The sequence below is a fragment of the Antedon bifida genome, chromosome 6 (genome assembly GCF_963402885.1).
Source record: "Antedon bifida chromosome 6, ecAntBifi1.1, whole genome shotgun sequence".
In the NCBI taxonomy this organism is placed as follows: Eukaryota; Metazoa; Echinodermata; class Crinoidea; order Comatulida; family Antedonidae; genus Antedon; species Antedon bifida.
Genome location: NC_136231.1, coordinates 20,578,206 through 20,639,153, shown reverse-complemented (window position 1 = coordinate 20,639,153; position 60,948 = coordinate 20,578,206). Strand labels below are relative to the sequence as shown.

Below are 60,948 nucleotides of genomic sequence, written 5' to 3'. Positions count from 1 at the left end.
TTAGCTTTCTTCAATTCTGAAAATTCATATTTATTATATAGGTTAATATGCATGTAGGCCTATGTACTGTAGCTCGCATTCTATATGCGCTATCCGAATAATTAAACCCAATAGTCGATTGGCGGCGAGCAGAGAGAAGCTGGTCAAATTTCGCTTAACGACATTCTTTAACGTCATTTTATTTTACTTTCTCACCAAAATTAACTTCATATTTTAACCGTTTTGACAGATCATTTTATCTTTGTAAAAATATAAGCACATTTTCACAAAGACTGGGTGAGAGAGATAGGTTCTTTTCACATGAGCCGAATGCTGATCGAATATGCACGACAGAGCAAGATCAATAATTTAGAAAGCTATAGAATGTTTACACACAAATAATACTCAGTATAAACCATTACAAAAGACTGTAGCCAACTAATGTACTTAAAACATTTATGATTGTCTAGCGTGGATCCGAGGGACCTGGTGTGGGTAGTGTAGGGATGATAACACGGTGAAAAGCAGGCCGGTGTTTAGTATTTCTTCACATTTATTTAGTTACTGCACCCACTTCTATAATTTTGTCCATTTCAGGATGCAACGACCGGTTTCCAATTATTTTTGTTTAACAATCAGTAGGCCCAGTAAGCATTGTGTGTAACATAAATATAATCCGAGATGAACAAAGTCCTAACCTAGATGTACTGTACATATATTGTAGATGGAGAAGCATTCTATATACTTAAGTTTAGATTTTTCTTTTTCTGTTGTTTATAAGTTTATTAATATGGATTATATTTCCGAAATAAAAAGAAATTGAATTGAATTGAATAACGGGTATAGAAGCGTAGGCCTACTCCCTACGGCCGTTGTGACCCACATACCCCAACATTCCAGTAACAAACATTCTAGCCTATTTAATTTTCCCAGCCGCTGACAAACGTACAGTCTCCATTGGCCAAATATTTACCATGGAGAGGATATGATCTTACTACTGTCCGTATACCGTAATTCTAATAGCAACACTCTAATAGTAACCCCCTTCGAATAGTAACCTACCTTATAAGTCAATCTGTAATAATAACCCATTACTCTAATATGGGGGTTATAGTCACAAAAACTTATGATGCAGCCGTATTTTGACAAGAATAAGGAGTTAATGCATTGATCTCGGGAGTGGGGTAGGATTGAGTGTTTTTGAGTTTATAAAATAAAGTTAGAGTTCAAATAAATTTTGCTATGAGTTTGCACCGGAAAAGTTGGGGGTGGTTTACTATTTTCAGTTGCCTAATTTAAGATTAGTAATACCTGTAGTAAACTAGCCTACTCTAATAGTAACCCCCTTCTAAGTAACCCACCCTAAAAACAATCAAAGAATAATAACCCAGGGTTACAATTAGAAGATTTACGGTACGTCTCATAGACTTTCTTCTCCCACACGTGCTTTGGGGTTTGCGCGTGCCCAGTCCGCTTTCCAAATACCATTTTTTTCAATCGAGTCCTATTATTTATAAAGGCAGTTGACGTTTCATACTTTTTTTTGTCATATCAACGGCGCGGCGAGAGTACAAGTGTTTGTTAAGCTGGCACGTGGTTAGGTCACATTTGTTTTTGTTTTTTATTGTACGTTTTTCTTTCGATGGAAAATATGAATAGTTTATTAGCAAAATACATTTTTGAAGACAAAGTAGCTGATACAGATTATCTGTTAACCATTGCAAGCGAGTTTATAGAAATTTATCATAGGCGTGTTGCAAGACAGGAATCGGAGCGCAGACAGCGGCTGTGGCGATACCTCCACTACCGTCGAGAGTCAGTCCTGTCAATGGGCATATTGCTGCAGGCCGCTAGAGGCTTAGATTATGGAAACAAAGAGAGAAGCTGTTGGGCTCTACCAAGAAATCGCGATTGGTGGGAAAATATGGTTTTAAAAGAATGGAATGATGAATTTTGGTTGACGAATTTTAGGTATAGAATGTTAGCTGAATGTTATGTCAAATGGCATGACTGTTATTGTACAATTGTTGATACATTGCTTTATACTAGTCTAGTAGTTGCTCAAAATGTATGGAACGCCACCATGGAAAAAAATAAAGGACCCGAGACATAGTTTTCTCAATCGGACCAAATAACTTGCTGTAAAAGCCAAACAAAATTGTGTCATTTTCAACTAAAATAAAATTTCATTTGAACTTTATGACTATTTATTTGAATAATAAATCACCCCTCCCCCCCCCCCCCACACCCCCAATAGAATACCATTTTGGTTAAACGACCCCCTGAAAACCCCCACACAACCTAGAATAAATGCCCCGGGCCTTCATTTATTTCCTCGAATAAATTTCCAGATTATAATCTGATCTTCCTATTTTGAATAGTGCCCTCTATGGTTTGATGTATTTTTCAAATTGTTATAGCATCCTCTATAATTTGGATATAGAGGGTGCCTCCCAATATTTCAGTTTTCTAAGTTGGGAGGTCTGCAAAAGTATTTTGTTAAAGATTTAATAAATTAATAATGCTGAATTTGCTTTCAGGGTACACCAATCTAATGACTATCTATTGTTCAGTTTGATAAACATTAAAAGACAAAATGGGTATTTGTTTTATTTGCAGAATGACTAGAGCGACCTTTATGGCCGTTGCGGAAAAGTTACGGCCATTTATTGAGAAAGAAGTCACCAGCATGAGAACACCAATCACTGTAGAGCATAGGTTAGCTATTACGTTATGGCGGCTGGCAACAAACATTGAGTATATGAGCCTTTCAAAACTATTTGGAGTTGGACGTTCAACTGTTTGTTGCATAGTGCATGAAACATGCCGAGCAATAGAAAAGCATTTGATGCCAAAAATTATTCGATTTCCAGAAAATAGGGAACTACTTGTAAGTATTATTCCCACCTCTATATTAGGAACATGATTTGGACTAAACAAATATACCCAGGAGATGTTCCTACCTCTCTATTATTAGTATAGATAGCATGATAAACTAAAATATACAGTAGGCCTGTGAGATATGAGATAACCCTTGTATTTTGGTTTCAAATATTTTGGTATGGAAATGTACAGTATACTTTTATTACAGACAAAACAAACATAAGAACCATAGCCATACAAAATAATTGTATATTGTTGAGCATATTTGTCTGAGGTCATGCCTTAAGGGTCTTTCACACCTGTTATGGCACGGTTCCGGTCCGACGAATCGAACATCAATTCGTTTTCAATACGCTCCACGTGGCTATGCACCAATCGAAACATTGACGTTCGATTTGATTTGCCAGCGCCAGCCCGGAACCGTGCCGGAACAGGTGTTTTATCCAAGCTCAAGAATGGTGGGGCCAAGGTATGGTGGTTAGTTAGATAAAAATAGGTTTGTATTCTTAACACTGAAAATGTCTTACATCAGTCCTATAAGATTCAATCTCCAGCTAAGAAAGAGTTTTAATTTTAACAGAATTGTCTCCAACTAGTTTTATATTTTCCAGAATACTGTGGACCAATTCAACACTAAATGTGGGTTTCCGCAAGTAGCAGGACTTATTGACTGTACCCATATTTCAATTAAGACGCCCAAGGACTCATTGGAAGACTACTTGAATCAGAATGAATTTCACTCTGTCGTACTTCAAGCTGTGGTAGATCATCGTGGAATGTTCATTGACACAGACATAGGCCAGCCAGGATCTTTACTGGAAGCTAATGTATTTTCACTGTCATCTCTACATAGAAGCTTAAGTAGAGGAACACTGTTCAATCCAAATCCAACACAGTTAATTAAAGGAGAAACGGTTCCATTATTACTTCTTGGAACTTCTGCGTATCCTTTACTTCCTAATCTTATGAAATGTTACTCTGATAATGAGCAAATGACAGAAGATCAAAAACATTTCAACTTGCAATTGTCTTCAACTCATGCAAATATTCAAAGTGTTTTTGGAAGATTAAAAGGTCGATGGCAGATTTTAAACAAAACCAATCACAACCAATTAAATTCTATTAATTCACTTGTACATGCATGTTGTACTTTGCATAATATATGCGAGAGTAATGGTGATCCGTTTCAACCAGCATGGCTTTCTGGTATTGACAACAGTACATCAAGGAATGAACATTGTGAATGTCCACTTCCTGAAGCCTCAAAAACAAGACATGCACTAACAGAATTTCTCAAAAATTAATAGTTTTATGGCTTCCAATACAAATTATTTTGTGGAGCTTAATTCCAATTTAATCCTGGTGTAGTTTATGCGAAAAACAAGGTACATTAATGTGCATCATTTAAATATAAACAATTATTTATTCAACTTTTTTTTACAGCCGCTCCGGCTTCAGTTCATTAGCGACTTTTCGTCTTCGTGACGCACCACACATCTATGCGTGCCACGCACCTACACTGTACACGCATATCATGTAAATCGATTGGCGCATAGCCGCATGAGCATCGTGAAAACTAAAAAATTGAGATGCTATTTTATTCACTATACACGTTATTAGCGCTTAGCTGGCTATAACTTGTGATGCAACAAGTATTCTTTATTATGGACCATTGCTATACCTCAGTAGGTTAGACTTAAACCTCTGTTTTTGTTATATAGTCTTTTTCTTTGAACCTGCATAAACAATATTTTTATAATACACCAAAAATGCATTTTTATTATTATATATTATTTATTATTGCATACATTATATCAAATACACACTATTGTATATAAGCCACTGTTTGTTTAGCCTCTACTTAAATTAAACATGCATACTGACACATGACACTGAATTTTAACAAATCATGGTTTTTTAGATCTTCGGAATTAATCAGAAATTCTAGACTAGGTAATTCTTGTATGTCCGGTATTTCTGAGATTCCAGAAAAAGTTTACTATTGTGTAAATTACCAAATTGGTCAATGTGAAAGGGTTTAAATGATACAAGAATTTAGCTGAAATGGACATTGATATACTATTGTAACTTTTTTTCTTAAGCTCTGTCTACACTATCAAAATAGTTTGACAAAAAAAGTGTGATGTGCCCAAATATGGTAGTAATATGCCTAAAAATGGTAGTGATATGACATCATCATGTGCATATATGGGCACACCACATTTTTTTGTTACATAATTATTATTGCATAAATTAAATTATTGCTAAATTTTACAAACATGATAAAAAAACACAAAGTTGCTTGAAGTGAACTCAAAATAAAATATTTTTTAAAGCATGTAATGAAACCAAAACCACTCAATAATTGACAAAGTTTCACAATCATATTTAAGGGATGGTGTTCGATACACTTACTTACTTACACTTAATTACTTTGTCAAGGATACAAAATATTAGTTTTGTACAGTATGGATATATATACTGTATTTTCCTGATTGTTTTTTTTCGTATAAATGATAAGTTTGTAAATTGTGAAGTTGTATTTTAAAACCCAAAGTACTTGGTACTTGTAAGTACATATTTTAATTCATTAGTATAAAAAAAATATTGCAATCTAACTGCATATTGCTTAATAAAAAAAGATAAATACAAAACTAAAATACATTTATGATTTATTTAGTGTTTGTTCAGGCTTCAAACAAAGAAATTATTAATTATATAGCAATAGCATTGATTTTATAGTGTGAATGACACTCAACTATTGCAAGTGGTTATTACACATTGTTTGTACAGATAATTCTTAAACACTTATAAAACATTTTTATGTTCTACTAAAGCTACTAACAATAACATATAATAAATCAGGAAAGGTTAAACATAAAATATACATGTAAACTAGTTTTAAATGTTTTTCACATCACACACAATACTGGGAGGGAAATTTTTAGGTGTGATGCAGTAAAACTCCTTTGAGACATCCCTGTCCAGGGGACACCCCTATTGCGGGTTTTCTGTGATTTAATTGACCTATTAATTGGTTGGATATTAAAAAAAGAAAAGAAAAAAAAAATAGCTGGTGTAATAAAGTTCTTGTAAGTGAATGATGGTTTAATGGTGCAAATTTGAATAGTGAACACTTAAAAGGAATTTAACCAATGATTTATTTGTACTTTTTTTTCTGTACATACAGATTCATCAATGTTTTTTTTCTTTCTGTATTTTACGTTTTGTGAGTTCTCTAAAAATCCAGATGGTTACAATGTCAGCTGCAATGAGAGCTAGCATGTATCCGAATATATCAAAGAGTGTGGGTTGATGGACATTTGAGTAAACCTCCCTCCTAGATTTAAAATCAAGAAATAATGCATCCATAAGACAAGATGTCGAGCCAGCAACAAACACATGGAACAACTGATGACTATGCCCTAAGATATCAAATTTCCCTGGTATCAATTTCTGAGGATACGGCACAGAAAAGAAAAATGAAGCAATGATAAAGAGACATATCTGAGCAACATGAAGACTATCAGCCTCATTAAATGACCAATGTATTAGCCCGTGGGGTAAGCGATGTACCAGGAAGGGGGAAACAGCTGTCAGGTATCCAGATGCAGCAGGTAACATCTGCCATACTTTACGCATTGGTGGGTATGGACGTTCATAACGATATTTAGCATAAGTACAACATGCACATAGTAAGTATGCAAAGGTCCAATTAAGTGGCATGTAAACATTTTTTAGGTAACTTAAAAACTCAGGATCTGAAGCAAGATAAAAACAACCTATACCTCCACCAAGCCCATATATACTTATACCCATGTAGTCAAAATAAAAACTCACATAATGCATTAAATATGAGTGAGAGTGAAGCAGATGCGCTAACATACTCAACAACAGATACACAAAGCTAGCAAAACAAAACAAACAAAATATTTGAGCAAATTGGTCTGTAATATCAAGGTGTTGACAGTAATGTATGGACTTACAAAGGATAAAAATACATCCTATGCCATGCGTCCATACATTTAATGTCTCATTATGGAACTGAAACAGGCTTTTAAAATAATAGAGTAGGGGTTGGTCAGGGCGACGGTAGCCAAACTGGATGTACGGTTCACGAAATATTTTAGGAACTTGTTGCACTGTTTGAAGATCTTCTTTGTGCTTTAACCAATCTGATAACGACGTGTCTATAAACCACATTTTGTGTCTTGGTAGGTGTACTGTAGAATACTGCTGTAAACTGGCTGTCTATGTAGAAAGGCGAATCTGAAAATTAGAGTACAATAAGTGAGTGAGTCAACATTTATTTCTTACTAGTCAAAGGTGATGAAAGGTGTCTGTTAGTAAAAAATGTAAGAGATACAGTAATTTCCTGATAGTAGCGGCCGAGTAGAGGCGTTACTTCAAACTGCACTCTACCTTTATTTAGTCGATGGGATACAACAATATCATATGGTGAATCTAAATGGTGAATCTCTATAACCTGTGTTCTTCTATTGGAGTTAAACATGACGCCTAGTTTGTATAGTATGCCTATGGCATCGCCACAAAGTGAGTTGATTGGTCAATACAAATTTTCACTTCACACAAAATAATGCATTGGCGAACCTAAACAATTTACTTTACCTTTTATTGGATTTTATGGTTGGACCTGTATGTGCCTGCAGCACCACAATCTTAACATTGGATACCTTTTCAGCCAGTCTTCTATAAGGCCTACAAAAAAAACAAAAAAGTTTTGAACCCATTCTCACAAAATCAAAAAGAGGGTTCAATAATCAAACACCCCTTGTTCATTCTCGTATTTTAATACCTGGGAAATGCAGGAATACCAGGGCACTTCTGTCATCCCCTCGTATCACGGTACCTGTGTAACACTGTCCCACCAGGAGACCTGGCAGAAGGACCAGATGGCAACATCTTTTTCTAGTACTAAGATTACATGGCAACAACATGTGGCAGACAGTGTGATATGCGAGGGGAACATTTCACTACTGCCTACACATCTTCTTACAATACCCAGTACACTCCCGTCTCGTGAGCCCCTATACGTTTACAGGGCAGCTAGTGGTGTAATTGACCAGGCGGGCCTGTAGAGATCAACCTCGGAGACCTCGAGCTGGCTGGGCCCGGTAGAACCTGCACCAAATCTACTACGACAACAGTGAAAGTGAGGGGAACAAGGCCAACAGCCATTAAGTCGCGTGCTACAATGCATAGTGATACCGGACCGACAGACAGACAGACCGACAGACCGACCGACATAGTGAACTATAGAGTCACGTCCACGCGACTAAAAATGTGCAACCATCAGTGGTGTATCATATTCATAGCGGCTGACTATTTTTTAAAATATTGATTTAACAGAAACAGAATTCAGATACAGTACTTTTATCTTTCAGGCATGTCATATAAGCATTTGACGACCACCTCTCATCTGGTGGACATGCTTCCTGTGCCGATCTCTCTGACACACAACAACAGCTGTCTTCTTATATCACCCACTGTATCACAGGGCCTTTGCTTTTTACCAATTCGATATTGGCACGTTCAAGGGTATCGGACATGTAATAGACATGGGTGATGCCCCAGCTATCCAACACTTGCAGTTAAAGAGAAATTAATAGAGTGTTACAAGCTGGTGTGATCCAACCGTACTCAGAGTGGGCATCACCACCAGTCCTAGTGTGAAAAAATTATTGCATCAACAGGCTCTGAATAATGTAACATCCTTGGTGGACGCCTATCCGTTGCTGTTGGTAAGAGATTGCATCAATACGCTATCCGGAAATATCTGGTTCACTAAGCTTTAGGCTCTTTGGGGTTATTGGCAGAACCCAATGAAGGAGGACCAGAAGACCACATTCATAACACCAAGCATGGTTTGTATGAATTTGTTAAAATGCCCTTAGCCTTTCCAACTGTTTTTCGCGTGCCATGAGAAATGATTACTATACTAAGGGGTATAGAACACTACAATATCATCGTACTTGCTGGGTACTTTGAAGACAATCTAGAAAATGTAGCCACTGTCCTGGGTAGATAAAACACTAACCTGAAACTAAACTCTAAAGAGAGATGGTTGAATTTCGTTGACGATTCATTGTAGAAGCTGTCCAGAACTGGCCTACTCTGCAAGATGTACAATTAGTTTCTTGACCTTACAAACTACCACAGGGAATTCATCAATGACTTTGCCAACATTGCAGTACCGCATTATTACCAAACACGAGCAATGAATTCATCCTTGCATCAGATCACACCATTGGTGGTGAATTGTTGCACGTGCAAGCTGGTAAGGAATGAGTAACGCTAACATCTACCGAACAACAGAATTACTGTACGACCATTATTAGGAATGGCCACTAACTGCTAGGAAAGCCTTTCCATGTCAGAACCGACCACAGTGTCAGTTTGACTTTGCTTTTATTTAATTGTAATGGTACACAAGGGCAGCTGACCAATTGGATGGAAGAGCTCAGCCAATACACTATGGTGGACGAACATCGAAGGGATAAGTTACATGCAAACGCTGACTTACTGTCTCGTCTGGGGGTTGTGAATGCTAGACAACCTGCTCTGTGAAGTGGCACATGCATGTGAAATGGACAAGGACGCTGATCTTCAGCCTATCCACAGTGTTCAGAATGCCACGACAAAAGCCCAACTTATGTTCTTTCCAGCCTGGCATGAAGTTATTTTGGTTGAATTGAGACAGCCTTCACCTGTCCAATGATGGCATTCTATTCCTAAAGCACAAGCGCCTCCTTGAGCTACATCACGACCTTCCTTCGATATATCATAAGAGGTATGTATCAACCTGTGACGTTCCTAACCATGATAAGAAAGGTAGTTACCCCTAAAACGAGTTTCATGCAGGTGCACCAATGGAATGGGTACATATCAAATTCCCTGGGCCTTTACCTAAAGCCTTGTTGCACTGGACTTAAAAATTGGTAAATTTTATTTTTTGATCTACTCACCAAAAGCTAGCCCACTTCCTTGTCAGAAAAATAGAAGTAACGGCTCGAGCCGGGACTTCTTCTCCAAGTTCCTAACACCTGAAAGCTACATGACCACCCTTACCTAGTCAATCTGAGAAGCACATGATAGCAAGAGTTACTCTTGGGGAGACACAGCAACTCATGAGAAGGTACTAAACCTACCCTTACACTCAAAGTCTTGATTGAACCATGACAAACTCAGATCTTGTCTGGGTGGTTATAGCTAATTACGATTTATCTCGTTCAGATCCGGATATTGCCGATGCCAACCATACGCTGGACACTCTATACTGTTCCTGCCAGAAACCTTTGACTGGGCCATTGATGATCCAGTGCGGCTATTGCAATGTTTGATACCACGTCGCCTGCATGAAGATCTTGCCATTAGACAGTTAACATTAACTGGTACAAATGTGCAAAATTCAGGGACTAAGAGGTCTAACCTGAAATGATTAGACAAAATTATTGGCTAATTGTTTTATTTTTACCTCTGTAGGTTGACGTCAATTTCGACCAATATCCGGCTGAGGCAGCAAAAGGTATGGGGAATGGTGGCCTCTTTCCACAAGAGAGTAGGAGGAAGCAGGGCGGCAACTGCTAAACGCTTCGACTCTAACAGTGTAGACTGGGGGAGCTGCTACTTGGTCTCAGAGTCAAAGCCAACCATCATACCAAGAGGTAGAATCTTGTTTCTGGGTTGCACCAAACTTTTGTGCACAACATGTGTGGACTCAACATTTCCCACCATGCTTCCAATATCCGGACACTGACTGGGAGTTTATTGGAAGACCAGAGCCACCATGGACAAAATTGTCTGCTATCTTAGTCTAAATGAGGATGCAGGGGGCATCAACCAAAAGGACATGCATGAACTCCAGGCAGCAATAGAGAGGGTGAATCACTTGAGTAGTTTATGATTATGTCGCTAAACCACTTGTCATGGACTTCAAGAGAATGGTCCAGCTAGCCGAAGAGGCCAAGAATTCCCTCACCCAGTCATCTGGCACCTAGCCTAGGACTGCAGCGCAGACCTTGTCAGCTGACTCTCGCTCATCCAAGATCAAGGCGAGGAGAGAAGAAAATGGCGTTAACTCATCAAGAGCTTTTGACTCGCATTTCCATCCTGACGGTTACAACACTTGGCTATATACTGCAAGACCAAGCCAGTAGTTGGTGTCACCACTTTCACTGCTTTGCTCTATCAGGTTATCGAATGGGCGCACTGCCTCTTGTGCATTTGACCGCAGAGGTAGTCGGGAAGATCCTAGGCCAGTATGCAGAGAAAGTCTTGGGACTTGATCTGAAAGAACGGTTGGCATCTCTTTCTGATGTCCTGAGGTCCGAGCCAACAGCAGCAGCTCCATAGATGTCTTATTTGTTTTGAGTTCTTTTTTGCATGAAAAAAACTGCATTATTTACTTTCATTATTTTTAACCAGAAGTTATTTTGTCCAGGTTTCCAGCACATGACCACACCATCAGAGACTTTTCTTGTTGTATAAAACCAGCAGCAGAGAGAGTAGCCTAGCTAGCTAGGGCCAGGCCTACAATATTTACTAGCTAGGGCCTCTAGTACTAGCTAGACTACTCTACTAACTAGGCCTAACTAGCTAGGGGCCTACTACTACTAGGCCTACTAGCCTAGTTAGTAATACTAGGCCCTAACTAGTACTACACTACAGTACTACTAGGCCTAGGCTAGCCTAGGCCTAGGCCTAGCCTAATATAAATAATAGATAGCAATTTTAAACTGACACTAGCCTAGGCCTAGGTAGGCTACCTAAACACTCTAAAGATATTCTCAATAGAGGTGCAAAAGTGCATCAATATTATCAACTTACACAGAATAGTATAGTTTCTAAAAAAAGTAGGATCAGCACACAACGTACCGCACCGGTTTTTTGTTCGCTGCCATGCTGCTCGCTATATGGATGCTGTTGTTTTGTGTGTTGTTTGTTGCTCATTGAACGATACCGCCCTCTCTAGTTAGTGGTTGGTCACAATTTATATTACACACCTAGCTAGGCCACCACCCTTGTGGATTTATAGTCTCCTCTCCCGAAAAAAGGGATTACGACGTACGTACGGAAGTGATAGCGTTTGTCGATAAATATAGGCCTAGGTACCTAAAGAAGTTTGTTTGGCAACAGAAGTACGTATCTTTTTCTCATATTGTCGAGTTTATTCATATACTTATTTATGTCATCAAGGCTATGATTTTACTCCTACTCAGTAATATTGATGATGAACTGTGATAAAAAACGGTTTTTTTGGCGAGATTCTCGTTCGTTATGTCGTGGTGGTGTGTGTGTGGTGGGAAATCATGCATGATGAGATGATGATGATATGCTAGGCTAGTAGTAGTACATACAGATGATGATGGTTGGCAGCTATACTAGATGGGTAAATTCTGGCTCATGCTAGCTAGGCCTAGCCCAAACAATTTGTATGATTTTAATTTGACCAATCACAATACGATGGATCTTCTGAACTGTTGGTTATGATTGGTCAACTGACATGGTATTGTGCTTTACATCATCATCGTTGTGCTGCATCCAAACAAAAGTCGGAACTAAAGCTTTACTTACTAACTAAATAAGTGTCCGAGCCATTGTATTATACCTCCACTTTGAAGTTGTGGAGACTTTTTCTACAGTAGTTCACCAGCTATGCTCTTCTTAAACAAGCCTGAATGATGAAAGGTCAATATCAACTCGGCGTTGGCTCGTTGATATATAACCTTTCATCATTCACCTCATGCCATTATTTGTACCATTACACTCATAAACATTCATTATTTGTATACTGTATTATACAATGTTTGTGTGTAATCTGTATAGTGAAATTTTGTATTTTCTTTTTATTTGATGCACAGTAGTTCTAAGATGTTAGATAGTTGATGTTCAAGAAGATGGCAGTTCCAACCAAACCAGCTGCAGACAAACTGACTGTCAAAGTCTACCAACCTAATGGGAATTTTAACTCTGTGAAGGTTTTAGACCATACTGATATTAAGGTAAATAAAGCCTTTACACACAGAAATTAATATCATTTTGCAACCAACAACAAGTTGATACTTTATCAGGCCTTGTCTTTTAAGGCGAGCGAGTGCGATCACTCACCTAACACACTCCTAAACTGCCCTTGAGAAGTGAGATTTACAACACGCTTAAATTTGGTAAACTTCTACACACCAAAATACAAACAGCACACCTACAGCACCACTGAATGTGATTGAGGAGTGAAATTTGTTGCACACCTATAATTTTCAAAAGACAAGGCCTGCTTTATCATTGATGCTTTTGCTACAGCATAGTTGATTGAAATCCTTACCCTTTTCGCCAGATTTGTGAGAGGAAGTAGAAACTTGAACTCCAAATCATTCATTTGCTTTACTTTATCATGTAATGCAGTGGACAGGACAATACATTTTAAATTTACTGTTATTGATTTAAATTTAGAGTGTTATACGTGCAGTTGTTGGTAGATTGTCCAAGTTAAAGCTTGCCTTTGAGGGTTCCTATGCAATCAGGCTGCAACACATCCACAGTGATGAAAGCCATTGGTTAAATCAACAATTGACTGTTGGTGAGGTACGACGTAAATATGAAAATATACATCCAACTTTAGAATGGAGGTAAGTGATGAATTCAGACACAGGTTCAGCCTTTTTTTGGTGGGACGATTTGGCCCAATTTTGGGGCGAAACAAAATTATTGGGCTGAAACATCCCACTTCTATTTTAACCAAACCAATGATTGTTTTAATATGTATAAATTATATTAAAAGTGAAGTACAAAAAACATTCTTTTTGTTTGTTTTAGATACATGTTAAGAGTGCGATATCTACCAAGAAGTACACATGAGCTTCTGGAGAAGGATAAAGTAACATTTAACTTCTTTTATGAACAGGTCAGTACTGTGATGATACTATTCTAAAATAAATGGAAAATTTAGTGTAGTAAAATACAAAGTCAATTTGAACCAAATAACAAAGGTAAAAGAGCCTTCATTTTGAGCAGCCTAAACCACTGAAGTATTCTCCATGGAAGAACTAATCTACATTTCCTATACAATTTCAACCTGACCTTGTGGAACGTACTGTAGTTTTTATTTATGTGCATTGTCAAGTGCAGAATCGACTAGAATGTTACTCCCTCAAACCAACACTAAGGCGCAGGATTGGTTAAAGCATAACAAGCATAAATAAGCAGAATATAGCATTTGTATCTTTAGCTAATTTTGCACAATAAAGCATATAATAAGCTCATATATAACCTCTATCCCCTTTTTTTGCATAGCTTTTGTTTTGCTTAAGCTTTAAAGCAGCTATTTTACTCCCCATACGCTTTTTACTCCCCATACCCACATGAATCTATGTAATTGTAATGTAAAGTCTTAATATACAGTATAATACTGTAGTATTGTTAATATTTCTGTCATAATAGCGCATCTGTCTGCTGATCCGTACATGGGATGGCATACAACAACTTTCTGCGCACATTTTTTGTGTTAAATATATGTCGGTTAATTAATTAAACTATTTCTTCCATGTTTAACTGAGAACATTTGATTGACTAAAAAAAACAGCCACTTTCTTCTAGGACATTGGACTGGCTAGGACATTGGACTGGCTAGAATGTTTCTGATTATTTAATCATGGACCTATAAATTATAGGTTTTAATCGAAGAGTCTGATAAACAGTACTGTACATGTACAGTACTTTGAAATCTTGATCAAATTGTTTATTTCAATTATTAACACTTTCGTTTAGTCATGTGTGTAATATGACCTTTAATTGACCTTGAATGATTTGCTTGGGAATTCACACTACAATAATTTAATTAAAGATGTCAATATTAATTGTATGTAATAATTATCTCAGACCTTGTCCTTGTCTTTTATGACAGAATTTATGTCTAGTTTCTATTTAAAACTATTACAATGGTAAAATTAGTGTTTTGTCTACTTTTATTTGCTATGCATAGTTGGTAAGATAAAGAAAGACATGTCTTTTTAAAAACAGGAAAATGGGTTTTAAAGGAATGGATATTGAACCCTGTACCCCATGTTTGTAATACAAAAACACTTAAACAATTCAATTGTACACTAAACAAAAATAGCTGGGTCTACTTATGGAAGGCGTCCACATCTGAGAGGTATGAGAGGTATCAAAGGCTTGAGAAGTACCTCCAAAAGTACTGATTGCAATCAAGTGGCCGGGCAGTTAATGCAGCCTGGGTACCGTAAATCGTAGCCATAAATCAGGACACGTTCAAATCTCTCCTCAACCATAGTTCTGAGAGAACAAGTCTTCTCTCGGATGAGGACTTAAGACTGGAGGACCAGTGTACACATGGGTTCTAAGTTCTAACTCAGTGCACATCTTTCGAAAGATTAGGGGTTTCTCTCTGTAGTGGACCAGTACTAATGCTTAATACAGTATTTAAACAATTGAATTAGTATTAAGTAATAATATACAAAGCTTTGAGATAAGATGTGATTAAATATGTCATTATCATCATTTGTTTTAATTAGGTTCGTCAAGATTATATGAATGAAGTTGCAGAGACCATTGGAGAACAGGACATTCCAATACAACTAGGCTGTCTGGAAATGAGAAGATTTTTCAAAGATATGCCGCATTATGCTCTTGACAAAAAAGCAAACTTTGAGTATTTAGAGTATGTATTACTTTGTATTTGAAAATGTATTTACTTTTAAAAATAATCTTTACATGCGTCATATTTTTTTCGAGGTCGTTTGTGGTAAAACTATACAGCCAACTCTCCCAATACCGGACACACATGGGCTGGCCCAAAATATCCTGTTTTGATAAACTTTCAAATACAGTAATTTTACTACTTAATTAGTGCAATTTAAAAGCACCATTCTCATTGGGTAGCTTGCTGTCATGTTGTGTTCTGAAATATAAAACATCTTAAATCTAAAATAAATTTTGAAAAAAAGATACCATTTATACTTTTATTTATAAAGAAAATAACAAAGTTTTGTTTTGGTATTCTATGTTTACTGCTTGATCCTTAGTGATTCACACTTTGAACTTTCGTTATTATAATGTTGGGATTTAATTGTTTATCTCATTATTTAATTGTTTATATGAACAATATTTCTTTCTCTAGGAAGGAAATAGGGTTGAAGAAATTTCTTCCAAAAACTGTTATTGAAAATACAAAGGTAAAAGTTGATTATGTTTTTTATCATCAATAATCAGGGAATTTGACCCTAAAATAATAAACAATTGCCAATTGCAGTGGTCGCTATGACTTAAACATGCTAGGAGTCGTATTGAAAAAAAAAAAATTCCTTTCATTAACCAAGAAACTTTCCATAACACTGCTTGCCTAGTAAATGGACTTAACCTCAGGTCCTGAAAAGTATCTGCTTCCGAGAGGTTTGGCCGATTGAGAGCCAAACTTTTTAGCAATTTCAAAACACACAAAACATGCTGCTGTGCAAAAATGTTCACCTAGCCAACATAGAGTGAAAATCTATATTAATGTTGGGAAAGTAGTGATTGGAATGTAGTGCCCCTCAAGTATTTACAGTGGTTACAGATTTTTCTAGCTACGAATTTGGTAACATGGTTGCTGAAAACATCTCGTGTGAATGAGACTTGTATTAACCATAAACTTTAACATGTTTCAAAACTGTTTTTAGCCTAAAGTATTGCGCCGGTTAATACTACAACACTTCAAGCAGTTTGCCAACCTCAATGAAGAACAGTGTGTGTTTAAATTCTTTGAAGTCTTATCAAGAGTACACAGATATGACCATGAAAAATTTAAATGTGCATTAGGAGTAAGTACACATTTTGTTACGGTTATTATGGTGTTGGAAAGGTATAGAATAAATCAAAACTTTGTATCTCAATTTGTTTCTAAAATCAATTTTTATTGTACCTAACATCTTGTCAGGGTTACCGTGCATTTTTTGGAGTAATAGCCAATCAGAAAGCAGAAAATGTTTTTTGCTAGGACAAATTCTTTTCTAAAACTATTGCAAAACCTTGATTTGAATGTCATTTTAAAATGTGTATAATTCAAAACTTGTTTAAAAAATAAAATTGTATTTATTTATTACAATCTGTGATATTTTTCCAGTTTTAGAGATAGGCTAAATACATTTGATAATACAGACAAATGTAAAATAAATGTACAATTTTAATTTTAGTGAACAACAACAACACAAATTTCAAATAGATGCAGGTAAAGAAACCTTAACTGATACCAAAATACTGTGGTGTGTTATCATCTTCTTTATTAACTAATTGTATTTTATTATGCTATGTTTATACAATTCTTGAAATAAAGAGTGTCATATTATCAATTAAGGAAACTGCTAATCCATCATTTTAACATTAAACATTTTGTATTACAAACTTTTATTACAATTGCATCCTTTGGTTTCTAACCAGTGAATAGAATTAAACTTATCTGGCTTCCATCTTAGGGAACAAACCATTTGATAATAGGGTATATTGTATATAAGGAAATATAATTTTATAATAATATATTTTATCCTGACTTTACTCTTTTATTTAATTAGCAGTTACAGATTTCAATAGAGATATGTGTGAATTTCTAAATGTGTGACATTGCCATCATGTTGTAGTATTCAACATGCAATGATGATCAATGCAATGATTTGTCCAATGGGTTGCGGTACACTTACTTGCATTTCATCCAAGTCGCAAGCTTTAATATAGCCGTGCAGTACAAAATAAACATGTTTATTGAATAAAAAATGTAAAAAAATAGAAATATATTTGACAATATTATTATATTTTACAGTATCTACAGCTTTGTAAGCACATTTACAGTCATGAAAAATGGACACATTGGGTTAATTTTAATTGTTGTGCTATTCACAGAGTGTGACTGGTTAGGCTACTTATGGATAGCTTAGCCCAACAGGATGAAAACCCACTAGTGTGAACCAGCTCAGAATGATTAATTGTAGTTTATTTATTTATTGTTTTCACCCATGATTTTAACTACTTTTTCAGACTGGTTGGAGTATATCTGTAGAGTTGGTAATTGGTCCTGATGATGGAATTAGTTGTTTAACAGACAAAGCCAATGTTGTAAGTCTCTTGTTTTTTCCATTGTTCCATAACTATTAATATTTTAATTGGAAATATATTGTATTGTTATTTTTAGTTTCTTATTCTTAAACCGCGATATTTCTTTTCCAACGGGCATTTTAACCATTGAAATTATTGCTTTCCAGGCATAGTTGCAATAGTAATATCATAAATATTTATAAATTTTCTAAAATTGTGTGTAGTTGAAATAGAAAATGTTATATCTTTCTACCATTTTGAGCTTTGACCTTATGTTTCTTGATACTGGTCATAAAAACATTGTTATTATAATGATTATAATATACACAAGCCTCAATACTTATAGAATTTAATTTCCTTCCTCTGTTTAGAGCTCTCTTATTACTACACAGACATTATATACCTTTGGTTGCAGAATCAGGAAATGTCTTGGTTATAAATGAAAGAGAATATGATACTAAATAGACAATCCTTTAATTTCCGTAAAACAATTTAAAAAATCAATTTCAATCATATGATGATGTGATAATAGTTTCAATTTCATTTAATATCACCTTTTATTCTGGTGTCAAGATAACTACAATTTAGACATCTCGGATATCTTAAATTTTATAAATTAAAAAAAAATGTGGATGTCTTAGTTTTAACTTTTATAGACCTAGAAAACTCTGACTTCAGAAAAATTCATGAAGGATTATCACTTTGTAATGTTTGTTTTTATTCGTACTTTTACTCGTTGATTTTATTGTATTTTGAAAATCCCAAACAATTCGTTTTTTTCTGTGATTTGTCGATATTTGAATAAATAAATAAAAATAAATAAATAAATTGATTTTTAATTTGGAATTTTCAATTTAGAGGATCTGAAGTTTTGTAATAATAGCAAAATAAAACCAGATTACATAGCCATAATATCGGCGGGGGTTCAAGGCTCACTCACTCCATGGTTCTGGTGGTAGAACGAGTCTTCTTGGATAAGGGAACTATAGGTCCAGTGTACACATCTAGCTCATGTGCACTTTAAAGAACCTAGTACATCTTTCGAGACGAGGAGGGGGTTACCCCGGTGTATTAGTACATCACAGCCACTGATCATAACTGGGCCCTCTGGGAGACCAGTCTTTGACTGAAGAGGTCGCCCATTATAAATAATATATTTCAATTCAAAATTCAAAATATTTCAATTCATAAGTGATTACTTTAATGTATTATTTAAAACATTTGGTTTGCCACATGCAGCAACATAATGAACATAGGAAGTCAGTGGAACTGAGGAATATATTACTCAACAAAATGGTGAAAAATGCTAGCATTGCACCAACAGGTTGTCTTGTGAGTAAAGAATAAACTAGAGCGTCAACTAGGCAACAGCGAATTTACAACGATACGCTTTCTAGTTTGTTTTAAAAAAGGTCTATGATTGTGTCTATGGATTGTATGTATTGTTAGCTGGTGACTCTTTGAATTTGCCATGTTTTCAATAATCTTTTTTAACAAACACTATGCTGCAGTTAAGTGTTATATGTACAATCCAATTAGCATTCTGATAGCTTATGCAACTACACCAAATGCTTGAATTTGAATAGTCGGCAAAGTTATCACAATGCTAGTCTTGGACGTTCAGTATGCTTTATTTGACTGACAGTGGACAGCAGACAGTTTCTGCTATTTTAATTGTACCATGTCTAGTTGGTCTGTTGTTTAGTTAGTTCTACAGTATAAACGTTTACAAACATGTTTAAAATGTTTTTCTATTTTTTCATATGTATTAAGTTACTGTATTCATTTTTATATGGATGTTTGTTTTTAAGAAAATCTGTTTTATATACCTAATTCTAACATTGTTTGTGTTAACTTATTTTGTACGTGATTCAGTTATATTTTAGTTGACAGTGAATTATCAATGGAGAGAGTATTGGTTTGGTTTGTCATGTGTTTTTTTAATAATGTTTTGTATTTTAAACTTTACTGTTGCTACACTACAATCTCATTCCATAGACAATGAGGGCGCTGTTACTTTTCTGTGTACTGCTTCCCACTCAAACCTCAAATGGAAACTGAACAATTTAAACTCTGTAATCGTATTGTTTTAAAGACTTATTTACCATGATTAGTCATAGTCATAGTCATATATACTTTACTTTATTGTCCATTTAAAAAACAGAAATGTGATTTGAAAACTGGCAAAATACAAAAATATAAAATACAATTTACAAAAACACACACAAAAAGTTAAGAGGCTAAAAATTGTTAAAATTATATAAAAATTATTATTATTTAATTATATTATATGATTTATTATTATATTGCACTAACGATGACTTAAAGTTTATATAAAAGCATTAAAAATACATGCGTGAGCTATAAAAGATTAAGATGAACATTAGTCATGGGGTAGACCTATAAAATATGTCTTCCATAATTTGGATGTTTGAATGGGAGAATTGCATATGCTGCATAAAATGTGTGTGTGTGCTCTCCAATTACCGAAAATTTGTTATAATTCCCAGAGTTCCAATAACTGCCATTTTAGAAGCCCGTCTTTCAAGGTAGAGTATGACTTTAACATTTTTCTTATCAAATTACTTGTGTGTTTTTGGATAAATTACACTTTATTCAGTTTGGCAAATCTCTAACATTTATTTTTTTTTGTGTGGTGAATTATATTCAGATTGATTTAAATAACAGTTTGTAGTTATCACCAAGATTTATCAGCTTAGAAAGTAAGGTATAATCTTGTTTTTTTAATTTTAAAGCTGGCAAGTATCTCTTGGAGAATGCACTTGATTGAAGAAAACTAACAAAAATTGTTTTTAAACAAAAGTTCAAGATGACTAGAAGTTTAACTTGGATTGATAACAGTGTGCTTTCATTTTCACTAAGTACCACTTGATAATACAGCTTTCAAGTCATAAAGTTATTCTGCTAACTCTCCGAAACGCATGTGGATAATGACAGACTTTTTATAGCTGAGTTGTCCCATGGCATTTCATAAAACAAGCAAAATTTATTTTGTTCTGGCCCAATTTTATAAAAATTCAAAGCATACTTTATTTTAAAAGCATAAACTAAAGGACTGATATTGATAGAATGGACTAACAGTATGGTATTAGGAACTGTATGATCAAAGTTTTTAATACAGTATCGGTTAATGCATGCCAACTGAAATAGGTCAGCAACATGATTTTAATTTACTAAAAATGTATTTTTAGTCATTTTTTAGCAAGTTTTTGCTGCATATCCTTAAAATGATAATAATATACCATTTCGATAATAGTTTAATACAATATACACAGTATATTTTGCACTTTAAAACACAGCCATCTTTTCACTCCCTACAAACATTTTGGCAAACACACACACTTTTTTGTTATGACCACCAATGTTACTGCAAGTCTTTACAATAAGGTTAAGACTCGAGAGAACAATGGTGTAATGATAATGAACGTGAGTTGCAGCATGTGAAAAGGCATGGGTTGAAAATGTGTCTGTGCCCAGGGAAGCATTGCATTGCATTGTGCTTTAGTGTACAGTAATCGCCTCATTCTTCAGGCATGATAAAGAAATTAGTGTGCTGATCATGACAGGGGCTGCCTTGGATCTGTCTCAGGCCTAAATCCACATGTCCGATCGATAAACAAAGTGGGTGCTTTGAAAACTCTGTATTGTCAAAGGATAACTGAATAAAAATACAAATTGACATATCTAGGCTTAGAAAAATCGTGAATTTCTATAATGAGAGTACTAATTTCTAATACAAAATTGAATATATTTCTGGGTTGGTTGGGTTTGTACTGTACTCCATTAACTATCTTTTCAGGCTTGATCAAAAGTACAAGCTAGCTGTACTGTAGATGAATATGCCTCTTTACTATGCATACACTTTATTTGTTTTTCTTTGTTGTTATGGTTAGAGAATAATGATAATTGTTGGTTAAATGTGTATGCTACTAACACTGAATTACCATCAAGATAATTTGTTTCGGAGGTGAGGAACCACTAGGCGTATCTGATTAGCTGGATTTGTGACACGCCATATGGTTGTGTCATATACAGTACTACACATTTCTGCATTTGGCATGTTAAACACATTACAGTTTGGTGTCTTGATAAATATGCAATTTGATTTTGAATAATGTATTCATTTTAATTTGTTTTTGCAGCCAACGAAAATGGCAGATTTTAGTCAGGTGTTGTCCGTGCAGAGTTTGACTAAGGATAAAGATAAGAAGGGCTTACTACAGCTGAAGATTACAGGTGCAAATGAGGTTAGTATGAAAGTATTAATGTTTAATGTATCATATTTAAAGGCTGGGAAACATTTTCACTATATAGGGAAGATTTCAAACCATAGAAACCTATTTAACCTTAGAAATAGAGGGCGGTATTCACATTGACAATAAATCAATTATACTGTAGGCCTATTACTAGAGGATTCACCCTTACCTGGTATTACAGTGAAAAACTCGTAATTTTTTATCTACAATTTGTCTATTGTTAATTTATAAGTAATTTTACTTTCTGTGGACCAGAGATTCTGAAATAGAACATTGAATGAATCAATGAATAACCAATAAAAAATGATAGTATATGTTTAAGAATAGTTTTCAATAATAGCTGACTATTTTGAGTTAACTTGTGTGTAACATAGTGCACAGGTAATAATGATACAATTGTAGTATGTTTAAGTAAAAGTACTTTTAAGTTTGACATAAGGAACTGGCTGTATGATTAATGGAAAAATATATACCTGTTAAGTGTTATGGTAACTGTTTTATGAATTTAAAATTTTAATTTAAAAGTTAAACTGAATTTTATGTCTATAACCATAGTTTTTGTTTCTATACATTGTTATAATTTGTAGTAATAATGTAGTTTTGTATAGCTTGTTGCTACTGTACTACACTGGCGAAATTATTACTTTTAGTAAACTTGATACTTGTTGTTGAATTGTAATAACTATACTAATAGAGCCTTTTGTAGCTTCTGTGGAGCTTTCGATTTTATGACAATCCAAACAATGGCTTGCTTACAAAAATTTCTTTCAAGATATAAGCCTTGTCACAACTCAACTTTTATATTGACCTTTTCCTCTCCTATTTGTACAATACGAACATGTAGCATGCAAAAGGTAGTTTTGTCCCGTAAACTACCAACAATGTTCCCTGTACTAACCTATAACATGCATGTATCTACAGCATGTCAATATTTCACCTAATCTAACCTAATCTAATTAAAAATAGCCAATTAGAGTATGAATATATGTTCATTCCATCACTCTCTCACTATCGGTATTGCATGGAATTTAGGTGGCAATGGTCTAGTAATTGCCATGCCACTCACTGCATGTGCGGCCGATACAAAACTGGAAAATGCGATTATAAAATGTTCATTATTTTTTTTTTTTTCTGTTTTTTGTGTTCTTTATCACACATAATAATTGAACAGAAATGTACCCAATATAGCTGAAACCTGTCACAATACACATGTTTTTTTGTCTGTTTATTATTTCTACTTTAAGCACTTTACTTTTTAAATGGAAACTTTGTAAACAAGCCTTGTAGATGTTGATAGATTGATGCAAACTTGCATTGTTCACTCACAATGTTTTCTTTGAGATACATTCTAGAACTGTGTTTATTTTATGTATTCTTTTTCAATGAATGAAACATAAAAAAAATTAGTTGAATTAAAACTGTCAAAAAAATCTATAGTAATAAACTGCTGAATTTGTAATAGGGTAGTCTTGCCTACAGTGTAAAAATAAATATTAATAATAACTGACCTCTCTAGTCATGGTGTTTTCTCTCCTGTAGTTTCCCTCCCCAGACAATTTTGCAGGAAACGAAACAATAGATTTTCATGTAAGTATAAAGTGTAAACAAAATATAGAAAGAAGACTGTAGTTGTTGAACCATCATACCAATGCTAATGAGTTTGGTGTAAACACCATGGTGTTGGTTGAATGATACCATTTTATACCTGTTATGATTTCACATCTGTACTTCCTACCTGGTTTTAAAGCTGAACACTGACAGATTTATTATATAATCATTTTGGTTGATTTTGCATCTTAATTAATTTAGTGATAACTTTATTCCTTTTAAACTTGTTTACTATATTTAAGAACCACAGAATGAGACATATTGTGAGATTTTGTAATATTTTATTTTCTGTAATTTCACCAGAATGTGAAACAATTACAATGCTTCATTATTATAAAATCAATCAAATAATTAAAACATTAATGCTATGTTCATACACGCAATGGTTAACGATCATCCACATAAATATTTTACCAAAAATCAAAGAATCCTAAAAATCAAGCTGCTGAAACCAATATTTGGCATCAAAATACTAGGTGTTGGTTGACTATTATTATTAAAGAAACATTTAAAAAATGACTAACCGTTGGCTCGTTTCTAATTTGAATAACCGTTTGCCCTTTCCAGACTGTGATCGTTTAGGCATAATAATAGTTGGCTTCCAATCTGGATAACAAACAATCCACTAAGGTGTGAACCGGCCTCAAAGTTTAGTTTTGTACAAAATTCACCATGTTGTGGTGAATACATATTTGACCACATCATGTCTCATTTTATGGTGATAAGTTTCACATTTTGTTAAACTCATTATCATCTGCTTGCTTGCTCATAACAAGTTTTAATGCTTTTGTTTAATTTAAATATCTGTTTAGGTCGTAATGATATATTTTATGATGTTTAATGTTTTTCATCTGTTTTGTTTTTATTTTTTATTAAAGCTCTTTCAATCGTCTGATTAATTAATAAAGCAATGTTATTTAATGTACACTACTGTATCTAATGAATCTGAATTTTAATTTAAATTACAGTATCTTGTTCTATTTTTCCTTTACTGTAATAAAGTTTCTTTCCTATATATATTACTGTATATTTAATTATTCTTGTTTTTATTTCTTTCAAATGAATGCCATAACTTCAGATGTACTACTTGATATTGAATGAAATAATTTTATTTTTAAATACCCTTATCCAGTGTATTTCATGTATCATTCATATTCATATGTTGATATGAGAAGTGATGTTATCTTTTTTTTAAAGAATCTTTGTTTAATGTACAAAATTATAATTATAGTTACAATGTTTGTTTTCTATTATTTTCTTGTAAACCAGTATGAGAATAATATGGCCTAATGGTAAGGAAATCGGCCTAGCATGTTAAATGCAAGGGTTCGAGATCTGTTTTTGTCATATTTCTTGTATCATTCCCTACAGTAGACAAAATCCTTTACACATTTGTCTTTTCTATTGAATAGGACATAAAACCTTTGGATCACTGTATGTACAATGTGTACAATAATTTACTTGGTACATTATTCAAAAAGAGTAGAGGATCATTCCGATGTGTACATGGGTTAATAGAGGGCCTAATCAAAAATTCCTTAACTGAGTATGAAGTATTATTAAAATATGTATATTGGAACATTGATAATTGTTTTTTCTTCAAAATGTTTTTCAACATCCAACATCCATGTTGTTTATACTAACCCATCACAATGTAGTCATTAAGAATTAGCACATTTTAGGTTTACATTAGTGCGTAAATTTAAAAATGTTTATTTTAATTTCAGGCGGTATACATTACAACACCATCTACAAGCATAGCTGAAGACATGGCAGACTTGATTGATGGATATTGTCGTCTCTTCACCCAAAATGATGAATCTGTTGTTAAGCCCCAAGGTGTGTATATCCATTGTTTTATTTAAAATATATAATTATTTAAGTACAGTAATTATGTGCCTAGCCCCTGTTTATTATCCTGTCTGACCTTCCTCTTACGCAGCCTTTTGGCAGAACAAGTCTTTTCGGATAAGGACTATAAACCATAGGTCCAGTGTACATATCTAGCTCATGTGCACTTTAAAGAACCTACTGTAGTGCATCTTTCGAGACAAGTGGGGGGTTACCCCGGTGGACTAGTACATCACAGCCACTGATCATAACTGGGCCCTCTGGGAGCCCAGTCTGGGACTGAAGGGGTCGCCCAGTATAAATAAATAATAACAAACATGGTTGTGCATGTTTGAGAGATGTATGGTTGTGCATGTTTGAAAGATGTATGGTTGTGCATTGTCAAGTAGAATACTGTTTTATTTTGGCATGTTGTAAATGTGTACTCTTCTTTCCTGCTGCAAGAGCCTAGTCTGTTACATTAGGTTATTAAGCCAATCGCAATCGACTCAATTTGGTCGAATTGGCTGAATTGCCAGCATATTTACCAAGAAAAGTCTAATCCACATTCTGGCTACAATTCATGCAGCTTGTCCAGTAGAACTGTGTTTATAAAATGTTCCTTTTTAACCATTTTCTTCCATGGTTTGAACATAGAATATATGTCCATTTATACATTATACATTGAGTTCCTTTATAAATGATTTCCCCCAATCACATGGTTCTTGCTGTGTTCTGCATGATATTGTGTTCATGTATTGTAATCAAACTGTTGTCTATTGGCTAAACAGTGCCACCAGCCAGGAGGATATCCCATAATACCAGGCATGCTAGTAAGTAACTATAACCAGTTCTATTTTTAAAATTACCATCTTTTTCTTTCTTGCATGTAATATTAGAATTCATACCAATTCAAATTTTGAACTTTTTTTCGCTTTTTTGGTGTTGTTGAATTTGTACTAATCTTTAAACAAACATATTTCTTGTACTAATCTTTTTCTTCCTAAATTGTTTTCACTATCATACTGACTGTATAAGTGTAAGCTCATTGAAGTTGGTCAAGTTTGGGTGGTTGACATATACAGTACTTTTGCATGTATTAATTATTCCAAATTTTAAGTTCTAATTTGAGTCAGCATTTAAAAGGTTAGATGTAATAACTTGGTTGGGTTGTATCATGTGATTTATATTTAGAAATCATTTTTGTAAATGTACCATTGACTATTAAAGTTGGAATACAATACAATTTCTTTTTTATAGATTTGTTTGATTTTATTTCTATTGGTAATTATTAATGCTATTAATGCTATTTAATTAAACTACAGAAGATCATTTTCTATCATTATAACCAGTTATCAACCAAAAATCTTGGCATTTTCAGAATTTACTTGATGTCAGAATGGCTAACCCAACAAGCATCTTTGATGTAATCTTAAACTACCAAATTTCACTTCCTTAATATACCAACCACACTTGATCTGTATTTTTTCCTGTCTTAGTAGTGGGCAGTGAAAGTGCTAGACATTGTCCTGTACAATTATTGTAGTTTGTAGCAGTGCATTAGATGTGGTCAAATAGTATAGCACCTTTTCTATGCTGTAGCTCAATCTTGTAGCAGATATTCAGGGTAACTTCAAAGAGATAGTTTCTTCACAATGAATATCAATTTGCGATCATACTATAGCTAATAACTAACATTAATTGTGATATAATATTCAAGTAAGTATGTAATGTTTTTCTTTGGTTCTCCCCATTTAGATGTGCATCGGTAGCGACAAAATACTATAATTTCTGACCACTAACGACCATGTTTCTTTCTGATACATTGAGACACATTCATTTTGATTACCTAGGCCAGGATACAATAGTATTTTAAAAGTGTAGATGATGGAAAAGTTTCATAAAATGTCAGATTAGTATCGTAAAATAATACTTTTTGTTGAAAATCTTTACTTCGAAAAGTATTTATTTGAAGTAAATTACTAAGTACTAGTTCACTTGGCATGGACAACTGCTTGTAACATGCAACCTTTTCGACAACACAACACACTACAATATACACCTTTCGCAAACACCAGAGTTTACCACACCAGGTCGTCAGCACTGGTGTTTTGTATAGTGTATGCCCTGGTGTGTGTAAACTCCAAAGTTTTGCTCGGCAAGTGACAGGTGATATCATATGTTGCAGTTGGTACAACTGATTCCGATTTGGTGCATTTCTAAGTTGAATATTCAATATAGATGTATAGTAATAGACAATGATTGTGTGAAATAATTTCCCTATAAAGTATTGGGAAATACAAAAGTTTTGTAGTATATAGCAATTTCCAAAAAAAAAAAAAAAAATGTTTTCTTTCTTATTTCATCCAAGTATTCAACCGCCCGCTTTTATTATCCATGCAGAGCTAGACATTTGCTTTCTATCCACTAGCAAACCTTGTCAAAGTAGCAAATAAGCAACTCAACTGACAAGCAAATATTTTGGATTTATTGATTAGTTCAAGTTTAATTTACAAAAAGTAATACTTCCAAAACAAATTTGTCTATACCGTATATAATAAAAATCATACATTATTTAAATTCAATCAGTTCCTGCATTTCCAAGAATGTCAGCAATTTTCAAAAACAATATTGACATTTTTATTTTATTTATACCAAGACAAAAACAAAAAAATGTCTATGTATAATATTTGTTGCGTGGGAAAGGAAACTGGTAGAGCAATAAACCACGTATGGAGGATGTACCATTGCAGGTGTCATTGCTTTATAATTATTAGAATTCTATGCATTAGCCATTGTTAGGCAGCTATCAAAACATTGTACCTTGTTCGCTAACTGTTAACTAAAGTTTGGAAATATGTTCTGGTGGTTCCGTAACTTTGACTATTTGACCAAACGATGCGGTTATTTGTATGAGAAAGATTACCTTATGTTTAGTAAGTTATTTTAGATTATTGCTATTGCAATTTATTTGGCATTTTTATTGTTAATTAACAGTTAACTAAAAACGTCAACCATGTGGATGGAATAGTTACCTCTTTTTATGTCTGTGTTTCTTGTATCATACATACTGTATTTGTTTATACACTAAAAACCTTTTCTGTATTCGGTAGTTGTTAGGTATTTATGGTAGACGTATAGAATAATCATAGACAGGAAAACCATATTCAGTTTAATAAAAATACTTTTAGAGTACCAATAAATGTATGTCTTCTCCGTGATGAAACCTATGCACTTAAGTTGTGTTCATGGTAAAAATGTATTATAGTACATAGAAAAGAGGTAAAAGTCAAGGTTGTTACCAGGATTGTTACAGGGGGTTCAAAATGCGAACATAAACATGCACTATGGACTGGAAGAATGGGGATATTAACCTCCATTGTTTTTGTGATTTGTGTACCAACTATGCCTATTTTAATACTAGCATTCAAACCGCTAGCTAGTTTCTAATTTTTAAAAGGTACTTCAGGAAAAGGGTGGTTAATTTGAACCCCACAAACCTCCTAGCTTGCAAGTTTTTATATGTCACTGTTTTCCCTGAGCTGTATGCACAATATGTAAAGCTTTATACGTTGCACCCTAGTGGTAACCAAGCTTCAATTTGAGTTTATTATTAAGCGATTATTGGTCCTACAATTCGCCTTGTTCTATGGGTCCCTGTACGTTAGAAGCTGTGCAGCATTTAAAAGGGTCAACAGTTGTGTTTTGTGTGTGACCGGGACATGACTGGTTCTTCACAGGGTTCAATTTAGACAGAACCTTGGTTAGCGATGAAGGATATCCCCATACTTCGATATGGCTTAATTTTTTTCCCGTTTGTATGTACATTGCTTAGAAGTTTCACAACATTATGCGCTTTATAAATCTAGGATATTATTATTATTATTATTTACTCAAAAGTAACTTGTCAATATCTTTCACAATATTTATATTGACTGATTCTTATTTATTTACAATTTTCATTTATAAAAAGAATTGTTTTAATGCTATATCAACAGGTTTAGGTTATGTACGTACAATATCAGAGTACAGCTATCCAAGTAAGTTTAGCATATAGTACATCAGCATTTCCACTTCATTGTTGTTTTAATCGTTGTTATTTTATCACCTTGGTCATACATTTATTTGAATTATTATCATTGTAGTGATTCATGATTTTAATATTTGCACTGTGTATTGCTTTTGTGATTTTGGTGTTAATGTTATGAGTGAGCTATGCACATCTAGCTTCAGAGTAAGAGTTACCATCTAGTCTTTGTTAAATCATGGATTATTTAAGTGTGGCTATATTCTCCAATCACATGCTTACTGATAACAATGTTGTTACCACATTATTTCATACTGTTTTAGGCATAGATTTTCCTATTTAGCATCACCATCTACAAGACTATTGATCATCTCGAGAATCATTTTTAACATTCTGCCATCCAGAAATTGAGAATAAACAAATATATAGTAAATACCAAGACCAATTCTTGAAAAAGACAAGGAATAAGTTAAGTGATCTAAACAGATTTATTGGCCAAGTGTCAAGAGTGACAATGGCGACATCAATTTTTTTCCTGAAAATCTATAGGCATGTTCTGTTGATATTTGCCTAAAAAATTTAGTATTAACCTGAAAAACTTACCAAATTTTGCTATATTTTAAGTGCCGTATTTGCAATGACCTTATTTTAAATATGACAACTAGCCTTTGCTTTGAACTGTTGCCTGCATATGAATTGTGAAAAGGAGAATAGGCAATGTCAGTGACATTGTATTGGTGTTTAATCCAATGTCATTTGTCAAAATAAAACTTGTCAGTAAAAGGTCAATAAGAAGGTGATGTCATCATGAGAATCTTGGTGAGTAAATCTTGGTGATTAATATGTTTATTAACAAATAAAATTATATTTACAATTAATGTAAACAAAATATGGAATTATAATTAATTACCTATATAATATAATGTAAAACATAATTTAATAAGCTTCTCCTTTTGCTAAGTTTACCCTTTGTGGCAGTGACACCCATATGTAGAATGTTTTTGCAATGAATGTCATTTTGTCTAATTTTCAGATAACACCATAAATTACCCTTTAATTTTATTTACCAGCATTGTCTGATATTTTATTATTTTTATAATGGTGGCCGAGCAACTTTCTTTCCTGCATTGTTTCATAAGTTTTCTGTTGATATCAAAACCATGCTTTGACATTGTTAAGTGTGGTTTTAGTGTATTACTGTACAGTGTACTTTTAACAATTGCTTTAAATTGTTTATTTATAAGTCTACTCCTCACCACATTTAGCTCAAATATGGTGGTAATTTGATAATGCTCGAAAAATGTATTTATTTAGGCTTTTACCTAATGTCTTAGATAAGAGTAGTACATTGGTTTTTTTCTACAATGTTTTTCTTACAAATTTGTTTGTTTTCTGTTTTGATATTTTCCATATTAAGTCACACAGTTTGCCACATGACAAACTTTAAACATAACAACAATTGTTTTCAATTACATAAAATATGAATACAAAAGATTAACTTCATAAAAAAAGTAACTATAAGAATGTTGTCATGTCGTGAATCATAATTCCTGTGATGTCATTTTTCATTGAAACATCTACTTATTGGTAACCTTTATACCGGTTATTTACCAATACCTGTGCTCCCTACTGCACAGATTTTGTGACCATAACTAATAATCAAACATAACAAAATCAAACTTTGAATGAGTCATTTTGTCAATGAAATGAAATCGCATCAACAACAACAAATGTTTTCAGTGAGGCAATATATTTTTTAATTAACATTATGGCTAACTTGAGTATGAAAGGGTGTTTATATCCTTAACATATAAGTAAAGTTGGATTCTTGCAGATGTCGTACTGAAAGATATAGGCGGTCTACTATTCCGCACTTAGCACGAATCCTTTATGTATAATGTTTAGTTTAGATCTACTATGATGTATTTTACTTCTCAGTTTATGATTGTAATCCAACCTTTTCAGCTCTTGCTGCTGGTTGGAATTTGATGTTTTTTATACCTTAATAAATAAATAAATAAAATACAAATTTATCTTTCACAGAAATGAAGTGTTTAAAAGAAACTATATGCATAAAATATCAAACAATTTGTATACAAATTCCATTAAATTAATTTACTACAAATTAATCATAGTTCAAATGTAATAACCAGTAAAAATGTGAATACAAAATAGTGATTCAGGATATAAAAATCCTTCATGAATAATGGTAGATTTTGTTGTTGAATTTTAACTCCATGTCAAAGGAAATGTGTAATTGTCACTATGAAAAAAGGTGAAATGGTTTGAGGAAAACAATACTACTACAAATTAATCATAGTTCAAATGTAATAACCAGTAAAAATGTGAATACAAAATAGTGATTCAGGATATAAAAATCCTTCATGAATAATGGTAGATTTTGTTGTTGAATTTTGCACTCCATGTCAAAGGAAATGTGTAATTGTCACTATGAAAAAAGGTGAAATGGTTTGAGGAAAACAATACTTACCTATTGGCACAATTGTGTATGTTATTGAAACTACTGTGAATAAAAGGCATTGTTATATGTAAGATAGATATCAACATTGTATCACTTACCTCAAAACCCACAAACCAAATAAAAAGGATTTTAATTCTATACAGTTTGTAAATCTTGATATTGCAGTGTCATGATATTTTATGCACGGAGTATTTATGTCGGAAAAATTCACTTTTTGCTTTATTCATTTTCCTGCTCACCAAGTTATGGGGGTCCACACAAGCTGTCCATTATACTGGGTCGCAAACTTGGTTGATTGGAGATTATGAGTTTGAGTCCCACCTATGTAACTTAACTACAATGTCGTCATCATGCTAAATTATTTCTTTGGTTTTTTTAGTTCATAACCTTTTTTTTTTTAATATAGTCATGACAAAGATTATTGAAATTGAGGTTTTCATTTTGGGGGGTTTTTTTTAATTGATTATTTGTCACAAATGTTCATTTATTAGAATGTGGTTGATATTTATTATTTTGTTATTGATATATTCATCACAAACATGTTTGATTAGTAGCATTTTCATATATTTGTTTTTATTAGTTTGAAGTTTTTTATGACATTTTTCATCACAAATGTTGGATTGTTTTGATTATTATTATTGATTTCTTGCTTCTTGTTTCGTTTTATATTTTATTTCTTTTTCATTTTATATGGTCATCATCATGTAATGACTGCAACCAATTTGGTCTTTAATTTGGAGGTAGACCTGTAGTTATAATCATTGTTCACAATTTGCAAAATAGTTTCCTACATTTGTTTATTTCAAACCTCTACATGAATTGTTACATAGATTATGCTCTACTTTTAATTTTAAAATATGTGCAGTACTAATTTATTCTTTTTTACAAAAATTATCAATGGAAATCCGATTGAGAAAAAGATTTAAAAGATTTTTTATTAATTAATTTTTTATTTCTGTGTTGATTCTTAGAATATTTTTGTTTACTTTTTCAGAGGGAGATAGAGAGCTGCCTTCAATACCAGTGGACAGGTAGTTTATCTCATTTTAAATACATTTAATTTGGTACACCTCTGTTCTAACCCAAGTAATTAAAGTTTTAAATCCAACCCTAACCAACCCATAATTTATGGATAGTGTTTAGTATAGTTAATCTTATCATGGAGTAATAACTCCATGATCTTAATAATTAAAGTAACTCCAATAGAATCCAACATGGGTTCCTCTTATTGTCAGTCAGTTAGATCACACACCACTACTCCTAAGCCTATAGCAAGTCTGAGCTTATTACTGCATAATGTATTAAAAAAAGAGTGTATTGAAATGTATTAACAAAATATATTTAATTCATTGCCAATCATTTTTCAAAATACAATTTATCTACACTCCTGCTGTACATTTTCTGTTCTTTACCAATTATTGTACATTTTCAATTCAAAACTTTCAAACAGAAACGATAGCATTTTGTAAACTACATCTTCTAAAAAGTTTTACTTCACCGTTTCATAGTCCCCCACTTTTAGTCTTCTGTATGGTACACCATACTTTCACTGTGTACTTTCTGGTGGAGAAATATATAATATATTTGTTTCAATAGTTATTTTAACAAATTGTTACAATTATTTAAATTATTTATTTTTTATCAGTGCCAAGTCACAGGAGCATGCTGGTCGAATTGGATTGAAGAAGAAGTCAATTTCAGGTAAATAATTTAATAAGATTTAAATTATGAATTACTTTAGTGAGAAATTTCCCTAATATGAAATGTTTCTTTCAATTGTACAACCCTTTTCTCTTCCATAGTTCACTATTATTTAACTAATATTTTTAATCTATTACGTGATGTTCTAACATGCATGACTGACCCGTATTTATATTACTTGACGTTTCCAGGAAATCCTGAACTTTGGTTCATTCATTGATCGATTGAAAGATTCCGATAATCGGATATATTTCAGTTATTGATTTGCTGTAAAAATATTTGTTTTTTTCCCCCAGGATCCATGGATGATTATGCAGAAATTGTTGATAATGATGATGATTATGCACTTCCAGCTACCAAAGATTACGAACTCTTGAGGGGCGACATCACAATTGATGCTGTTATAGGAGAGGGTCAATTTGGAGATGTCAACAAAGGAATCTATCATGATAAGGTGCAATTTTTTAATTGGTATCCTATTAGTTAAATGTGCTACCAAAAGACTGAAACACCACATACCATACATTACCACTCGGACACAGCACAAAGTTGTAAGCTGCAAGCAAGCAAGTTGACAAATCAAAATGAATGGATTATGTGCCGTTTGTGATTGGTCAATTCACTTACGTTGCGGCTTACGCCCTTACATTGTGTCCTATTAATAGTAATAAATAACTAATAAATATAAACCTTTGCAACAAAAACGTTGATAATAACACATTACGAAAAGTCTTGTAGTAGCAGCCACGTTTTTAAAAAGATTGTTTTCGATGCACATTCAGCTTTACCATTGTCATAAAATGGGGCACAGGGTTTGGGTAGGGTGTGGGTTTTATGTGGTGTTATTATCATTGTTTCAGCAACGGTTTATATGTTATAATAAGACATTGTAAACCAATAGTTACCCTTTCCCTGGGGAGAACATGTGTGACACTTGTGTAAGATACGTCCTGTGTTCGTGTGTGGAATATGTACAGTATACCGTAGTATCTTCTAACACAAAATTAATGAATTGTTCATTTTTTCCATTAGAATGGAGAAGAAATACCAGTTGCTGTCAAAACTTGCAAGACAGAAAGCTTTGGTGAAAAATTCTTAGAAGAAGCCTGTAAGTACAGATGATATTTCCTGCTATTTGTATGACATTTACACATTTTGCAACTCATACCTTGATGGAAAACAATATAGAAAAAACAACATGGGTGCATTTATAATTTGTGTAGTTTTCTGCTAAATTAGTAAAAGGGAAGTTGTACAGTCTGAATGAATGGAGTTAGAGTGAGTAGGGTAATTTATTTAATTATTCAATATTGCTTATTCAAACTTGCAAGGAACCCTCTCCAACCTTGTGTGGCAACTCTACAATCAAGTCAAACGTCTTGCAGATCTAAAGATAGTATAGAGGATATGGTGAAAGAGAGATATTTGTTGAAATTCATAATATGTATTTATTTGTTTTAGATATAATGCAGCAATTTGACCATCCACATATAGTAAAGTTGATAGGTATCTGTACAGACTTTCAACCTAATATGATTGTCATGGAGCTTGCACCTCTTGGTCAGGTACTTATCATTATTTCATTATTCATCTTTTTATCAATCACTGTCAACAATTTTAACCAGCCTGCTGTTCTCATTTAAGTTTATGAGTGCAAGTATAGTTCTGAAGGCAAATGATGAAGGCAGAAGTGTTTGAGATAGGAGAAAACATTTGTTCTATTCTGCTAATAAGCTTATATAGATACTACTCAACTTTACTTAAGTATTTGAGATGATGCATAATTAATGGTACCACATCCTCATTGACTTTTTTTTGGGAAACCTCATGCGGTGGTTAATGAGGTGCCAGGGAAAAGAAGTGAGTCATAGGGTGCATGTCCACTATGTTAAATGAGGCTTCTGGCTACTCACTTAATCCAGGACATACCCAAATTTATACAACTAGGTTTTTCCATAAATGTGTGTCTGCTATTACTACAGCAAGATCTTCGTTGGGCATGCTGGTTTCTGCCCTAATACATCAATGTATATTATTGTTGACTTCAGGATAGTGTTTCTAAAAACTAAAGAAAATATTAATGTTGAATATTTTACTTTTATTCCTTAGTTGCGTACATATCTTCAACAAAATAAGTTAAATTTGTCATTAAAGACATTGATACTATTTGCCTACCAAATAAGCACAGCGTTATCTTATCTAGAAAGTAAGAAGTTTGTTCATAGGTGAGTGTATTTATTTGGAAGATTTATATTAAATACGTAAATATTATTTATCTGACTATTAATCTGACTACTATTGTTAATGTTAATACAGTATAGCATGTCCATTCTATTTTAAACAAACATTTGATTTGATTATTTTGCAGAGATATTGCTACAAGGAATGTGCTAGTTGTGGCGGAGGACAATGTCAAACTTGGTGACTTTGGTCTTTCAAGATTACTAAATACTGATAAATCATATTATAAAGGTTGGTTATTATAATGACTTCCATTATCATTTCCAAATTTTACTGGCAGTTTGAAAGTAATAATTTAGGTGCCTAAATTTAATTATTGAATACACCACTATACAATATGCCAATCTGAATACATATAAAAATACCGTTTCAGCCCATATTTCGAATTGTAATTATTATTTTTGCACACAGCACGTAAGTAAGACCATTTTTGCAAAAATCATGCGCTTGTCAATAATGGGTAATTTACCAATACATACAGGAGTTATGTACCACATTCTGAAACAATAAAGTTCAGAATACATAGGATCTCTCCCTCTTCATTGTCTAATTAACGCTGATTCTTTCATCAACTTATTACTTACACTTATGTGGCTGTATTTGGTTTTTGGTCCTTTAATGTACATCATATTTTACAATTAGCTTCTCCTGGGAAACTTCCCATCAAGTGGATGGCACCAGAGTCTATCAATTTTAGAAGAACAACAGCTGCAAGTGATGTTTGGATGTTTGGTATGTAACAATTTTTAACTTCAAAATGATATGGATAAGTTGTACTTTATCCTCATGTTTACGTTTATTCATTCATTTCTTTATAAATTTCGGATAGTACATCATACATACATATACAAATCATACAAAAAAAACCAAGAAGAGAAACAATTACACCAGAAAATTAACAATATAAGCAACTTAATTTTATGACTAGCATATAATGTAGCCTTTAACTTAAAAGTGTATTAAATACTTTTTATGGTTTTTTTTCTAGGTGTTTGTTTATGGGAAATCATGATGTTTGGAGTAAAACCATTCCACGGTATTAAGAACAATGATATCATTGGTCTAATTGAACGAGGAGAGCGTTTACCTTTTCCAGCAGGGTGCCCACCAACTATATACAACATTATGACATTATGTTGGTCATATGAACCATCATTACGACCAACATTTAAAGATCTCAAGATCAGGTTGAGGTATGTTTCTATATTCTGTCAAATGTCTCAAAATCAGTGACCATTTTTTAAATTTAATTTTTAAATGTATTTTGAACTGTATATTGATTTTTTATTTTATGTAGTTAAGTTCTTCTGGGGCCCCAGACATTTCATGTTATGGTGACTCTGTTGCTTTTGGAGTCCCAGGACATGATGTCGAATAAATAAATGATATGATATGATATCATTCACACTTAGGCTAAAGGAAACACCGACCCTTTAAATTAAAAAAAAATCTCCCATCTATGTGAATACAATTTAAAAAGAAATACTTAAATATTTATTGAGTTGAGTGAAATACTTAATATTTAAGGGAGATGTCTCATCTAAGTGTGATTGGATTCCAGATTACTGGAAACTTTTGCAAAACCAGGCTCTCTTATTATACTAGTACTCCAAGCAATACATTAAACCTACAGCCATTTTAAAAGTTAGATTTGATCTTTTATTTATTATTGGCTTGAGATTTTAATTAAATTAGGATGTTGTTGAGTCAGTCAAAGTAAATTACTTACTTACTATTAGAGAGTGTTTTTGTCAAATTACTTCCTTAATTGAATAGTCTATTCTTTTAAATTATAAGCTATAACACTGTAGTACAGTATAATAATGGTATATTTCTTATTTTTAACTTAAATATCTTGAATAAATAGTGAATACTGGAAAATTTAAATACTTTTATGCAAATAGTTAGGCTCTTTTACAAAAGAAAGGTTTTTTTATTTATTGTTTTTTTTTGTAATTGTAACTGCTGCTTAAAATTTTAAATCAGTCATTTCTTCTATACATAATTATTACAATTGTTCTTGTATTGTTTTCATTTTTGTTAATTTTATTATTTGTATATGCTCTTAAATTAAGTAACATGATTGGAAAAAACAATATTTTATATAAATATTCACGTATTTAAATTAAAAATAAAATGTATATTTCTATTAGTTTCAGCGTAGGCACATTTTACAGTACCAAACTAACTTCTAGATTAAAGAGTGTTTAATATTATAATATTTGGGCAGTATTATTAATTATTTTATATTTTATTAACAAATGGATTATTTATACACAAATGGCAGTTATTTTGAAATACCAGAACAAATGTAAAATATAATAAAAAGGATTAAATGTCAGATATTTTGGATTATTAGATAATCCTATGTGAAAGTATATTATATCTAGGATTTATAGAAAAAGGAGATTTATACAGGATATGACAAGAGTAGATAGCAAATATAGCACAATGACTCACACAATTAGGAATTATGCCATCCAAAGTTTAGCAGTCTTTGCATTGACTAAAAGTGTTTAACTTTTATCTTCTATTCATTCTATTTTACAGTTTTCAATTTCATTCAGTTTAAATATATCTACATTAGCATATTACCAGTTTTTTAACTGCATTTTGTACTTTAACCTCGGATTCTGAAACCGGTTTGCATCATGGATTACTGAATAGTGATTCTGCTTTGTGATTTTGTTATATTGGATGTTATAATGGATATGTTTCCGACTACATTAGTAGTGATTCTGAAAGATGATTGGTCGGTTATTTTTAATGTCGTATGATATATCTACTTAATTATGCAGTTTTGCAAAGTTTAAATTGACAACTTCATTGGAAATCATTGGTTTGGAACGTTCCTGAAACAAAACTTGCGCATAATATCTATCTGTGTACTTGGATATTTTAATTTATTTTGATGAATTGGTGTTGGTTTAATTTTATATTAAAACTGTAACTTTCATTTGGATTTGTATTACATTCATTATTTGGATTTATTGAGTCATCATGATGAACCGTCACCGTTTTGTAGCATCAGATCGTTTGTTGAATAGATGTCAGCTTTGTGGTAATTTATCAACTTTGAACATGTTGTCGGATTTAACTCGGTATGCATCTGAAAGCTCTGTCTACACTATCAAAAAGTGTGTGTGCTCAAATATGGTAGTGATATGCCCAAATATCATCATGTCCATATATGGGCACATCACATTTTATTGTCACATAAAGTTTGATAGTGTAGACAGGGCTTTATACACATTTTTTATTAGCGTAAAACTATGTTTAGCACGTATCTCTATTATCTTTTGATGATGATGGTTTTTATCGATGATGATTTTTTAGGATTGGTTCTCAATAACTGTATTAATACCATTTGTTTGTAATCTTTACTGTAAATTGTATGTACAGAGTTAGGTTTATACAGGCATTGCCAACAAATTAACAAGAATTTAGACTGTTTTTGCTGCAAACACCTGTAGTAATGTGTAAATTTAAAAAAAATGTTTTTCCCTAATGTTCTGGCAGCAGCTGGTTAAACACCCAGTTGATTAAATTTTGGAAGCCTATTTATATAATCAATTACTGTATTTCTATGCATATATGTTGTTGAGATCACTTTTTCAACAACAACACCACATTGATATATACAAGTTTATATCTAGGGAACAATAATGCAGAATATAATTCAAGTTAAAAATAAAGCTGGTTAATTAGTGTTTCTGATGTAATGCTTTTAATTCGTTAAAATAATAATATACATTTGGTCACCAAACTCGAGAGTTAATTCCAAGAATAAGCTGAAAATGAATTAGAAACTAGTCTATACATATTAGAAAATAAAGTGTTTTGTCAAAGCAAAATGATTATATTGCTGATTGTTTTTATTTTCTCTTTTAATAGTGAAATATTAGATGAAGAAGAGAAAGCAGAGGATTCCATCAATCGACAGGAAAAGAGAAAACAAGATTTGGTTGCTCTTGGTTTAGTGGCAGCTGATGAACCACCACCAAAAGTAAGTCATTTATATATATATTTTTGGCCTGATTTATCTATCGAGGCTTTGTCCAAGTACTTTCACTTCACTGATGAAGGGCTAGTGTTGCCCGAAAGCTCTGCTAACTGTTCTGGCTGTTTATCGTTTCGATTTAGCTTTTCGCTTTTTTTTTGTATCTCTATTGAGATCCAGCCACTGATACCCACAACATTGTCATTTTTTTCAGTAATTTGCCTTTGGATTTATATATATATTTGGTATAAAACAATCCAAGTTTACAAAACAGTTCATTATTTTTATAATGTTGGCTATGTCAGATATTTTGCTAGTGACACTGCAAAATGACATGTAGGAAGCTTTCAAATTGCAACGACGTAGACACTAATTATGTCATGTTAATTCCCTGAGACCCTTTTTATCAAATTCTATGTCCAGATGTAGACCAGGAACACATACGCATAGGTACTAAGTAGACGCAAATCACAGGCTTCCTATTAACCTCATAGTGTTTGATAAAAGCAGTCAATGTTTCACAAAAAAACGTGATTAAATTAGAGAGCTTGAAGAAATTGTTCATTTAGTATTTTATTTGCTCTTCTGTAAAGCTAGAAAACATACATTTTTATGTAATCTTATAATTTAATTAGCTAGTATGTTAAAGCATTAGTGTCACTTCATAAAAAAAATGCAAAATCCATTTGACATATGTACGATACGATATGATAGTAATAGTATTGTCATTTATACAACAAGGTACAAATGAAATTTGGTTGGTTTACATTTGATATAAATACAATAACAAAGAAATCTAAAAGAGATCTAACAAACTTGCTATTAAATACATGAATATAATTATATTATGAAATGATTGTGTAGTGTCTGTAGTCATTTTACTGCCATTTTGTGTGTCACTTACAGTTTGAATCACCTATTCAGCTGTTTGAATGTCAAAGTGGCTTACATTCAACTCGTAATATGTCCATGTTATTAGGAAGAGAGTGTAACACTAATCATTCCATAAAATATAAATTTCTTAAAATATACAATACAATAAACATGCAATACATTTCCAATACACATTTCCATGCAATCAATATGCTTGATAGGATTACTATAGCAGATTCAGGAAAAAAACTATTTGTTCATAATTTCAATGTAAAATAAATGTGAACTATCATTTTAATTCATTTTTTTACATCTGCATCATAGTGTACTACAATTTACTTTTGTCAAATTATGAATTTTTAACAATTGCCCATAAACATGAGAAGACAAAATAGTTGTGTATGCCCTTTTTAAACATTTTGTTCCACGCTTCTCCATATTAGCATTCTTGTGTTACGAATATTTTCCACATTGTTTCATGCATTGTTCTTCACCCTACACCCAACAAACTTTCCACCATTTTCCATGCATGACTAAAATTCAGGCAAATTGGGTGATCTAGTACATGTTAACCTGCCACTGTATCAGTATACAAAGGGAATAGAATAGCACTTTCCTGGTAATACTCATTTACGAAATTGCTATTGAATATTTTCAGCCATCAAGACCATCATATCCAATGATTCCAGTACCAACAACACCTGTATTACATGACCCATCAAACCCGTATGCTGTACCTAATAAATTTAGAAAACAATCTGCATCTAGTGAATTACCAAACAGGCCTTTAAGTTTACAAGTAAGTAAAGATGTACAGTATGCAACAGTTACATATCAAGATATACTCTAAGCATTGCTTGATTTTATTGTTCCATTGCATACACAGTAGAGCTTACAATAGCTTGGTTTTATATGTATTTATTTTTTATTATATTTATGTTTTAACACAATACTTTGTAATTTTGAGATTATTATTTTTATAAAAGGATCTTAACGGAAATAAACTTATAAACATTTTGTGCTCTCCTAAAAAATCTTTTTAAAATATACTTATTTGTAAATATACTTATCAGTAATGTTAAAACTTAGTATGTATTTTTTGTAATGATTTTCCAAATAAATTCAAATCAAATTATGACCAACAGGAAAGACAAGACCAACAATTACAATTAGAAAAAATGCAAGAAATGCAAAGGAAAACTGAAATAGAACAGCTTGAAGAACAGTTACGTATACAGAAACTTGAATCAGAAGAAGACTCAAAATGGCTGGCAACTAATGCTGAAACACTGGTGAGTACCTTTTACATGATCTGTTTCTGAGCTGCTTTTTAAACTTTAAATATTGTAAATGTGCAACATTTAACCTTAAAACAAAACAACATAAAATTGTGAAAACTGTAGCCTAATTGTAACTGTCCTGTTTTGACACATTTTCAATACAATTTTATTTTTTCTTAATTTAGAAACCAAAAATTGATTCAGTACCTGATATTGTCACAACAAATCAACCACCTGTCCCGGTAAGTCATCCCTTATTGTTCTTATTTAATAAATGCTTGCAGTATCTGCAAGTCCAATGAGATTTTCAATTATTTATTAAATGACATTTCTCAAACCTTCAAACCTGTATGGAGTAATCAAGTTGTTTGTTAATGCAGAGATGCACAGCCTTTTACTTATAGCTATTTTGATTTTGTTCTCGGCTATTATAGTCTAGGAGGCCTAAACTACAGGTTTCTTTAAATCGTGCATACCAAATGATCTCATCTATTATTCTGTACTTCTCTTTAAGTCCTTTGTCTTAACAAAAACCATGGGCAGTTGTGGGGTAGTGATACCTAAATTATAATCACAATAATACACATTTTTGAAAAAAATAAGATGGGTAAGATGGGTTTGAGTGGATGATGAGATGTAGTTGATAGGAGAAGAAAACTTAAAAAAAGGGAGAACATAGAGTGAGAATGATTGTTGTGCAATGTTTGTTTTAATTTTAATTGCTATTATTTTGTTTTATTTAGTCTATTGCACCATCTGAAACAGAAGTACCAGATGAAGCTGGTAAGACTAGTTATTTTTTGACAAACTGTTCAGTGATTCATATGGGTTACAAATGTACAAGAAAGTTAGTTAAATACAGGTCTTGCAATTTTCCAACCAGACTTTTAATTTCACATTGTCCAGATGTAAATTCTTGTGCTGTTGTTTGAGCCATGATGGTGGAAACTAGACAACTCGGCTGGCATTTTTATAAACCTTTTTGCTTAAGTCAATATAGTTCAGTACTTAACTGAAAAAAAATTATGCTTTATTTGCAATTACCAGTTTTTGGGGGGGGGGGGGGGTTTATGTTATGAAATGGACTTCGTCAACTAATGTTTAAGATGAACATGCTATTTTGAAACTGACTCAAGTAAATGACAAAGTTATGATGAATTTTTGCTAAGCAGTTTTGATCAATCGGACCCATGGGCTATAGTTTCCTATAATTTCTTGTTGAAATCTTGATAATATTGTGCTCAATCATTGCAATTATAAAAAAGCATGAATTTGACAAGAACAAATTTTACAATTTTTTTTTTTTTTTTTAGAATCTGTTGGAGAAGCAACAGGAACAACACAAGAGGTTGAGGTTAGTACATTTTTTTATGATGCTTTTTGTTAAAATGTCGGATGCATACAGATGCCTTTTTTTACTCAAGCTCGAGCTCTCATATGGTAGCTTCACAGTGCCTGAGAACGGAGCAGTGGAAATGGTTCCTCAGCTTTTCTTCTTTTTTGGCTATCTAATAGGATATTTTATGGATCATTTTTGTGTAAAACTCATTGTATTAGGCGCTATATAAGACTACCATTGTTATTATTATGCTATACCATACCATTTGAATAAACACCCCGTTTTGTTAATATGCTGTTTGTTTTATTTGATTTATTATTTCCCTTCATTTTTGTTTCAGACGGGCCCTACTTTAGATTTGGATAGAACCAATGATCTTGTCTTTGAAAATACGACCAATGTAGTGAAAGCTGTAATGAATATGGCCAACATGGTACATTGTGTCAAATCAGAACAATATGTTGACCTTGTTAAGGTAAATAATGAATATTTATGAGTTGAATAGGGAGAACATTTGAAGTTGAAAGAGTGACTGTTATATTCAAATATGAGTTGAATAGAACAGTCTTTCAACAAATAAAATATTCTTCACATTCAATTAATACAAATCTTTCATATTTGTTTTATGACATATAATTTTAAATTCAGTTAATCTACCGATTCCGTCTTTAATCCAATGTTGAATGCTAGGTCATTACAAAAGACTGCTCTGTGATTTTATCGCCACAGTATGAGCAGTTTAGGCACACTCCACATGTTGGTTTTCACCAGTAAAGTGTCTCACCAAATTTTACAAAAAGCATACCTTCAATAAATAATAATAATGAATACAGGTTTTGGATTACTTTTTAAATTTTCTGAACTGAATTTCTATATTTGTTATATGATTTATTTTCTTTTATGCAATTAAAAGTCTTCCTGCAATGAATGACTTTTCCAATGAGTGACAATAACTGATTATTATATTGTATAGTATTATTTTGTCTCTTTTTCTGCCCAACTTGTTGTTACTTTACTTTACTTATTTTCTGGGAGCCTAGGCATAAAGTTAAACTTTTTTAGACTTCCTTCCACACACAGACTTGTTAAAATTATTAATAGTATTATTATTTTTAAAGTGTGGAGAATTTGTTATTGAATAAATTAATAAATGAACAAACAAATTATTATTCTTTTTATTGTTAGGACATTGGAATGGCTCTGAAGACATTATTAGCAAGTGTTGATAATGTCCTTGAAGAGTTACCTGAGCAAACACACAGAGATGTTCAAATGGCTCACAAAGTGCTCAGCTCAGATTTAGCTAAGTTGATCAGTGCGATGAAACTAGCTCAGAGGTACGCTACAACAACATTGGATGGAGATTACAAGAAAGGCATGTTGGCTGCCGGACACGTGCTTGCAATGGATGCCAAGAATCTTCTAGATGCTGTCGATACAGCTAGGACACTTTGACCAAAATTCAATAATAAATTGTTTATATTGTATATAAGAAATTATAGATAAATTGAAATCATAAAAAAACGGAAAATTGCATTTTGAATCACTTTGTATATCAAAAGCATTATCCTCTCAATGTTTACCTGAATCTCAGTACCGTATCTTCACATACTATAGTACAATATTTCCCCAGCATACTATTATTATTTTGTAATAATATTGTAAAGATTTAATAACATGTAATTTCCAAAGTGCTGTTGTCAAAAAAAGTGCCGTTCATGTGTAGTTCAATATTGCCTTAATATTCAGTGAAGTATGTTAACAAGTTTTAAATCCATGAAGTTATTGTTTTAACTATTGGTCTATTGTAGCAATAATATAGTTAGGAAACTGACATCTCATAATTAAATGTATAATTATTTATTTTAATCACAGCATTATTTTATTCATATACTAATGTAATAACAATGCATTGTAAAATCAAGTTAAAGATGTATTGTCCCCCTAAAAAAATAATAATAATTTTTTTTTTTTTGTTGAATATGCCATTTTAATATCACATAATAGTTATTCACTTTGACCAAAAACTTGATCCAAAAAAAAAACATTTTACACCAAAAAAATGTAATTTAAAGCAAAATATACCTAAATTGTCTGGAAGACAATGGTTTTTGGTTGAAATTAACCATTTCTTTTGTCTTTTTATAAGTGAAATAATTATTTTTGATGATTTTTTTCTACAGAAGTGAATAACTTCATTAAAACTGTGAAATTGCCTATTCAAAATCTGATTTTATTAATCTTTATTTTTCATGCTTTTGGGGGACAATACATCTTTAAGCATTTTTTTTATAATAAAAAATTAAAATGTGTTTTATATTTTTTATATCTCTTGAGTTAAAAAATGTAATTCTTATTATTTTGAGCACTAACCAAACTAATTTACAGAAAACATAACGTAATTTTTTTTAAATATGTTCATAAATATCAAAATTCATTTTTAATAGAAACTTTTGCAGTTTCAATTAGTGCTTTATTCCTCCTTAAACATTTTGTGTGAAAAGATAAGGCATTTTGTTTTGCGTTGTTGTTGTTATAATAAGCTCCATTTGAAAATTAGTTAGTTTTCCGAATAATTGTGTCATTAACACGATATCTAAAATCACTTTATAATTTAATGAACATTTACTTATAAGTAAACTATAATTATGGGTTCTTTTTCAATGAGCTGACCTTCAAACTATTGTTTATTTTAACTGTATTTTAGTTCAAAATAATCGTTTGTTTACTACAACTGAAGTTGTATTAGTATTTTTATTAAATCATGTCATGTTCATATATTAAATACCTTTAAAAAAATAAAATTACTCGATATTTAAATTATGCACCCACAAATTTGTAAAATATAATGTATGTGAAAACGGCCTGCGCCTCAAATCAAGATAATTAGATTATTCAATTAATTTTCAAAATTATTTGTTAGTAATGTAGTATTATCCTTAGTGCAATTTGACCAATAAAACAATTTTGAACATCGTAGGCCAATATTGTTTGTTTTTTTTTTTCAATCAAGAGCTTTCCGATCTTGGGTTTCTTAATGTCAGCCTCAGAAATAAGTTTTTAAGATTAAATTATGTTCACAAAATTCGTTATAACTTTAATACGCCTTCTTTCCTTAAGGATAACTTTTTGTTAATTTCTGATCATCACAACCATTTCACCAGGGGTACAACATTTAATTTTGTCACTCCTAAGGCTACTGGCGTTAATGATACGACTTTTTATTTCTTAGGTATCCGTGACTGGAACAGGCTCCCCAATTCACTCAAATCAATACAAAATAATGCAACCTTCAAAATAAAACTTAAAGAATTTTTTAATAATGAACAGCTTGGTATTTCAGTTTAATTAAGCTATTTTTAATATTGTTTTTTTGATGTTTTCTTGTCTTGTATGTATTTTCTTGTTTTTTCATTTTTACTGAGTCATACTTAACGATAATTGTACTAGGCCCAACCACTCACTTTTCAGTCATTACGGATTGGACCCCATTGGAAATAAGTTTACTTTTTTGTCGACTTAATGGGTTATCCAGGTATTCTTTTTATACATTGTATATTTTAACTTTTATGTATGAATATCAAATAAAATCAATCAATCAACCTCTGAGTGCCTGGAGGATCTGCTAAAAACTTATAAACAAAGGATGACCCTGGGGCTATGGGGCATTGAGTTATCATTGAAGATCCGTCCATCCAGTTTGTTCCAGTTTGGTACATAGCATGCCAGTGAATTGTTAAACCTGAATAATCTTGCAGATTATTAATAACTTTAACACGTATTGTGTCCCATTGACAAGCCTATAAATAAAATATTGACAATGTGAACAATTTGAATTACATAAGCACACAGCAGTTGAAAGAAATATAATGAATTGACTACGCTGAAAAGACTACAGATGTAAGCAGTGCAATTATAACAATAATAATAATAATATGGGTGTATATGACACTAATGCAAGATTTTAACGCAGCGATATTTTATAATTCAAGTCAATCGAAAAACACTTGGTCGTAGGCTACCTTCATTTGAGGGTTTAGGGGATCTATACTAGCGACATCATTTCCTTCCTTCCTTTTCATGAAAATTCGACAAAATATAAAAACAAATTGAACAGATAAAATTCATTTGCGAAACATTATTCAAAGATAAACAATAAACGTTCAAGTGTGCAGGCAGACAGCAACTCATTATCTGGCTCCTTATAACACTATGAATTGTGTTTATTAATCAATAATTAACTGCGGATTATCTATGATTTGACATTAATCATTAATCGCATTTAAAAGATAAATTTGTTTCATTTATTTTTATTATGTAGGGCTACGATAGCATAATACGTAATTAAATAGCTTTCTTACCTGTATACTTGGCCCTGACATCGATCCGTTAGTTGCAATAAGTGCGCGGGCTGTTCCTTCACCCGTCACACATCCATTAAGAAAGCAATCATCGATAATAAATTGCAACTTCTTGCAGTTTATTGCCTCTAGACATAGGCCCCTATAATACAGTACGACTATCGGGTAATAAATGTTATGCAAGGAGATGGTAAATGAATAAAGATGTATAAAGATCAGTGTCAGTGGATCTCATATAGAATTCCTTTGATTACTCGTTATTTTAATACGATTACGAAATCACTAAATGTGTCTGTTATGCAATACTTTCATTGATCTATTATTGTCTATATGTTCGAGTGTTTAATCCTACAATTTCATAAATTGACACACTAAGTCTTTTGTTTTTTTGTTTGTCTTGGTGTGCGTAATGGTATAGAACTTGTATGTAATTTAAATTATGTTTTGTAAATATTATATATGCCGTTTTGATTTACTTTAGTTTTGTAGACAAACATGCGTATTTTAGAAATGAAATTTTTATTGTGGGTTTTTTTGGTTATTTAACCTGTCAAAAAATATTGAGAATGCCATTATAGCCTAACTGTACGCTATTTTAGTAGTTTTACTATTGACACTAATATTACACACAGACATGTGACACAGACGGCGTTTCATACATTTATAACAAATAATTTAACAAATTTAATTAGATAATTGAACTTTAGCATTGATCGTAAAATGATTGTGATGTACTAAATACAACATATTTTGTTTTTGTCTTTCGGGGGCTCGTACCACTTTTAGTTTTTAACATTATACTTACATAACAGTTTTAATATACTGATCTACTTCTTGCTCTTTGTAGTAAAATATTACACAGGATATTTATATAGGATAAAATAAAATTAAAATACATTAGGGCCTAGGCCTATTTGTAACAATTTCAGTAGATAACTTTTTCCTTCATTTAAAATTGTTAATAAAACTTTAAGAATAAAATATTTAAGACTTTTAAATGGCTAGAAAAGGTGTTAACATAATATATAACTAAATTGAAAAAAGGCTTACCATATAAAAAGACGCATAGTAAAATGCACATGAAGTTAGACATCGTAACTCTTTCATTTTAATCGCTAAATCGCCAGTAAATAATTATTCCATGTTCTATACATTGACAAGTCAACATAATTCTGCAGGTAAGCATATACATCAATGATAGTTTGGTAATTGTATTTTTCTATTACATTAAAACATTACAAGTGAACGAAATTACCATTTCAACTCAGATAAAGTGAGGGTATCGATTAAACATTAGTCACTGATAATTATGTTTCCCATTGTTAGTTACAGAGAGTATAGTATTATAATTTCAAAAGCTAATTACTGAAAAACATGACAATGTCGTGAGCATTAATGGTTAAATCTCAATTGAGTGCATTGGAATAAATAAGTTATTTATATATTATATTATAATTATATTCGGTTGTCAGCCTATGGTATTATGTTTTATAACCGTCTTCACTTTTAAAATCTGTGTAGCAATTGGGAGGTGCAATAAGTGTATGTTTATAACTACTTCACATTTTGGAGTAATAATTATATTACTTCATTATACTAATTTAATTTATATTGTAGAGTTAGATAAAATCAAAGCCAATGTACTCTCTGTGCCACCATAATGTATGTGACCTACGTTATATGTCTATTATAAGTTGAATCATACAGTTTCAATACTTGTATTGTAGTAGGCCTAATGACTCACAAAACACCAACAATATATCAAGATAATTTCAAAATAAAATTATTTAGAGGATTGGACCTGCAGGAAATCGAAATTTGATGAGATTTTATTGTTTGTATTTTTATGGCAGTGATTGAACATAACTGCTTTTGTATAACTTGCTTTCGTATCAATAGACAAATGGTGTTTTGTACCACCATGTACTAATACAATTTATTACTTATTGTAAAGAATCATTCACAATAGTTACCTAGGCAGTAGACAATTTCCTTCTAGACTTACTCCGCAAAACAGTTATATTTTTGTATGAACTTTTCAAAGAAACTTCGTCGCCATGACTAATTGTTATAGCTAATAATATATATCTTGCCAATGTGTTATAATTGGTATTTTGATGCCTGACAGACATAATAACTGGAAAGTGTACTATTAGGGGGTTAGTTTTATGAACTGAAATCAATCAAAGTACATTCGAAGTATGAGTAGTGGAAAAGAAACAGATGGAAACACAGACATTGCAACTAGCAATATTTCAATTCCAGGAATGACAAACGATAATACACCGGCTGACATAAGATGTGGAACAACCAAGCGTTTGGTTGATCAAGATGTTGAGCAACAAGATGCGTCAGGGCGCAAATCTTGGATTAAAGAACATATGTTACATATGGTCTTAATTGTAGGAGGAATTATGTTAATACTTGCAGTCACTGTCACGTTATGTATTCTTCTCATTAACTCAAATTCCACTGGTAAGTACTTCTTAACTTTTATCTTAGCGTCCCGCGACGCTGGAACCAAAGATATTTTCTAGCCTCCTGCGTTGATTGTTCGTGCTTGGTACTATGATAAAGAACGTTTTGATTACTGTCAATAATTTTCGGCTTAATTTATTTAATTGTGCATAAAAATGTATTTTCAATTCACAATTATTTATGATAAAGATGAAAAAACCCTTACTCCAAAATTCTTCTACAATTTGTACTATATTAAAACCTTCTCAAAAACGAATTGAGTACAAACTTAATATTATAAGTTTGCTTCTTAGTGACCATGTTAGTCGGGGTTCTAACTTGCATGTCAACTTAAGGCTGCTACACAAGATAAACAAATAATGTTCTTACATAGGCCTAAAACTAAAGAAAGAAAAGTTTTCAGTCTAGAACTATAGGATAACCATTTATGCGTTCTTTGATAAACAAAATAATATTTTAATATTTCAATAATATTAAAACAGAAACCATTATATGGAACTGGAAATATTTATTAGTAACTTAAAACACTACTGTACTCTCAACGTACGTGTTCATTGACCAGACAAGGAAGTAAAATACAGAACTAATCAGCTAAGTGTGCTTTTTCACAAACTATAAAGACCCATCTATTGACAATATGTTTCATAATGGTCTAGTTAGGAGTAGACTTACAGTACCAGTATATTTCTAGAATGAAGGCTTTTCTTATTTCTTTTGTTTTATGTAAGAAAAATGAGACAAATTAATTCTAGACTTAAATGGATACTTTATTACAGCTACATTCAATATTATTACAATTATCATAAATAATATTGTTTTTCTAGATATGACAATCACTGAACCGGACGAAACAACTGAGCCATTATATGTTGAGAACACAACTGAAATAGTTACGTGGGTAAACGAAATGTCCACGTCAGAGACAAATCTGCCTGTATCAATTACCCAAACCATACCAATAGATACGACAATTATCACAAATACGCCAAGCGAAAAGTCTGTTACAACGGTAAATGGTAAGACATCAACCACTTTGGTAAACGAAATGTTCACGTCCAACACTGATTCGCCTGAGATAACTAAACAAACCACACGAATAAGTTCGACAGTTATGATGAACACACCGACTGCAGAGTCAAATACAAAGGCGATTGATACGACCATATCTGAGTTATCAACAGCAGTAAGTGAACTTGACACGTCCAGCACGAATGGTCTTGAATCAACTACCCAAACGACATTACGATCGACAACCATCACACATACATCAACTACAGAATCACATACGACGGCGAATGTTAATAAGACAACACCTGAGCTAACCACGTTGACAAATGAAATGTCGACATACAAAACAGGTCTGCCTAAGTCAACTAGGCAAACAACACCGATAAATACGACTATAATCCAAAATTCACCAACGACAGAGTCAACTACAAAGGCGATTGGTACGACCACATCTGAGTTATCAACAGCAGTAAGTGAACTTGACACGTCCAACACGACTGGTCTTGAATCAACTACCCCAACGACATTAAGATCGACAACCATCACACATACATCAACTACAGAGTCACCTACGGCGAATGTTAATAAGACAACACCTGAGCTAACCACGTTGACAAATGAAATGTCCACGTACAAAACCGACCTGCCGAAGTCAACTAGCCAAAACACATTAATACGTTCGCCTACGGTCAGTTTATCAGCCTAAGCCCAAAACTATCATCACAAGTGCACCAGTGGCTATAATTCCGAGGAATGGTAATTAGGCCACAACATAGTTATCCGCATCAGTCATTGCCAACATCTGTGTGAATTGACTATTTCAATTTGATTGACACACAGTCTATCTCGAAAAGAAGCCCAGTAGTGAACTTTCGATTTCGAGATGGGCTACCCTTTGAGATTACTTTTGCAAACCAAAGATGGGGGAGGAAGGGCTCCTTTTCGAGATGGGCTTTTTTTAGGGTTTACGGTGTCTGAGGCTGATCCGAAAGGTCATGTTTTAATTACAAAACATTGGCATAAGACGACATAGGGTCTCTATTCGGTTTCCGCTCTTTGCGGGGGAAATCAATTATTATAGGCGACGATTATTGTACACTGCTTTAGTTATGAACTGTCAAGTTGATACATTTTCTACAAAATGTCCAGATATCTATTGCTAATTGCAATATCTAGTTTAGTATCCTACCGTTCAGCCGATATGTTATTCGGGATAAAGGACCAGCAGTAGTCAACCAGGTATTCTTATTTAGTGTGTATATACTGTAGAAACTACGTTGATTTTACTTTGTCCAGTGTGAACTAAGCGTTGTTTTGACGGAAGCAGAACCTGCTCAACAAAAGTAATTATTCTATAAAAAGGCAAACAATTTTATGTATAACATTATTATACGCTTAAGTTATTAAATCAAATTATTTAATAGGGACGCCATCTGAAATTGGAGTTTTATGATATTGTTGATGTGGCTGTTAGATATCTTAAAATAAAAAATAAATGTCTACATTCAGTTTAAGTTTAATTGTGATTTTGTTTCATTATTTTACTTTTATGTCCATGTTCATATATTATAATACATAGTATGTAATTCTTATAAACTACTGTATAATTTCTTTTAAAACACCTTGCCGCAAGCGAAAATTAAACCTTAGATCTAATGGTGGAAATCTTGAAGTGCCTAAATGTAAAACCGACAGATATAAACGGTCTGCTGTACCTTATATTATTGAGCTGCTTAACTCTCAATAAAATGCACTGTCTTTTTTATGTTCTAAATAACTTTTTGATGTTTTCGGTCTAAATATTTTTTTTTATGGAGCGACCTTTTTTTTTATTTGTTTTTCTTGATGGGCATTCTGAATGTTATATAGGATTAAATAAATACATTTAAATTAATACTATTGTATATATTGCTAAAAATATATTAAAACCTTGATAAATATATTTAAAATACTAGTGAACCTAATTAATGATACGTTGTGAAATTATCTATTTTTTTATGACATTGCAATATTTTTCTATTGGATAAATTTTAATGATTAATGTACAGTATATTTATGTTTTATGCATACTGTAAATTGTTCTGTATTTTTTTCTGTAATGTTTAACTTTTTATTATATGTACTACAATAATTTCAGACTTATTCTGCTTTTTGTAATATTTTTTTATATACCTGAATAAAATAAAATCTTTGTATTCGTAAATAAGATCGTTTTTATTATTACTACACTGTAAATTTACTTTTTTATATTGTTTATATATTTTCCCTCTCATTGTCTTTTTTGTAAAACTTGGTAAGAAAACAAATTGTTATTATTTGATCTGGGGTATCTTTCATACAAATCTTCCTGTTTTCCTGAAAATTTTTTTATTTATTACATAATATTATGATTTGATGAATAAACGTATTTGTTTTTGTTGTAGTATTCGCTGTGAACCTCTTCTTTGTATTACATTTTCTCGTGTTTGTAGTGTTTTCTGTAGACTTTCGTCGTTGTATAATTCCCGTATTTTATCAAATAATTCTTTAGATATTTTTAACTGTATACTTTCACAATTTAAATGAAATTTAAATTATATTATTACTAGTCTCTAGGTTCAAGGTATTCCATGATTTGTTTTAATGCGAGAGGCGTGCGCGTTGCGTTCTACACTTCCCGTCGAAGCGATACCAAAACGAATTATGCTGTTGAGTTTGGAGATCAAATGGTTTTTCTGTGGCTGCGACACGATTATTGCCATGCCCCTCAAAAGAGCGGAGAATATGTACATAGTACGGTACTATTGGCAACCAGACATACTACAGACTGAGTTTCTATCTTGGCGAGACGAGCTCAGTGTCTTGCTGATTGCATTGGTTGAGGTAAGTTAGTCGTATTTTTTTTTGTTTTCTAAATTATTACATTTTCAAAAAATCAAACACATTTTCAACAAAATATTCAAAGAAATTATATCGGCTTTTGTCTCTCCAGTGTTTTTTTTTAATTTGTAGTCTGACTGCCACGTATTTGGTCTTGTTTGAATGTCTAAATGGACTTTTCACAGATATTCCAACCTTTAGCATTGTTTACTTCGTCTCCATGACTATGGCGATGCTAATGTGTTACTAGTTAGGGTGATGTTTCAGTGCCTGATATCAACCGTCACTTCAAACTATAGCGTTCATGGTTAAACATCTTTCATAAAGAAAAAAACAACTCCACTTTTCACCATGAGTCAAACGGAAACAAATGGAAATGGCAACGTTGAGCTTAGCACTCTTTCAATTCCAGGACAAGTGGAAGACAAGGAAGCTGTTGAAAAAGTAAAATCAACAGACACTTTGGTCGATCAAGATGTGGAGAACCAAGAAGCGTCCGGGTGTAAATCATGGATTGGAGCACATACTATGGCCATTGGCATTGTAGGAGCAGTTACAGTAGTAGTAGTTGTAGTCACTGTTACTTTATGTGTTCTTCTCATTGAAGACCCCACTGATCCTAGTAAGTATCTTGTATGTTGTACTTCTAAACATTATGAATACTGTCCATTGTCGGTAGTTAAAAATAAAATAATAAGCCTGAATATAAGTGAGTTAACGAGTTTAGGTAATGAATACCACACTGTAAACATAGTATAATCGTATAAAATTAACTTATATACATATTTATATTCAGTTTTCTCCAATGAGAGATTTTATTCCGTATACGGGCCACCGAGACCCACAATGTTATAAGTTACCATGAACATTAGATAGGTACAAATAACGTGATCTTTAGTTACTAAGACTATATGTGCAATCTTAAAATCAAAGAAAAATATAATTATTAATCAGCAATGCATATAATTCTAAATGTGGCTTGTGTGATGCAATCTATGCCGCCTATACTATAACTATAATCTCAGTTGGGTGGCTTTTTCTCATTCTCACTGATTTCCTCATCTTTACCGTTCTTAAATGAAATCATTAAGTTCATTAAAAAAACAGAAACTAAAAAAAGAAACAATTAGTTTACAGAAATATTGGTCGTTGAAATTTGTTTTGTATCAGACATTGGTGTATGTTAGTTCTAAATCGCCCGTTGATATACTGAACATTTATTAATGAATTTGAAACGATAAGATGAGGAAATCTGGAAAACTTCTGCTTGATATACAGATGCCCTAACCATTTGACCACAGGGGCTTTCACGACTCTCGGCCTATTATTAAAACAATTATACTACACATATGTACATGGAAACAATATTTCAGTATTCACTTTTTATCTCCATTTTAAAATGTTATTAAAACATTATAAACTAGCAAGAAGAGTGATTAAAATGGCAAAACAATGATGTTTGTTCTTGTTTGGGTAGAGAGGCTATCGATTTTTACATATTAAACATATTTTTGTTAAAGATGTTCTTCCCGGTCCATGCAATTGAATCTATAACGAATCTATAATGTCATTTTGTTTTTTAGCTAAACCATCAACGATCAAAACAGAAACGACCCTACCAGGAGGAACAACTGATCCTTTATATGATTTAAACATAACTGACTCAACTACGTGGGCGTATGGAAACTACACGTCCGACGAAACAGATCCGCCTATAGCAAATACCCAAAGTACACCAACAACCAAGGACTTAACACCAAGTACATTGCTGGTAGATTCAACTACGGAATTGGTTGACAAAACAACATCAATAAGTAGGTCTGCGCCAACTACACCAACAACTAAGAACGTAACACCACCATCATCATCGACGGCAGATTTAACTACGGCATTGGTTGACAAGACTACATCCAACCCAAACCTGCCTACAAATACACAAATTACACCAACAACTGAGAACGTAACACCATCATCATCGAAGGCAGGTTTTACTACAGCATTAGTTGACAAGACTACATCAAATTCCCAAACAACACCAATAAGTACGTCGGCGCCAAGTATCTCAACGAGTGATTTTACTACAAATAGTCTGGCAACTTCAAATACAACGGTAAATGGAAATAACACGTCAGTATACCAACCTTCAATAAATACACCTAACATAACAATGACTACAGATCCAATCACCGCCGTTATTAGCAAGACGGCCGTTACAACTGATGAAATGAACTCAACATTATTAGTCAGCGACGACTTCAGTGACATATACACGACTATACCGGGCACGACATAAATCACTATTTTATCCCTAATTTAGTTAGTATCTTAAAGAAGCACCTATGATGTGAAATGTTTGTTATGAAATGCATCTAAAGAAGTTTATGATATCAACCGTAACTGTATCGCGGGACAACATAAGAGACGGTAAAATAACAGCAGCATTGTGTCTATCTCTGTTCTGTATAGACTCTTTGGAAAAACTACCATGGAAAAAATGCTCGTAAATCCATAAGATAAATAAACTCCACTAAGAAGAACAAACTAATATGTTTGAGAAGTACGAAATAGACATTTTCAGGCGCAAAAATCAAGACTTTCGTATGGGCTTGTACTGTACGTATATATGCCTATTGAAATTATGTTTAAATAACAAACTAATAAATAACATATATTATTAGATTAATGGAATTGTCCACCAATTTGATTGAACTCAACTTTACAGTTTTGGGTTTTTATATTATATAAAGGGCTAAATTATCAATTATATAGACTTCCGGACGAAACATGTTATGTTTGCTAATTTGTATGAATAATATTGTACATGTCGTATTTATTTGATTGATTTACAGAAAATTTAAGGAAAAAAAGAAGAGATTCAATAAATTGAAATTGTCTTTTCATTTAACCGTTTAGAGATACTGCATTAAAATAATACGTATGCATTTTAATGGTATATTTTTCTAACTGCATTTAATGTATTTGCTTGCATTTCACTATAGACGTATAAATGAAACAAAATAGAATAAATATGATGTTGTGCCGCCTTAGAATACGCCGAATACAGTATACCAAGTAGCATGGAACGAACTGCCTCATTGATATTACTGTATATAGAGTTTGTTTGTATATATTTGATGTGCTTGTTATATGTAGGCCCTACGATTGATATTCAGATTGTATATTTCTAATACAAAAAGGGGTTTTGTTGTGGAATAAAAAAAAATCAAAGAACACAATTAATTGTCTAATTTGTGTCAGTGAGTATTGTGGCATTGGTAATAACTATTCGCGACCGACAACAACTCTGTTTTTTATACTAGGACAATAACGATTGACGATATCTAGATACAATATGCAGTGTTCATCCTCTATAGGATAACATTTTATGCTGCCTTTAATCCTTTAAACATGTTCAACGTCCAATCAAACGACGCCATGATTAGTAGGACCTGAATTCTAAAAACACTTTTCTAGACTATAACCAGCCTATAAATTATTCGCTATAAAAACACATGCCACCTTTTTTCGCTATGGTCTGGCCTCTGACATCGAATTAAAATATGAAGTTCTTCGGCTGAAGAAGAAGAAAACAGTCAATCTTTCAAGTCAACATTCATTATTTTGTTTAAATTAATGTTTACCTTTTAAATAATGTGATTCAGCGAATCCTGTAATAAATTGCTATTTTACTACTGTATGATATGACATTACTGAAAAAAGACAATTGATTATTAAAGACATCCGGAGAGATTCTATATAGCCTAATTCTGTAAAATAAAAATCTTTATTTTTTGTAAACTGTAAAATTCAATTTTGGTTGAATTTTCTTTTGTCCAAGATTTAGACACACGAAAGAGACTGTGGTGTGAATAATCATAATATGCTAGCTATAGCTAGTTTCAATCTCTCCCACTGTGTGAACTTGCTTTTTGTTTCTGGTTTTCACACCAGTCTCGCCCTTTTACACTTATATTCTAAGTTTCCTGGACTTTCTGCATTCTCACTCCTAAAGAAGATCAAAGCATATTGATTGAAACGTCGAGAAACTCAACAGTTCTTTTCAGAACTAATATACGTGGTGTACCGCAAACTTGATATCAATAATCATAATCATTAAGTTTCGGCTCAAACAATTGATATAAATACTACTTTAATTTTGTTTTATGTATTTATTAGGTGATCATTTAGAATAAAATGATCACCTATTGTTATTGTACTTGCATTAAAATATTTTTCTTCTTTCTGTACACTTTTTGTGTAACAAATATCTCAAAAAGTTAAATGTCAATGATTACCAAAATTTCACAATGTCTTTCAAATACTGTAACTTAGTCCTAATAAGCTTTTGAGCGTGATCACTCACCCGTGACGTCATTTATACGCCATTTTGTGAAATCACATTATCAATCATATCTCCATAATTCATTATCACATATTAATAAAATTCACTACACGTAAGGTTCAGGCCAAGGGTAAAAATATTAGCAAATAAAAACGCACGTGCACGTTGGGTCATGCGCGTGAAATCGCGCGTTAAAAATTAAAAAAGCTCAAAATTACGTTTTGATCAATTTAGAGCATGAGTTAGGCCATTTGCGTGTTTTAAAAAATTACTGCGCAAAAACACGTTTTTGCGCGTGCGTACATAGAAAGCGTAAAAAATACCAATTGTTTGTACAAATTGCATTCTGCTCATCTTCCTTAGTACATTCACCAAATTTGAGTCCATTTCGACTTAAAATAGTGCTATACGAGCACGTTAAAAATGACAAAATGCGCACATTAATTGTACAAAAATGCTAAAAATGGTAAAAAATAAGGCCTTTTTAAAATGAATATAACTCTTCAGAATGGAAGGTGACCTCTAATTTTTTTAACTTATTATGGAAGCCAATGAGTTGTAGATATAAGTGTATATACACATTAGACGTACAAAATGGTACAACGTCATCATTTGGCCACAAGAATTTTAAAAATAGGGTTTTTACCTCTTTTGTCATAGACCACCATATTCAACAGAGCGCAACTTGCTTATCTGTGATCGATTTTCTTTTAATTTTTAATATGTTCTACCTCAACCAATTATGTTACTCATGAGTTGCCAATATTTTCATTTTTAAACGTCATCACGTATTAAAACTTGAATAACGTAGGTCGTGTAATTTCACCTTCGCCGTAAATTTGAATATCTTACAGCTCTTCAGAATTGAAGGTAAACTTGATGACTATAATTTATTATGGTAGCTGATGAAATGTAGATATGAATTCATATAAAAATCAAGCCTATCGGATGTTGTGATGTTAACATATGGCCAGTTGAAGTTAAAAAGTAGTTTTTTCATCTTTTTCGTCAAAGTTATACAAATTTCAAAGAGCGCGCACAGCGCTTCTACGTGCCAAATTCTCTTCCAATTCTTATATTTATTTGCTCAATTCATTATCTTTCGAAATTGTCATCTTCGAGTCTATTTTGATAATTCCATCATACCAAAAAATTTGAACATGATGTGTGTCCCGTAATTTCACCTATGCTACACTGTATATAGATATACAGTATGTACTGAACATATTGTATATGGCATATAATAGGCACAACTCAGCACTATAAGCGTATAAAAGGATGGCATACATCAATATTTTCCGATCGTATGTTAACGTACGTGCATGTTTAAAAAAATTAATTTCAGTAAAATGATAAAAATGATCACCTATAATTCGTCAAAGTGACAAATTAAATTCTAGTTTATATATTTATTGCTTCTTGTTAACTATATACACACATTGCTAATACTCTATATTGATAATTTCGGCAAAAATACCAACAACATGCTGCCAACATGAAGGTAGAATGGTAAATTTGGCATTAAGAAGTTCATGATTAAACTAATATTTTTTTTCATATGAATATTAGAAAATATATTATGTTGATAAGGGGCTAATATAGCCTAAATATGATTTACAATTTAGTGAATAATAATAATAATAATTGTTGTTTTCATTTGTTTTGGAATAGGCTTGTAAGTAAGCGTGTTTGTAATTTTTCTATTTTTATAGAGCGGATTCGTACAGTAGGCCTAGTAACAGTACAAGAGGTTTCCTAGACAAAACCAAGTCGAATTTGCGTATAGGACATCTAAAATAAGCCTACCTATGTCAACCAGCTTAAATTATTACATTGTATTAGGCAACAACGTATTCGGTATCCAAACGTGTTATCTAGTTGATTGTTGTCTGTATATACATTGCCTAGCTACGCTTCTCGTTTGTCTCTATGAAGAGAACACATTGTTGTTGCGTTGTTATTTACTTAAACACACTACCACTGGTATATGTTGATTTGCCTTGTCAAGAAATGGACATTAACCTTTATCAATATTCTGCATAATGATTATTTTTAATGTACACATTGTTTGATTGTTAGACATTAATATTGTGTATCTAAACTTGGATATAATAATAAATGCTTCTTTCTATTTTCTTCTTCTTTGTAAATGGACCTATTGTCAAATCTTTCTCTTACTTCATTCAATAAGTGTGCCACTGTTTCAAAGGTGTAGCTTCCATATTTATCATATTATACAGCCATATGTTATTTATTTTTTGAAATACGGTGTACCGTAAACCTTACT

At 32.4% G+C, this 60,948-nt stretch overlaps 5 protein-coding genes across 12 annotated transcripts; 4 read left to right on the top strand and 1 right to left on the bottom strand.

Moving 5' to 3' along the window:
• The first annotated feature begins 1,564 nt into the window (after positions 1-1,564).
• LOC144845925 (uncharacterized) lies at positions 1,565-4,292 on the top strand. Its single transcript, XM_078703444.1, has 3 exons — positions 1,565-1,950; positions 2,599-2,869; positions 3,474-4,292. Exons 1-3 carry the CDS (start codon positions 1,622-1,624, stop codon positions 4,164-4,166), a joined length of 1,293 nt encoding a protein of 430 aa, XP_078559570.1. The 5' UTR covers positions 1,565-1,621; the 3' UTR covers positions 4,167-4,292.
• A 360-nt stretch (positions 4,293-4,652) lies between these two features.
• On the bottom strand, positions 4,653-11,813 carry LOC144845928 (membrane progestin receptor beta-like). 2 transcript variants are annotated; one of them, XM_078703448.1, is made up of 3 exons: positions 11,758-11,813; positions 7,492-7,581; positions 4,653-7,131 (listed from the first exon to the last, which is right to left on the bottom strand). In XM_078703448.1, the coding sequence occupies exon 3, from the start codon at positions 7,063-7,065 to the stop codon at positions 6,058-6,060; it is 1,008 nt and encodes a 335-aa protein (XP_078559574.1). In that variant the 5' UTR covers positions 7,066-7,131; positions 7,492-7,581; positions 11,758-11,813; the 3' UTR covers positions 4,653-6,057. The 2 variants fall into 2 exon arrangements, with proteins under 2 accessions (XP_078559574.1, XP_078559573.1); XM_078703447.1 differs by having other exon boundaries at positions 11,710-11,804.
• A 930-nt stretch (positions 11,814-12,743) lies between these two features.
• On the top strand, positions 12,744-45,677 carry LOC144845292 (focal adhesion kinase 1-like). Of its 7 annotated transcripts, none has more exons than XM_078702497.1 (29): positions 12,744-12,884; positions 13,330-13,505; positions 13,693-13,780; positions 15,408-15,553; positions 16,013-16,067; positions 16,551-16,691; positions 17,899-17,976; positions 20,466-20,504; positions 22,119-22,223; positions 23,772-23,819; positions 25,568-25,679; positions 29,669-29,710; positions 33,174-33,210; positions 33,825-33,880; positions 34,177-34,334; positions 34,913-34,988; positions 35,342-35,445; positions 35,990-36,105; positions 36,249-36,352; positions 36,764-36,853; positions 37,110-37,314; positions 40,016-40,127; positions 41,653-41,793; positions 42,140-42,286; positions 42,460-42,516; positions 43,018-43,057; positions 43,588-43,628; positions 43,954-44,088; positions 44,799-45,677. In XM_078702497.1, the coding sequence occupies exons 1-29, from the start codon at positions 12,768-12,770 to the stop codon at positions 45,066-45,068; spliced, it is 3,036 nt and encodes a 1,011-aa protein (XP_078558623.1). In that variant the 5' UTR covers positions 12,744-12,767; the 3' UTR covers positions 45,069-45,677. The 7 variants fall into 7 exon arrangements, with proteins under 7 accessions (XP_078558623.1, XP_078558622.1, XP_078558625.1 ...); XM_078702496.1 differs by lacking the exon at positions 29,669-29,710 and adding an exon at positions 26,462-26,503; XM_078702499.1 differs by lacking the exon at positions 29,669-29,710.
• Positions 45,678-50,135: 4,458 nt separating this feature from the next.
• Positions 50,136-53,660, top strand: LOC144845008 (uncharacterized). The gene is made up of 2 exons (XM_078702123.1): positions 50,136-50,449; positions 51,277-53,660. The coding sequence occupies exons 1-2, from the start codon at positions 50,176-50,178 to the stop codon at positions 52,164-52,166; spliced, it is 1,164 nt and encodes a 387-aa protein (XP_078558249.1). The 5' UTR covers positions 50,136-50,175; the 3' UTR covers positions 52,167-53,660.
• A 482-nt stretch (positions 53,661-54,142) lies between these two features.
• On the top strand, positions 54,143-57,524 carry LOC144845705 (uncharacterized). The gene is made up of 3 exons (XM_078703132.1): positions 54,143-54,322; positions 54,647-54,941; positions 55,903-57,524. The coding sequence occupies exons 1-3, from the start codon at positions 54,143-54,145 to the stop codon at positions 56,610-56,612; spliced, it is 1,185 nt and encodes a 394-aa protein (XP_078559258.1). The 3' UTR covers positions 56,613-57,524.
• Positions 57,525-60,948: the final 3,424 nt, after the last annotated feature.

Excerpts from the sequence above, each read along its gene's own strand:
- LOC144845008 (XM_078702123.1), top strand. The coding sequence starts at position 50,176 with ATGAGTAGTGGAAAAGAAACAGATGGAAACACAGACATTGCAACTAGC. Across the intron at positions 50,450-51,276 it reads CATTAACTCAAATTCCACTG|ATATGACAATCACTGAACCG; the intron begins GTAAGTACTTCT and ends TTGTTTTTCTAG.
- LOC144845292 (XM_078702497.1), top strand. The coding sequence starts at position 12,768 with ATGTTCAAGAAGATGGCAGTTCCAACCAAACCAGCTGCAGACAAACTG. Across the intron at positions 17,977-20,465 it reads TAACAGACAAAGCCAATGTT|AGTTCCAATAACTGCCATTT; the intron begins GTAAGTCTCTTG and ends TATAATTCCCAG. Across the intron at positions 22,224-23,771 it reads AGATTACAGGTGCAAATGAG|TTTCCCTCCCCAGACAATTT; the intron begins GTTAGTATGAAA and ends TCTCTCCTGTAG.
- LOC144845705 (XM_078703132.1), top strand. The coding sequence starts at position 54,143 with ATGCTGTTGAGTTTGGAGATCAAATGGTTTTTCTGTGGCTGCGACACG. Across the intron at positions 54,323-54,646 it reads TGCTGATTGCATTGGTTGAG|AAAAAAACAACTCCACTTTT; the intron begins GTAAGTTAGTCG and ends TCTTTCATAAAG. Across the intron at positions 54,942-55,902 it reads TGAAGACCCCACTGATCCTA|CTAAACCATCAACGATCAAA; the intron begins GTAAGTATCTTG and ends TTTGTTTTTTAG.
- LOC144845925 (XM_078703444.1), top strand. The coding sequence starts at position 1,622 with ATGGAAAATATGAATAGTTTATTAGCAAAATACATTTTTGAAGACAAA. Across the intron at positions 1,951-2,598 it reads TTTTGGTTGACGAATTTTAG|AATGACTAGAGCGACCTTTA; the intron begins GTATAGAATGTT and ends TTTTATTTGCAG. Across the intron at positions 2,870-3,473 it reads CAGAAAATAGGGAACTACTT|AATACTGTGGACCAATTCAA; the intron begins GTAAGTATTATT and ends TATATTTTCCAG.
- LOC144845928 (XM_078703448.1), bottom strand. The coding sequence starts at position 7,065 with ATGTGGTTTATAGACACGTCGTTATCAGATTGGTTAAAGCACAAAGAA.